The 72089-nt window shown below is 37.7% G+C and overlaps 1 long non-coding RNA gene across 4 annotated transcripts; it reads right to left on the minus strand.

The window, feature by feature from the left end:
- Positions 1-13518: 13518 nt before the first annotated feature.
- On the minus strand, positions 13519-39245 carry LOC113186398 (uncharacterized). 4 transcript variants are annotated; one of them, XR_013344168.1, is made up of 4 exons: positions 39073-39245; positions 33562-33656; positions 15884-16084; positions 13519-15618 (listed from the first exon to the last, which is right to left on the minus strand). It is a non-coding gene; the product is annotated as an uncharacterized LOC113186398 (long non-coding RNA). The 4 variants fall into 4 exon arrangements; XR_013344167.1 differs by having other exon boundaries at positions 13519-16084; positions 33562-33649; XR_013344166.1 differs by having other exon boundaries at positions 13519-16084.
- Positions 39246-72089: the final 32844 nt, after the last annotated feature.

Below are 72089 nucleotides of genomic sequence, written 5' to 3' on the forward strand. Positions count from 1 at the left end.
AACAATCTTATTAAGGCAATAAAAGATGACAGAGAAGGAAGTAGCCACACATTGGATGATGAGAGAGAAATATGGAGAGGACAGGCAACTATTCCAGGACCACAGATGCTTCTGTCTTGGAGGTCACACAGCATCATGATCCAAAGAGACAAAAACTATGAACGTCAGCACCCCAGCTACAGGTGAGAGATTAACGTCACCATTCAGGAACCCGTCCTGCATCCTAATACTTCCCATGTAAGTGAAGGAAAGCATTTTTCATTTTACATTGCAGCAGAGTCAGTTGTCAAACTTATATTGAAGGGCATACATTGATAAACATAAGTTCTTAATATGAAAAATTGATAAATGAAAGCATCAATGTGTTTATTTAATCTCTCTCTCTCTCTCTCTCTCTCTCTCTCTCTCTCTCTTTATCAAGTATGTTTCTATTTTCAAAAAGAGACATTCTGCCATTCCCTAAGAAAATTCCCCTGTGGGTAAATAATTCAGCAGGGAAGCTCAGTGTAGATGCATCTTCTTCACTGGGGGGATATAAGCCCTGTCAGTCAACCATGGAAATCAGAGTAAGTAAACTGAGTTCAAAATGAATGGCCCATAATCATCCACATGTATTTATACTAAGCAAATCAACATTTTCCCTTTTGAATATCTGAAATAGTTATTTCACAGACTCTTGGCTTCTTTTTAACAATGGCTATTACCTCCTTCCTGCCCATGAAATACAATTATACCTTATAAATACAATAATAGGAATAATATAAATGTTATAATGAGTATTGTTTTAAGTTCATCACTGGGAATCATTTGAACGTAGAAAAGAGAGTTTTTATAATAAGGGAAATTTAACTTTGTTGTGTTAGATTGTTCCATATTAGGAATATTGAGGAATTCACTATTTTGTAAAAGCCTTAGAGTCTTAATTCAATAGCCTGTTATAATCATGTGCATCAAAAATATTTTCCTTAATTTGGAAATGAAATTTGTTTTGCAAAACAAAAAGAGCTTATGATAAAACTGGAACACCCTGAATATAGAATTATTTGGGGATGTCCTTTGTAATTGCTCCAGTTTTAATTTATAGTATCCATTTATTATTTCCACTGTTTTGGCTTCCAATGAAAGTTTTACGCTGTGCAGAAATTCAGTGCAATGAGGCAAGTCAAGTATTATTTTTTGTTGTGTTATGTTACCACCCAATCTTTTTTTAATTTATGCTAAGCTATTGTTTTAGTTGATTCTTAGTTTTTCTGTAATACTAGGGCTCACTCTTGCAGAAATGTATGCAAATTTTTTTATTTTCTGAAAAAAAAATGAAAGATAAAATCATACATTATACTGTTCTTATGAAAAAAAATCATTAGCTTTTGCCAAAAGCAAAATACTTGATTCTTTTGCCATGCTACTACATATGACTACTAATTAACTATCAAACATTGTCCTGTGATAAACAAAATGACCCCTCATTGAAGCCAAAAGGCAGATGACTTCGATAACTCAGCAAAATGTCCTCTATCAATTTCTTAAGAGGATCTTTTCAAGAAAATCGCATCTACAGTGTTTTCAGAAATGCCGGGGATATAAGCCTACCTTAAGCAGATTTGACTGTAACGTTAATTAGATGATCCTCTCATTTACTACTCAATTACAGAATTGTACAATGATAGGGTTGAAAGGGAACCTTGAGAGGTCAACAATCAGCACCTATGCCCTCTACGGGGACCACATCTGACCCATGGAAATGAGCCTCGGAAAAGTACCTTATTTTTCAAATCTTAGCAAGATGTGTCTACAACCTTCTCCCATGACCTATTACAGAAATGAACAGTGCTCAGCTGAGAAAATACTTCTAGTACTCACTTCAGTTGTCATTTTCGGGGTCGTCTGAGAATATACCTGCTGCCCACACTCTCAGCTAGGCCCTATTATTTTATCTCCCTCAAGATCGGTTCCCTGTGCATGGAAAATATGCTGCTTCTAACTTAGAAGCACCTGTGTTCCTTTTCTTCAATTTTAGTTGCTTCTTGTTATTCTAATTAAAAAAAAAATTCTTGTTTTTCTTTATTTCTGGAACTTGTATTTGGAAAATAAAAGACATGACCAATGCAGAATGAAAGACTAACCTCTGACAAAACCTACCCCATGTCAAATGACTCAGCAGAAGAAATTGACTTTAATGGTCCACTCTGTCCACAACCAACAGCAAGGGAGGTCAGTCTGACCTACCAGTTCCATTTTGAGTGGTCATAATTGTATGTCCTATCAGTACACACACGTTTTATAACTTCAATATCAGCTGTATTTTGGACTCTGAGGGATTTATCTGGACATAAAAAGAGCGAAATGTTCCTACTGTTGAGTTTCAAGAACTTAGCTCACACTCTGATGGTGACAAAGATAATAGTAATGAAGTGTATGTATTTGTACTGACATTTATTTGCATCAGTAATTATATCATTCTTGTAAAATTTAAAATGTTACACTACATGGCAACTCTCCCATTAAATCCTTGAAGCATGCCCAGAAATTGTCAAGCTGGAGTTTATCTGGTATATTAAAAGAAGGGCCACAGCACAGGGTGGCTGGAGGGTAAGAACAAGGCAGGCCAAGTACGGTGGAAGAGGAGAGGAGGCAGGCAGCCGGAGAGGACAGAAACTTAGGGGACAACCTAAGGACTTTGGCTCTTACTCTGAAAAAGATGAGAGCCACTGGAGGGACTCAAGACAAAGGGTGACCTGACTTGAGAATCATATGTGAATATTCTTGTTGCTCCTTTTTAGAATATAATATAAATGAACAAAAATAGAAGCAAGGAGGAGAATTAGGAAGTTGTTGGAAATGTCTAGAGTAGTGTAGGGACGCTAGGGATGTGGACACATGTCAGAGTCCTGTTGTTACTGGAAGGCAGAGCAAGCAAGATTTGGGGGAGGATGAAATAAGAAGCAAGAAAGAATGAAAGTCAGAGAAGACACAGGTTTGGGGCTAATGGAATAGAAATAATTATGTTATCATCTTTAAAATAGGTAAGACTGTGAAGAAAAAGGTTTGGCAGGAAAAAAAACTTATTTTTTTGTCATGTTTTCCTTGAGATACCACCTAAAAAGTCAGTTTGGTAGGTCATTGGATGTGTGAGTCTAGAATTCAGAAAGGACAAACCAGGATTAGATATTTAATGCCCCCATATTGGAAAAGATCATCAACAGAGTGAGTATAATTAGAGAAGTTCAGTGGTCGGAAATCAGGAGATGAAAAAAAAAATCAGGAGATGAAAAAGAAAGGGAATTCAGAAGAAACAACCACCGAGGCAGGAGGAAAAAAATGAAACAATGCTTTTCAAAGAAAGGCAGTCCATCAATTCCGCCTAATGCTGCCATGAGGTGGAACAACATTATTGCTGAGAATAACCATCAGATTAAGTGACATGGAAGCCACCAGTGATCTTGACAAGAGCAAGTTTAGTGATTTGGTGGAAATGAATGACTGGTCAGAGAGAGCTCAAGAGAGGATAGAAGAGTCAAGTCACTAAGATTGGTGAGCAGAGAGATGGTAGGTAACCGGAGGGAGACATGAAGTCAGCAAGGATATTTTAATGAGAGAAATTATAGCATGTGAATGGAACTAATCCAGAAGGAAAAAGGGAAAATTTAATGATCCAAAAGGGAGAGGAGAGGAGTGGGGAAGAGAGGAAAGGGCAGGAGGGGAGGGGAGAGGAGGAATTGTCAGAGCTATAGATGAACCCATGAAAGATATGAGCTAGATCTCAAGGAAATATAGACAGCCAGATATGATAGAATCAGGAAATTCTATTTAAAATGAATAAATCATGGACAGAAGCATACAAAAGAAATGCACAAGGTCTATGTGGTTCAACTGAGATGAGATCATAGGAATGGAAGTTCAGAAAGTACACCACAGATGTGGAGGACCCCAAATATAAAATTTACTTTTCAGGAAAATATAATTTCCTGAAAAAGATAGAGTGGACTAGTTAGGAGGTTATTGCATTTTTGTGGTTTGTATTGAAAAATAAATGAGTTTGAAAATAATGAACAAAAATTTATAATTTGAAGATGATTTTATTATATACCCTAGACAGAAATAGGGTCCCTGTCATCATTTTAAGGATGGAGTTTTATGGTTCATAAAGATTGATTCACTTAACCAAATTTACAAAGAGTTCAGCAGTGAAGTCTTATCTCTAAGACTATGATCTATATTTGAATCCAGAGTTCTGAATTGTGCTGCGATTTTCAAAATGTGTTACCATGACTAGAAAAAGTTTCCTTTTGAAATCCCTTTTAATTGGAAGTTCAGCTTCTAATACAGCAGGATAATCTTTCTAAAAACCAATCTCTCTATTGAAAACTGTAAACTCTGGACAAAATACAATAGAGAAGTATCTTGGGATTCTGAACATAGAAAAAAAGCAGGGAGAATGTGGAGTGGAAGCAAAACTTGAAGCAACAGCTGGCAGGAGAGCAGGGAGTGGCTCTGGCCAGGGTGTGGACCCTCTCTGTGTACTAAGGATGCCAGCTCAGACGGGCACCTCAACATCACATACATGAGACAGGTTCAAAACGGTGGAATAAGACATTTTAAAACTGGCATATAATTTAAACAATCAACTGAAGGAAGCAAGACAGTGCCAACTGAACTGGTAGCCTAATAAAACAAAAGGACAACATTCAACATAGCAGCACTCAGAATCTATAGAACATAATATTCTGCAGGAACTATACAATCCAAATCGACATACAAAGAAATGGAAAAAAATGTGATCTATTCTCAAGAAAAGGATAAGAGATATTTACCTTGAGTTGAGCTAAATACTGAAATGATCAAATGAGCACTTGCAATCAGCTATAACTATGTTCCATGAGGTTAAATAAGTATTCAAAATGAATGAAAGAATAAAGAATTTCAATACAAAATAATACACAGGACAGTCTTAATATCAGAAGAAAGATATAAAGATGGAAAGAAATTATTCAATAGGATGAATGGATAGATAAAATAGCTCCTAAGGGAGCTGTATGAAAACATCAAAAAATCTAGCAAGTATGTTAGGGGTGTTCCAGAAAGAGAAAATGGAGCAGAAAAAAAATTCTAAATTTAGGACAGCCAGGTTTCCCAAGTCATATGAAGGACACAATTTTACATATTGACAAAGTTCAGAAACCCATAAAAAATATACATTCAAAGAAAATCATATCTAGACTCATCACAGTTCAAACTGCAAAGTACTAAAGATATGGAAGAAAACTTGAAAGCAGTCAAAAGGAAGAGGAGAAAGTTGCCTCATATAGAGGAATCCCAAAGCAAATAATTGCAGATTTCTCATTGGAAACCAGGGAGGACAGAAATGGGGGATTGATATATTTTAAACACTAAAGTACATTAAATGCAAAATTATATACCAGGTGAAAATATCCTTAAAAATGAAGCTAAAGATGACATTTGAAGTCAAAGAAGACTTAATGAAGTATATCACCAATGGAATTTCACTGTCAGAAATTCTCAATGCATTTTTTCAGGCTGAAGAGAAACGTATTCAGAGAAAAATATGTAGCTTTAGGAACAAATTAAAAGCATTAGAAAAGGTAAATATCTTGGGAAATATTTTTCCCAAGTTCTATAAAATACGTATTGCCACAATCAAATTTAAAGCATCATTTTGTGAGATTTTCAATGTATATAGTTGTATCATATATGACTATATCATGTGAAATAAGTATCAAAATGATTCCTATAATCATAAGTTTTCTAACTTGAAATAAAATTGTATAATATTAACTTTAAGCAGCCTGGGAAAAATTAGGGATATACATTGTTGTTTCTACAACAACCATATTTTAAAAATACAATGAGGTCTGAGAAAAATAACAAGGAGGCATGATAACATAGAAATTAATACACAATGGTAAAAATTATTCTAACAACCTAAAAAAGGTAGAAAAGGGGAAGGTTGGACATAAACAAAGTGAGAAAGACTAACAGAAAATTAATAAAATGGATGCCATAAGTCCAAGCATATAAATAGTTACATTCAATGTTAATAATTTTAGCAATATAATCAAAAGTCAGAGATTATCAGAGTGAATTTTAAAAAAGCAAAATTGCTAGTTATGTGGTCAACATATGCACATAGGGTAATAATATCCAATTCATTCTATTATCCTTCCTACTTCCATACGCCCTCCCCTCCTTTCACTCCCCTCTGCCTAATCCAAGGTACCTCTATTCTTCCCTAACACCACCACCCCTTATTTTGGAACTTTAGTTATTGTTAAAAAATCATTTAATTTAATTTAATTTATAGTCCATAAGTTATAGAATTCTAAGTAAATCATGACTTTATAGATCTTTGTCTTTAAAAAAAAAGCACAATTGCCACAAAAAAATCTTAAGATACATACCTTAAATATGAAGACACAGATTGGTTGAAAGCAAATAAATAAAGCATGATTTAAATAAGAAGCAAATGAAGAATAGAGGGGGAAATATCAATATTAGATGTTAGAGATCTCAAGACAAAGAGTAATTACAGATAAGAAGACAGAGATTTCCTAAAGATAAATAGGAACAATTCATCATGATGACATAACATTCATGGGTATGTGTGTATCTCACAACAAAGAATCAAAGTTCAAGCAGCAAAAATTGACAAAATTAAAGAGAAAATTAGAGAATTATAAAATCACACTAGGATATTTAACAGCCCTCCCTCATAAATGTATAGAATATTTAAAGAGGAAAAATCAAGAAATATTTAGAATATTTAAACCACCATATTAACTGTCTTGATCTAATTGACATTTGTAGCATACTATATCCAACAATAGTAGAAAACACAATTTTCAAGTGCACATGGCACATTGCCAATACTGCAAATAAAACAATTCTCAAAAACTTTCAGGGACTGAGATGATACGATTCACGTTTTCTGGACACATGAAATTACAAAGCATTATCAGTAAGGTACCTTGAAATACCACAAATATTTGGGAAGTGAAAATCATGCTCCTAAATAATAAAAGAGTTGAAGAAAAAAAGAAAACCACAAATGAAATCTGAATATATGTTGAACTGAATAGCAAATATCAGCATATTAAAATATGTGAGATGCATAAAGCAATGTTTTGAGAGAAATTTAGTTCTTTAGATGTTTATATCAGAAAAGAAAAAATTTAAACTCTATTAATTACATAAGGTTCCAACAAAAAGTTTATGGGAAAAAAAAGGAGGAACAAAACGAAAGCAAGTAGAAATAATAAAATAATAAAGATTACAAATAAACAGAAAAAAGGAAACAGGAAATGAGCAAAGAAGAAAATTGATTTTCTGGAAAAATAAAAAAACATTGATGAACTCCTATCCTATGCTAATCAAGAAAGAGGGCACAAAAGTTACAAATATCAAGAATCAAAAGAGGATAATCAATACAGATCTTGTAGATATTGAAAGGATCATATAAAAATATTTTTAAAGTCAATAAATTTGGCGATTTTGGTGAAATGGAAAAAATGCATTGAAAGTAATACTTTTAATAATTACAACATATGTAATAAAAATCTAGACATTCCTTTATCATTCAAAGAGATTGAACTAGTAAAAAAATTTTAACAACAAAAAAAACAAGGACAAATGATTTTACTGGTAAATCCTATTAAACACTGAGGAAAAAATAAAATTAATCTTTTGCACAAACATTTACAGAACTGAGAGAGAGAGAGAGAGAGAGAGAGAGAGAGAGAGAGAGAGAGAGAGAGAAAGTGCTGACAAACTCATTTTCTGAGTATAAACCTAAAAATTACAGACCAATATACCTCACTAACATGGACACAAAAAAATCAGCAGAATTCAGCAGATACATTTGCATTTTTATAAACTGAGGAATAGAAAGGTTGTTCCTCAATCTGATAAATACACACAGCCCTCATATTAAGTGAAAAAATATATATCAAACATTTCCTTCTAAAATGATTAACAAAGTAAGAATACATTTGCCATTTCTATTCAACATTATAATTGAAGTCTTAGACACTGTAGTAAAGGAAAAAAATAAAAGAAATATATAAATATTATAACAAAAGAAGTAAAACTGTTACTATTTACCAAAATCTCAGAGAATCCTCAAAACACTCAAATACCTCATGAAGAGATATATAACATTCATGGATTAGAAGATTCAATATCACTAAAATGGTACTTATAATTAAATTAATCTATAAATTTAACATAATTTCAATCAATGCTTTTTTGGGTACAAATTATCAAACTATTTTTAGAAGATAGATAGATAGATAGATAGATAGATAGATAGATAGAATAAACTAAGAAATTACTAAAAAAAAAACAAAGTTCAAATATTTATCCTACATGATTAAAAACCACAACAAAAAATAAATTCCAAAATAAATTCAAAGAGCTTTTCTGAACAACCTAATTTTACAAAGGGTTAAAGACTAGAATAGGCACTTTAGCAAAAAAAGATAAACAGATGACAAACAAACATAGGAAAAGATATTTTACATCATTTGTCATTGAGGGAATGCAATTCAATTTACAATGAGACTCCCCAGCATGCCTGTTAGAACAGAACACACCTATTGGATCCAGAACAATGACATCACCAAATGTTGGTCAGCCTGGGGAGCAACAGGAACCCTCACTCATTGCTAGGGGGAATGCAAAGTGGCTTGGCAGCTTGGCAGTCTCTTACAAAACTAAACATACTCATAACAATGTCCAGTAATCATACTCCTTGGTATGTACTCATTGAAACCTTGTGTCTACATAAAAATCTGTACATGGATATTAATGGCAGCTTTATTCCTAACTGCCAAAATTTGGAAGCAATTCAAGTTTTCCATCAGCAGGTTGATGGATAAATAAAATGTGATACATCCAGGCAATATTATTATTCAGCATTAAACAAAAGAAAGACATGGAGGAATTTTGAATGCACATTACTAATTGAAAGGAGTCAATCTGAAAGTCTACATACTACTTAATTCCAACTATATGACATCCTGAAAAAGACAAAACTATGGAGATAGTGAAAAGGTCAGGGGTTAGTGGAAGGGATACATGAGTAGTTAGAGCATTTACAACTTTTAGAACAGTGAAATTACTCTGTATGATACTGTAATTGTGGGTAAATATCACTACACATTTGTCAAAACCCATAAAATGTCTAACACTAACATAAACTAAAGGCTCTGGATGATCATATGTCAATCTACGTTCACCAATTATAATAAATATCCCACTCTAATGGAAGAATGTTGATAATAGGGGAGTTCTTAGGAAATTTGGGTTGCTTCAATAGAATACTGCAGACTGGATGGTCTGTAAACAGAAATTGATTTCTCACAGTTCTGGAAGTGGAAAGTCCAAGTTAAAGGCACTGCCACATTTGACCAGGGCCTACTCCTGGTCCTAGTCGGCCACCGTCCTGCACCATCCTTCATGTGTAAGGGAGTTCTTTGAGATCTCTTTTATAAGAGCATGCATTCTACTCCCAAGGGCTCCACTCTCATGACCTAGTCACTTCCCACCTCCAAATACTGCCACATAGGGGACCAGGTTTCAACATATGGGTGTTGTGAGGACACAAACACTCTGTTCATATCAGGGGTGCTAAGCATGAACACATATGGGGGATATATGAGAAATCTTTGCTCAATTTTTCTGTGAGCCTAAAACCACTCTAGAAAGTAATATATTTTTTTATTAAACAAAACAGCTATTTATAAGTGCATAGTAATCAAAGCAGTTTGAAATTAGAGAAAATCAAATGTAATAGATTGTATAAATATGCCCACATATATACTGTTAACTGATTTTTGTTGAAGGTGTCAAGGCAATTCAATGAGAAAAGGATAGTCTTTATCAAATAGTTATGGAACAACTAAATAATCTATATACTTTTAAAAATGAACATTAAATTTAACCCTTGCAATACACAAAAATTAATCCAAATGTATAATAGATTGTGTTAGCTTTCCATCATTATAATAAAATACCTGACATAGTCAACTTATATAAAGAAAAGGTTGATTTGGGGTCACATTTTTGGAGGTTCCTGTCTAAGATCAATTGGTCCCTTTCCTCTGGACCTCTGGTAGGTAGCACGTAATGGTGGAAGTGTGTGGCAGAACAAAAATGCTCACCTTACCATCAGCCAGAGGTTAAAAAGTGAGAGAAAGGGACTAGAATGTCACAGTATTCTTCAAGATATGTGTCCAGTGGCCTAAGAACCTCTCACAAGGTCCTGCTACCTAAAGACTTCACTACTTCTCAGTAGTATCACCCTGGGCACTTGGCTGTTAACACAGTTCTTTGGGAGACATTCAAGATGCAAACTAGATCATGGAGCTACATGTAAGACCTACTTATATAAAACTTCTAAAGGAAACATAGGAGAAGATTTTTGTGACCTTGAATTAGACAAAAAAATTACATATATATATATATATATATATATATATATATATACCTAAGTTATATATATATATATATATATATATATATATATATACCTAAGATATATATATCTTAGGTAACAAAATCCACAATCAATGAAAAATTGTGAACAATCAGACCTCCTTAAAATTAAAAGCTTTTGATCTTTGAATTAATGATACCATCAATATTTAGAGGGAAAAAAAGCAAGCCACAACTTGGAGAAACATTTATAAATATATCAAATAAGAGACTTCTACTTAGAACACTCTACATAAAGTACTCTTATATTCAATGATAAGTCAAACAACCTTATTTTTAAAACAAGCAAAAAGATTTGAAGGAATAAAAAAATCAGAATTCCTCAAAGAAAGTCTGGAAATTGTTAAGAAAACCCATGAACTGATACTCAATATCAAGGCTCCCATCACATGTCAACAACCAAAAAGACTGAATACAGAGGGCAGCCGTGTGGAGCACATGAAACTTCCGCCCCCTGCTGGCGGGAATGTAAAATGGCACAACCACTTTGCAAAATTGCTTGCCAATTTCTCAAAAAGTTAAACATATACCTCCATATGGCCCATCCATTCCATTCCTAGATATTTACCAAAAGAAATGAAAACATATGGACACACACAAAGACTTATGCATGAATGTTCATAACAGCTCTTTTCTTAATAGACCCAAACTAGAAAAATCCAAATGCCCACAAGGTGAAAGAAAAACACATATGACATATCTGGGCAATGGAATAATACTCAGCTAATAAAGGATCAAAAATTGATGTACACAACAAATGGATGAATCTCAAAATAAATATACTGAGTGGAAAAAAGACAAAAGGCCCATATGTGGTTCCATTTATGAAATTCTGGAAAACTCAAAAGTAATCAGTCATTTCCCATGTTCAGGATGCAGAAGGAAGGGGCGGATTGCAAAAGAGCACAAGAGAACATTTTGGAGACATGGAAATGTTTTTTATTCTGTTTCTGGGAGTGTTAATTGACAGATGTATACATATGTCAAAACTCATCAAATTATGTAATTTAAATATATGCCCGTTAATTGTACATAAATTAAACTTCAATAAGGTTGGAAAATACCCACAAACTACCTTTTAGCCCTGGACTGAAAGTAATCCGGTATAGCTAAGACTACAAAAATAAATCAAAGGAGTCCGAAAACATAACCAAAGCAAATAACTGTAAATGGAAAGCCTTCTAATTCTGCTCAACTCCACAAACAAAATAAAGCCACATGGCTAAACATTCCAGGTCGGTGGTTCACTGTTTTGGCTGGGCTTTTACTCAGAAGGTCCCTTCAGTTTATATTTCCAACAGGAACACTGTGACCATGACTCATTCTTCAATTAGAACCGTCAGCACAACTGTCGGAAAGCTAAACCCTGGCGTGGTTTTCATATGCAGAGAAAAATCTCTGACAAAAAAACAGCACTTCTATTGAGTGTGCAGATGTTGACTTTATTAAACTGAAAGCATTCTCCTCCTTGTCCTCACTCATTGTATTTTCTGGGCACTACTACCTAATAAATAACCTCTTTCATATTTGCAACCAGGCTTTCATTGTATCAAAAATCTGCAATAAAATAGAAATTCCAACAGTGAGTTCTAGCTTGCTTTGGATTTTTAAAAATAACTTTTTAATTTTTTTCTTTTGCTCTCATGGAATTGTTTATAGCCAACGAAATACATTTATATAAAATGTGACAACTTGCTTTAATTAAGACAATGTGTGCAGAATTAATAGTGGCCAAGGATCAAACAACTTGAATTTTATTTCAATTTGTATCTGGAAAAGGCCAAAAAAAAAAAAAAAAAAGAAAGAAAGAAAGAAGAAGAGAAAAAAATGGAGGAGGGGGTTCTCATATCCGTGTCAGTTAGAATTCAGTATTTACTGGCCAGGCAAATTACATTAATATGCTAATAGAGTCCTTAGTACATATTACACCTAGTGTGGCATATAAATTTTGTTAATGAAGAGGACAAAAATAACTTAGAGATGGAACATATAGCAACTAATGAAGTTATTGTGACGGTGGACATGATATAGTAGAATAGACGATTATAGATCTTTTTCTAAAAGAGGTTAATAATAGTATCAATTATTAACAACCAAATGAGACAAATAATATATGTAAAGTGCTTTTTAAATGTCTGGTATAAAGTGCTTAAAAATGTCCAAACATCTTTAATGATAATGATACTGTATACCAGCACATTTCTGACTCCATCAGAATTAGACTCATGGATACTATTCTGCTGTCCTTAGTCAAACACAGCTTTTCTCCCTTCCCCTAGTCCCACCCCCCTCCTACTATCTCCCTCCACCTCAGCTGTGTGAGTACAGAGGCCAGCAAATGACCACAGGCCTTAGATAACAAAAGGATGGAGCACATCTGGGCCTCTGAATGGCTGCGTGGAAGGCTGTTCACCAATCAGGACCACCAATCACTGGACTTTGCATGATCAAGAAGCGAATTTTCTGTGTTCATGCACTGAGATCAGGAGATGCCATCTGACACGGCCTACCCTAGCTTAGCTTATTAGTTTGCTGGGATTGCTATAACACAGCAGCACAAGCTGAGCGACTTAAAAAATGGAAATTTATTGTCTTACAGTCCTGGAGACCAGAAGTCTGAGATCAAGATGTGGACGGGACCATGTTCCCCGCTACAGGTTCTAGGGAGGAGTCTGTCCCAGCCATCTCTCCTGGCTACTGGAAGTTCCTGGGCTGGTGACATCACTACAGTCTACACATGAAATCAGGGCTTCACAATGCCATGTGAAGATTGTGCATTTGTTTTTATGTTCAAAGTTCCCCTTTTTGAACAGACCCCTATCATACTGGGCTAGGGCCTTAGTGACTAGTTTAACTTGATTCAATTAAGACTGGGGAGTGAGCTGTGCCATGAACATAGACCAAGCATGTGACGGTCTTTCCCTAATGTCAGAATTCACTGAATAACAACAAATCCCCACGATACACCACTTTCGTCAACAGCATAGTCAGAAGGTGAGCAGAGGAAAGTTCTTTTATTCCATTCCAATCTTAATTTCTAGTACACTCAAGCCACACATTGTACTTCACACAATGTATGCATGGATTACAGAAGGACTAAGAGAGGGTTAAGGTGGCCACAGGGTAACAGAATGCTGTGACAAAGGCACAAGCCGAGAGTAGGTATAAATGCAAAGAGTCGCTGTAGATAAGGGATCTCGTGAACCAGTTCCACTGAGGCTCTGGCAGTTTCAGAGTGGCAGCTTGGAGTGGCTGTGCATTGTCCCCACACACAGGAGAAGCTGAGCTGAAGTCCAGGGACAGAGAACAAGAGGTTCATGGATGTGGCAATTTTTCTGGGCAAAGCTCATGAAGAGTGAGCAGGTGACAGGGTCAGGATGTCTCCATGCCCAGTCTTGGGGAGCTCCTGCTTTTATGGGTCTTAGGTGAGGGGCTTACAACTGGATGGAGTTGATAGTCACCTGTATCTGGTATTGCTGATAGGATGGAAATGCCCACGTGTCCAGGTGCTCCTGATTTAGTTTGACAAGTTGGCACAACTGAAATATTTGTCAATGTGTGCCTTATGGTTGGACCAGACAGAAGGTGGCTGTTTACTTGTACAAACAATGTTGCAGAGTCATTTTGCTTTAGCACTTGTACCCAAAATGCAGCAGCTCATGGCAAGGTACTGCTCCAGAAAACGGATTGACTCAGGGTTAGACACAGCCTGAGAACAGCTGTTCTATGGAGTAACTCACAGCAGGGAACAGCCTGCTCTCCACAAAGACCCTATCTCCAGATAAGCCCACATCTGAAGGCTATCTACCCAACACAGGACTCTAACTTACCTTTCCTCCAACACATGACATTAGTATAACAATTTAACCCATAACACAGATATAACAGCTCATTCCCACGTCCTCACCTGTGCCTAGCTCAGCAAATGAGCAGGATGTGAGATGGTGGAAATGCACCTCCTAGACTAGAGAAAATCTTGTGATCTTTGAGTCGTCCTCCCAAAGTTACTACTCACCTCTATTTTATTCTGCATATTGATAGATATCCATAGTTTTCTCCTCATTTTACATCTATACACATTTCTGTCTTTTTGGTAATGTGGATCGGGAATTTATTGGTCACCCAATCCCCAAGAATTATGGATAATGCTCTCAGAAGTAGTTCAGTAAATACTTCAGAACAATATTTAAGCATGTGCTTTATCTTTGTTACAGAAAAATCAAACTAGTGTTTTATTTCTGTATAAAAATAATAGGGAAGTATATAGTCCTACTAAAATCACTTTATGTCAATAGTAAGAAGAAAAGCAGATACTGAAATGAGTAAAATGTGATCAATAAACTAATCGAAATTAAGGAGGCCACAGTTTGTACTGGCCTTGGACAATGCTTGTATCCATGCATATGTGACATTCAGTACAAATACAGAGATGGAAAAAAATTCTGGGGAATAGATGCCTGATCATTTATTTTCCCTTGCTCCCACCAGTAACTCTAGAGCCAACTTTCTTCTCCAATGAACTGCCTTTTTTACATTCTGATCCTTGCTTTGCAATAGTTCATTATTTCATATTTGAAACACTGACGTTCATATTTGAAACATTAAATACTCCCTAGAAAGCTTTACTCTGTCTTTATCTTAACATATAATGAAAACCAAAATAGCTCAGATAACTGTTTTTCCTACCTGCAAACCAAAGAAGAGGCTGACAAACAACTTATTCCTGTAATTCAGTTTAGAAAAAGACCAAGCGAAGGAAATTCAGGCCGTAGGCAGGTTATTGCATGGATCCATCACATTTGAAGTCTAATAACTTTTTCAGAAGCACAATGAAAGAATAGCAAACCACTTTCATTTGAATAAACTCTGCTTCCACAAAACATAGAATTACCAAACTACATCAAAGGCCATGCACTGAATACCCCAAGGAAGGTTTTGAGCTTAAAATTTAGAGAAGGACTTGAATCAGTGGTTCAGAAAAAAAGACAAAGAATTTTCTTTTCAATAAGAAACAGTTGAAGAAAAGAAAAAAAGAAAAATCACTTCACTTGATTATAGGAAAGAAATCAGATGAACCCAGAGTAATATGTAGGTCAGCATCTTCAGGATCTGTAAGAGACAAAGGCACATAAGATTCCAAAGTTCTTCCCATGTCCACAGATTTCTTTTCTTTCATTCTTTGCAGTGCAAGAGATTGAACTTAGGGACTCCCTCTACCACTAAGCTATATCCCCAGCCCTTCTTATTTTATTTTTTTAAAATTTTGAGACAGGTTCTCCCTAAGTTGTTTCAGAAGTAGGTCTCAAACTTGCAATCCTCCTGCCTCAGCCTCCCAAGTTGCTGGGGCTCTTTAGAGAACATTAACTTTTCCTACGTTGATCTGGGTTGGTCACCACAAAGGTGTCTCTCAATTGGGTCAGAAGATTGAAAAGAGCATCGTGACTCTGGATCATCATCTGTCTTAAAGCAGAAGACAAGCCATGGGTACAGTGGCCAGAGCGAGGTCCTCGAGACGTCTTCTTTTCTAAGTGCGATGACGCATTACTTTTTGCTTTCTGCAGTGTATTTTCAGTTCCTAGAATTTATGACAGAGAAAACTGGATTGAGAAGGAATACAAGACAGTCCTAATACCAATGACAACACAAAGTTAAAAAAAAAATTCTAACTGAAATTATTTCAAGGTCATCAGTTTCCTGGGAAGGAAGAAAACATTTTACAAGCTGAAACTACAAATTTGATTTGTTACGATTTAAGGTAGCTAGAATAAAACCCAGAATTTTTCAAGTCTGGGAAATATGTTCAAGAATACAATACAAAGCAAAATTCATAACAATACATAAAGCTCCTATTTTTATGTGAGAGCTATCTTTAGTTCCTCCATATGGCCTCCTTCCTTCTGCCACAGTCATGCTCATCTCTTCTTTCCTAAAAATACCTTCCCTCTTCAATGAGATTCTCTTGAAATTTTATGTAATTGTTCATTTTCCGTTATCACCACTCTTTTCCAATGAGATGCTTCTCCCCCAAGTCTCCCTGAGTATCTGAACCCTGAGGACCACTCTACCTGCTGGACTCGACAGCATGGCAGCTGTCCCCAGCCCTTCCCAGTCCACCTCCTGCACGTCCTGGGGGCACCTTATTCTGAGCTCTGCTCTTGGGTTGTCTTCTTGCTCTTTCCTTCTTAGTGTTAAAATTCCTGGTTCTCCCAGTGAGTGAGTCTCTGGTTATACTTTTTCATCTTCTTCCACTGATAATCTTCAGCTCCTTATTATCTTAATATGCACATTTCTTCCAATCTTCTACACTCGGTTATTTTTCTCCACTAGATACCCACACATTCTTCCAAATCTGTATTTCTGGCTTCTATAAACTCAAAAATCTTCATTACCAACTATTGGACTACACACACATCTCCATCTAAGAATTCTACCAAAATCCAAACTTGATGTGACAACAGCCATTTCCCATTGAGTTTCTGCCTTAAGCTTGTGTTCAATCATGCAGCTCTTAGTAATGATTTTTTTTCTCCATTCAACAGATGCCAACTTTGATTCACTATTATTTTCCAAGATAGCTCCTTCACCTTTTCAAGCTCAGCTACTTTAGCTCCTTGTTTTACTCATTGATTTGTTCCGCGAAAATATATGCAGTGTTTACCACACACCAGGTTTGCTGGATATTGAAGATAAAAGTGCGACACTCACAGCAAGATGTTGGTCCTCATTTCTCTTTAATTCTTCCATCAAAGTCTGAAGTGAGTTTTAAAATAAATTAAATCTGGTAACTGTGATGTATATAATAAATGTGTGTTTGGGTGCTGTTAGTGTGAATCATCAGGGGCCTGATTCAGGCAGCCAGAAAAGGCATCTTTGAGAAAAAAAAAAGATGATTCAAGTGAGAGCAGATCCCTAGGTGGATGATGAAGAAGGGTAGTCTGTCTGGTGGCTTCCTGTGCTTCCAGAAATCTTAGCCATGACTCAGCTTACACTGAGAACATTTCGAGGAAGCCCTCTGTTTACATTGGGGAAAGCATCTAGATAAATTTATAAAAATGAGGCCCTTTGGAAAAATACTAAGACCTCAAATTGTTATAAATAAACCATCATTCATGAAACAGGAGATGAATTTACTTTCGCTGTGGAAGGGACTTGTAGGGTAGGGAGGAAAAAACACGGGGAAATGAGGAGGAGAGACGAGCAGTCAATGACATGGAAGAAAAGACCAGGCAGTGCAGAAGTGAAGGGACCAGTAGCAGTCCCTGGCCTGGGAAGGGGACACAGTAGGAGAACAAGATGCTCAAGGCTTTGCTTGATCCATGGTGTTTATTTGACTCCTCGGTAGACTCCAAGGCACTGTCCTCTTCCAGGAGAAAGCTATTTATCTGATCATGCATCAGGTGGCCCTGCAGTCACCGGCCTATCCCAGTCCCAGGCAGGAAAAGACTGATTAGTTTAGGGTGATCATAAATACATTTGTTTTTTTCCTGATGAATTTAGGCATGGGCGTGTGCCCAAGCGCTGGCTCCTGAGAAGGTGGTTGACACTCTTTAGGAAATGTGAGGCATTTTAAACCTTTTTGCTCAAGCAAAATGTGGGCCTTACCAGAGCTAACTTGAAAGATTCACTCTTCCTAGAACTACTCCATTACAGCTCCTCCTAGGAGAAAAGACTTTCTGCTTTTCATTCTTTCTCCAGGTTTCCTGTTATTTGCAGCCCAAGGCAACATAACTAAGAAACTTGTCAGTAAACTGATGAAAGAAATGTATAAAACCAGAGAAAATAAACTTGCTTAATACATTCTAGGGTAAAAATTTTATGATGCATAAAACATTTTTTTCAAGCAATTCTACCATGTTATTTACCGAGACATAATTTGTTAATCTACTTAAATATCTATTAGCTAGTAAAACTGCAAGATACTTATTATGCATGTTTTTAATGTTCCTGAAAAGTAAATAATGAATGACATAAAAATCATTCACATTGGCAATTATATTCTTTATATTGGTAGCTAATAAAAAATTGTCTATGCAGGACATGAAACTTGACCCAACCCATTTTACTCTTAAAATTATAATAGAATTCCCAAAATAGTTTGATTCAAATCTTCTATAACTTCAAGACATCTTCCCAGATTCTTTAATAGGAGCAAAGTGTTGATCACATTCTATTAGCAGTGTATATTTCCAAGCTAAACAAACATGTTCTTATAAAACTATGATAGAGAAGTAAGAACATAACCATTGTAGGTACTGAGCTAAACAACCTGCTTACGCTACCTCATTTCAACCTCATAACTTCCAATTTTTCGAATGAGAACCCAAGATTTAGAGTATTCCAGATCTGTCTGTGTACAAAACCCATTGAAACTCTTAATTACTTTTTAAAGTCCCATAACACCAATGTAACTACAGTTTTATACTCAAAATTGTTTTGTAATGGAACTGTACATTTTCCCCACTTATTTCAGAAAAAAAATAAATAACATGGTCTTGTCTCTTCATAAAAAATTTTTAATAAATTGAATTCTATGTGGAATAAATGCAGAGCAAAGATATTTCAAAAGCATGTAAGATAGGAAAGAAAAAAGGTTGAACTAAAAAGGTAAGTTTTTTACATGTATATGTATAATGTATATCTTCTCTGTACATCAGAATATTCCACGACATTAAAATTTAATGTTGCTCTACAGAAGTTCATTTAGATATTTAATTCACTATTCATTTAGAATAGTTTTTCAACATTTTCTCTGAAATCACTGGAGACTCAAACTGTAAATCTCAAAAAATAAAAGCACACTTATATTGAAGGAATACAAAAAAAATAATTTAAAAAAGAAACCCTCAAATCTCAGCCACTGTGTTAATTCTTTAAAAGACATAATCATGTGAGCTACTTGTGTGTGCGTGTGTGTGTGTGTGTGTGTGTGTGTGTATGTTTCTGGGTATTGAATGCCTTAGTGTATGTGAGGCAAGCACTCTACCAACTGAGCTATATCCCCAGCCCTATGTGAGCTATTTTAATGAATGTCAAACTTATTGTCTTCCACTGAGATGCTCTCTAATTACCAAACTGATTATAACAAAACCAAACTCTGTAGAGACATGCTTACTGTGGAGTCCTGCAGCTCTTACATACATGGGTCCTGAGCTATTTGTGTTGATACAGCACACACATTTTACATGCAAGAATGGTCTCTTCCCTTGCCTCATGGCAAAACTTGTTCTGTTGACTTGATCCAAAAATAATTTTCAAATTAAAAGCATGGAATGCAAAATTACTTGAGAAGTTCTCATTTCTCAGGCTCAGCATTTTTGACAAAAGGAATAGTGAAATTTTAGTAGAAACAGAATGTGACGTAGATATAGACCTATCTTAAAAAGTAATTAAGCTGGTTTTCTATCAGTTGAACTTAGCAAATGCCTGCTGGCTATTAACATCACTGTTTCCTTGAATACATTCTCACAATCAAGTCTTTTATTTATCAAACGCACAATCTTGCCCATATATCACTACCAGCAATAAATAAATAAATAAACAAACAAACAAATAAATAAATAAAACTATAAAATAGAAATTCCCAAATTTGTAAAAGTAAAATGTAGAGAAAGATTGATGGCATCATAGCAACTTACCAGAGACAGAAAACTAAGACACACGTATTTTGAAATATGTCTGGGACCACATACTTTCATCTCTTCTCCTTCACAGAAACTCAATAAAATGACCATTAAAGGAATAAAAAAGCTATAAAAATACAAGAACGAAGAGAACAAGAGAAGAGAACAGTAAATAAAACTACCATTTGGAAGATGAAAAGCAGATGACTAAGTAAAACGGAGAAGGCTATAAGCTAAGAACTTGCGGGATGGAATATCAATGAGAGTGTCGCCAACATGCCCCCAGGAACCTGGGAAACTCAGGAGGAAGAAGAACCAGAAGCTTTGCAGGGAAAGGACAATGCCCGCCACTAAAACAGGGTGTACCAGACAAGGGCTAAACCCTGGGCACTACCCCGTGCCCCATACAGCCACATGTCACCTTTCTGCCCACCCTCCCACAGGAACACCCTCCACAGGAAATAAAATCTGATAAATAAAATCTAGACTCCAATATATCAGGCACGGCAAAGAACAGCAGGGCGGCATGGAGAACAGCAGGGAATTTCTGTGGTCTGAAGGTTGGTATGCCCCTCCAAGTTACATGCTAAAACTAGTCCCCAAGGTGGTGGGTCCAAGAGATGGGGTCTTGGGGAGGTGGCTAGGTCATCAGGGCTAGTGCTTTTCTGTAAGAAGGCTGCCTCTCCCCCACCACAGGAGGACACAGAAGGTGTTACAGAGATGAATCAGGGAAGGTCATTTACAGACCCTGACTGCCAGCATCTTGACCTTGGACTTACAGCCTTCAGAACTGTGACTGATACATTTCTGCTGTTTACAAGCCTCCCCGTCTGTGATATTCTACGACAGCATCCTAAACAGGGTAAAAATGACATGAAATTTGGAATATGAGGCAGCAGGAAGCAATCCCCATCTCGTACCCTCCCAAGAGACCTACCAAGACAAGGAGAGCATTTGAAACTGAAAATAAACTTTCAACAGGAGGATTCGAAACTAAAATTTAAAAGAATACAAATCAAGAAGAAATAGAAGAGGCAAGAGGGATATTTCATATTGACAAAAGGAAAAATTTACTTCGGGAACATGACAGCTATAAACTCCATGAACTCATCAATATTTCTTTTGAAATATACAAAGGAAAACTGATAGAACTATAAAGGAGAAATTGACAAAACTACAGCCATAATCATGATTGGTTACTTTATCACACGTCTCTCAGAAACCTATAACTCAAGAAAAGAAAAACAGAAATAGAGATTTATACAATTAGCAAGGTAGATCTCAAGGTTTATAGAGAATTTTGTATCTATCATACAGAGAATATACATTTTTTTCTAATGCCCACAAAACATTCACAAAAATTGGCCATATAGGGGCTGAGGTTGTGGCTCAGCAGTAGAGCGCTCGCCTAGCATGTGCGAGGCGCTGGGTTTCAATCCTCAGCACCATATAAAATTAAAAACAAATAAAAATAAAGGTACTGTGTTCGACTACAACTAAAAAAAATTTTAAAAAATACAAGTCCATCAATGGAAAAACATGAAATTCCAAAATATGCTATTATATAAGCAAAACTTATTGACCATAATAAAATTAATTATTATTATTACTATTGTTGCTGTTGTTAATGCTGAGGATCAAACTGAGGGCCTTGTGCAACCTCTGCAAGCACTCTACCACAGAGTTACACCTCCCGCCTTCAATATACTTCACTATAGTCAATAAATGTTGCTTATATAATAGCACAGTTTTGGAAAAATAAGCAGCATTGAACTAGGTACCAAAATCAAAATATTTAGCCAAAGTCATGCTCAGAAGAAGAAAATAGTCTTAAAAGTATTTATTAGAAATTAAGAACAAATGAAAAGAAATGTATTAAGCTTTTAATGAAAGAATCTAGATAAACTCCTTTTAAAAAAAAAAGAACTATTAAGAACAAAACAGAAATTTAAATATATTTTTAAAAATGAGTTGATCAATAGAACCCCAAACTAGATAAGAAATGCAGTATTGGAGGAGGTCTGTTTTTCAAGTGCCCCCAAACCACCATAAAATAGAGAAAAGCATGGGGCTGGGGGATGTGGCTCAAGCAGTAGCGCGCTCGCCTGGCATGCGTGTGCCCCAGTTCGATCCTCAGCACCACATACAAACAAAGATGTTGTGTCTGCTGAAAACTAAAAAATAAATATTAAAAATTCTCTCCCTCCCCCCGTCTCTCTCTCTCTCTCTTAAAAAAAAAAATAGAGAAAAGCAAAGATGCAAAAAGCTAGGTGACAGGTTATCTCACATCCCCCAAAGTGGGCAGGGACAAACCACTGAGAGCTTCCAGATCACAAGGCATCAGGGTAGGAGGGGGCAATGGGAAGAGTTCTGGGCTTCTCACAGGCCACCCTAACCCAGAGACATTCACTGTGGAGCACAGCAAGGTGACCTGAGAACAGGGCAGGGGATGGGGGTCCTCCAAGATCCAGCCAACAGGCCTGGGCAAAAACCCGCTTTCCAAGAGGTCTGATGGTGCTGGGCACATCTGGACCTTAGGACTCATAACACCAGCAAACCGGAGCACCGTTCCAAAACAATGCCTTACACTAAAGAAAAATAGCTGGGAGTAAAATCCAAAGTAAGTACCATGAAGCAAGATAAGGTCCACATAAAAGTTGAGAAGGAAAGCAGAGAAGGCAGATCTCAGAAAAGGTGAGGCTATTTTTCCATTATTGATAGAAAAAGAAATATTTCTAGGGCTAAATAGCTAAAGGGGGTGGGGAGTGAAACTACCCCCTCACCCTCCTTCTATGAATAAAAGTATACTCATGTTACATTAAAGAACAATAATAAGAAGAAAGAATTTCAATCAAATGTTACTTTAAGCAAAACAGGAGCCAGACAGCATCTTCACACACAATACAAACATGCCAGAAAGAAACTCTACAGATAAAACTATTCTCGTGTTTTAACACAAGTCACACCAGAACCTATGAAACAATACAAATGCAAATGAGAAAAATTCAGCAATGGAGAGGTTTGAGAAAGTAAAGTTTTGCAAAGAGGTAGCACGATTCATGAAAGACTTAACATTTTTTTAAAAATCATCAATAAGGTAGATAGGCTGAAAAGAACACAAGTGCCAGTACCTTAATAGGAAAACAGAAGTTGGAAAGAATTTTAAATCAAAAAGGTATGAACAACAAGATAAATAAAAATTGAGAGAAATGAATTGATTTGGATTATGTATAAATAAAAATATAATGGGAGTCTCCAAAGACTCAAACTCACACAAAAATCGCAATTCAACAAAAAATTTCTGAAACAAAGTAGGACTTGAAGCTATATATTGAAGAGTGACCACGTATCTTTGAAGACCTGCCTGGAATAGCCAAAATGAAGTCATGATCTATTAAAATCTTAGAGGTTTCAAATGAAAGGAGAGAAAGCTAGTCAAAGAGGTCAACTCTCTCAACAGAAAAGACATCGGACTTTTTACCCTGTCTCTTTATCTGAAGAACTAAGGCTAAATAATGGTTATAAGGAAGATAAGTTAATACACAGTGGCTTTGATTGTTAATTTAATATATCCTTTTTTCTTAATTTTGACTTTGGGATCAAGCAAATGTTTAACATTTACCTTAAAAGTATCATTCCAAACTCATGATGAATTTATTTAAAAACACATTTTCTAGCTCTTTCCACTGGAAAGACCTAAAGCTAAAGATTAACTCAGTACCAAAGAACATTCCCCCAACACTCAGCTGTGGTTCCTAATTTGTTTTCTGCTAACATGAAAGAGTTCTTGAACAAGTGTCTGATTCCAGACACCTGAACACATTAAATATTTTTATTTGAAATTATATATTGTCTGTAGAAGTATAAGTGAAAGAAGACAGTCCATGCTTGTTAATTATTGAAGCTAGAGAATGGTATATTGATTCCTTGACTACTCTTTCTACATTTGTATATATTTCAGATTTTTTTCCATTGAAACTAATGTTTTTTTAGAAAAACCATTAAACATGATCAGAGATTTTTTTTTTCTCCAAAAGGTCAAAATTAGCATTGGGAGGGAAAATGATACCATATAAAGAAGATATTTTAAATTGTAAGTGCATATGTATTAGTAAATTTATGAATAATTTAAATTAGTGAATTTCTCAAAGTTGACTCAAGAATAAAATCTTGAATGTATTACCTTGATTGAAGAAATTAAAATCATGAAGATGTCACTCTTGGGGGATCCACTAGGCACAGCTAGCTCTATGGTAGATTCTATCAAACTCTAGAGGAACAGAAATTTCCTATCTTACAGAATGATTTTTAAATCAAAGTCAATTTTATACCATAAATACACTTCATAATAAAATATGAGAAGGACTTCAATTAAATCAGAAAGAAGGAGGTGCCCACTGTCATGGTACTGTTCAGCAGTGTACTGAAGACTTCACAGGAAAGAAGGGAGGGACCTCAGGGAGGAAGGATCTGGAGGCATAAATACAAGATAGAACAAATGTCATCATTAAAAAGTGATATGAAAAAATCCAAGAAAATCAACCAAAAATTGGAATGAGAGTTTAGAAATGTAGACATGAAAATGCACATGGCCAAATCAATATCCCCTCTTTACAAGAGGGCAAATTGGAGCTAGAGAAGAGGAGCATTAGCTTCAATGCTTCCCAGTGATTAAACTGTTTCCCTGAGTGTGTATTTCTCACCAATACACAAAACTGAATTTCTTACTTGAAAACAAGGCATTTGGAGACATTAAAAATGAAAACTGAGAAACCCAAAGCAGGAAACATGTAAAGATAAGGTGCTCATGGCAAGGTGTATTTGGAGATGAACCCCTTTAGAAAACCAGAACTATCTTCAACCCTTTGTTCTCTTCTTCCCATCCTACCCATTCTCCTCCTATCCAACAAACTGTAGGCAAACAGCTAAGGTCACCCAAACCAAGATACAGACATCGGATGACTAGTTTTTCCTTCTGGCTCTCCACATACATTAACTTTCAGACTCTTGCATCAAGATGTCCAGTTACTACCTTGACACAGCCACATCAATGTTTATAGCAGCTGAGTTCACAATAGCTGATCTATGGAACCAACCCAGGTGCCCTTCAACAGAAGAATGAATAAATAAAATGTGGTATACATACACAATGGACTATAATTTAGTCATAAAGAAGAATGAAATTATGGTATTTGCCAGTAAATGGATGGAACTGGAGACTATTGTGCTAAGTGAAATAAGTCAATCCCCCAAAAAACAAAGTCCAGATGTTCTCTCTGATATGTGGATGCTAACCCACAATAAGGTGGGGTGGGGGGGATAGAAGTTCATAGGATTAGACAAAGGGGAATAGGAAAGGCAAAATAAATTGGACATAACTTTCCCATGTTCATATATAAATAGATGACCAGTGTGACTCCACATCATGTACAACTGCAAGAATGGAAAGTTAAACTCCATGTATGTATAATATGTCAAAATACACTCTACTGTCATGTTTATCTAAAAATAACAAATTAAAAATTAAGATGTCCAGTAACCAGGTATTTCTGAGACACTGAGATGAAGGTCCTAAGATTTAGCCACGATGACAAAATATCCTGGAGACTCATGTTTTAAGAATCATTTAATTTTTGTATTGTGAAACTTATTATAGCCTTGTGTTTTAACATGAGATCATTCAAATCACCTAAGGTACCTAAAAAGTCTCCCTCCCACAAACTATGCTATCGAGGACCAGGAAGAAAACACCTATTTATCCTACAGCTCTGGCAGCCGAGCAGCAAGCCCAGGAGGGAAACCCGCTCCTGGGCTCTCCTTCTCAGAGCTAAAGCCCTTTTATCAGTCAGCTTGTCCTGTTTCTTCCAACGACTTTCCCTTTTTCTATCTCCTCTTTCTAAATGTTTTTTAAATTGGCCTTAAATAAATGTTTGCTAGGTTTAATTTAGCGGAATTTCTTTCCTTGCTTTTACTGCTCCCAACAGCGTGATTATCCCAGCCTGTAAGAAACTAAGAAGGTATATTTAGTCAGATTTTAACATTTTTGTTCTTTGGAGGGTACCCCCCCCCATAAACAGCCTCATCTATAACTAATTAAGTGGTAAGCCAAGGCTAGAATCCAGATCTCCTAACTTCCAGGCTAGTGCTCTTTATACTGCCAGATTGCTTCCAAAACCATCCCGAAGGTGGGGAGAAAACGTAATATTATAGAAAAGAGCAGTAACTTGATGGCTTCTGGATAACAAAATGGAAATTATCAGAAGGATGGTAAGAGCTCCTGAATTGACAGTAAGGCCGAGGATGCAGACTTGCAAGCTGGGAGGATGCAGGAAGCCCAGGGCGGGGAGTGAGAAGGCCAAGGATTGCCAGGTCCAGGAGTTTATGGTGATGTCGTCTGAATTAACGTGTGTGCCAGCTGCTTCTCATCTGCCACCTGCCGGGAGCTGGAGGGTCACATGTGTGCTCCAGGCCAGGAGAGACCACACATGGGACTAAGGCTCCTGGCTACAGCAGGCAGGAGGGGATCCCCTGGAAACTGAAAGTGCAGGTAACAGTGGAGAAGGACACTGTGAGAACACAAACCAATAAGCACGTCTTATCTCACAGAATCACCATGACGAGGGAGCTAGTGTACATGTGAAATGCTCTGTAAAAATGTATCTTCTTCAAGGTAACATGAGACAATCGCACGTGACACCTTCTCTTCAAAGGTGAATTTTCAGACTAACAAAAGAGGGAAATCCCATCTATTCTTCTCAGATCACACCACAAAACTACTTTAACCCCTGGTCGTCTTGCAGCTGAGACAGGATTGGACTGTGCAGATGACAGCTGGTGCCACCACTAGGAGCTGAGAGATGCTGTCCGGAAGCTAACTCACCAGGGAAGACCTTCATCACCAGCCTTATACGGTTTGGCAGGGAAGGATGCATGTTTCCTCTTTTTCATTAGAACTAAAATCTAAATGCAGCCCTGTCTAATGTGCTTAGACCCATGTACACTGAAACCTCACTATCGGGGCACAAATAGCACGTCACACAGAGTGCTACAGGTGACGCTTCCATCAGAGAAGATTCTATCTATTTTAATGTGCTCAACTCGCTCAAAATGGTAAAGAAAACTAGCTTGCAATGGAGGCTTGCCGCTCACAAAACAGAGGCAAAACAACCCCCGAAAGAGGAGTGTGGACGACACCGAGACAGTGAAAGCAAGAGATGAAAACTTAAAAAACAAAAATCAAACAAACAAAAATCCCTGAAACTATCATGGCAAGGAAGAACAAAATGTTATTAACTGAAAAAAATACAAAGAAGGAAAGGAGAGAAATTCAGAAACACAAAGAAAACTCAAGAAACTAAAAAGCAAGATGGTAGACAATTACAAGGAAATAAAATTAATAACGGGATAAATATAACATGGAGAAAACCTACAGAATACAAAGAATGTTCACACGTAATAACAATATGGATATAAGAGGATCTTGCAAGGGAGTCCAACCTTTGAATAGAGTTTTAGAAAAAACAGAAAAAAAAAAACCAGAGGAAGAGTTCATCAAAAAAAATGATTTTTTAACTTTCTTTCTTTCTTATTTATTTATTTATTTTTATATGATGCTGAGGATCAAACCAATGCCTCCCATGTGCTAGGCAAGCACTGTACCACTGAGCACAACCACAGCCCTCCCTTGAAGAAATAATTAAGAAAGTTTCACAGGACATGAAGTAATGAATTTATAGACTGGAAGAATCCCAGGCTGGACAAAATATATGTGTATGTGTGTACATACAAACGCTACACACACACACACACACACACACACACACCCAGATATGAATATATATAATTATGTAAATATATGATGCACAATTTTAAAAGATCTATTATCAGAACCTGAAGTCATGATACATCAAAGCATCAGGATTAAAGAGATTTCTAATAGCTTTAGAGAAAATTTGAAGAATGTATACAAAAGATCAGGAATTAAAAATAGCAAAAAGAAATTTTAACAAGTCTAGAAACTAGAAGATAATAGAAAATATTTTCCAAATTGTAAGGGAAAAAATTTATTCATAAAACATTTCCATCTCAAATCAAACCAGCTATTAAATGTGTACAAATGTGAATAAAAATTGAGAAAGAATTTTCTTAAAGAAAATCTACTTGAATTATAAACCAAGTTGTGTTCCCTAACAAAGTGTGTTAAAGCAAATATTATCATGTAACTGTTATCCACAGACCTTCATGAATTGCAGGGTGGAGCCTACAAGGCCATCCAGAATGAAATGAGCCAGAAGGTCTCCAACAGCAGGACGCAATGGCACACGCCTCTAATCCCAGAGGCTCAGGAGGATCATGCCGCAGGAGGATCGAAGGTTCAAAGCCAGCCTGAGCAAAAGTGAGGTGCTAAGCAACTCAAAGAGACCCTCTCTCTAATTAAAATACAAAATAGGGCTGGGGATGTGGCTCAGTGGTTGAGTGTCCCCCAGTTCAATCCCCAGTACCCCCCAAAAAAAGGTTTCCAACAGAAGGGAAAGGGTCAAAAATCAACCTTTCTGTGTTTTTGATATGTGTATTTATATCCTGTTGCTGCTGTATAAAATTATCACTCATTTAGCAGCTTGAAATAATGTTCATTTTCTGCCTACAAATCAGGCATCCACACTGGCATGACTGGTTTCTCCACCGTAGAACTCACAGGGTCAAAATCAAGATTTTGTCTGGCTGAACCTTTACTGAAAGGAAGAAACTGGTTCCATTCGGACTCAGGCAGTAGGCAGAACCCAGTTCTTTGGGGTTGTTGGACTGAAGTTTCCATTTCCTCAGGGGCTGCCACCTGAGGGTCACTCTTAGCTCCTAGAGGGCTCCCCTGAGCTTTTCACATAACCTTCTACTTCTCAGAAGCAAACAGAGCATGTAGAATCCTCTTCTGCCACACCTCTCTGGTCCATGCTCTCTCCTGCCTTCCTCTTTTCCTTTTACAGGTGTACAATTCCTGTGTCTACCCAGAGAGTCCAGATGACTCTATCATCAAGTCAGCTTATTGGTAACCTTCATTACATCGACAAAGTCCCTTGACAACAGCACCTACATTAGCGTTTGGTTGAGTAGTCAGGGGGCAGGAATCTGGGGAGATCTTTAAAATTCTGCCCACCACAATATGTCTTTAGGAAGTGACCAAGAATTTTAAAAATTGAAACATTAGAAACCATTAAATTTTTACAAAATATAATAAAAAATTGAAGCATTAGAAATCATTAAATTTTTACAAAATATAACAAGCAATTCAGAATGATTATTTCATGGATCATAATCAGAAATGACCCAAAATTATTTATAATTTTGGAAGCCAAATATGAGACCTAGAAAATATATTAAGTCCTTACTCTATAAGAAATTGATGAAAAATACAAATAGTTCTTTACGTTTCTAACATGTAAAGCAATCAAAACCTTCAAATGAACATATTTAGTCAGAACTCACACCTAATTCTTAGATATAAGCTTATCTCTAAATTCATTGTCCATTAGGTCTTATGAGAGATAGTTTCCAAGGATTTGAGTGTATTCAAAATCTTTGCCACATTAATTCAGTTATATTATGCATTCCAGTCCTAATCAACAATTAACACACAGCACACAGTTTAGACTACTCATTTTTCTGTAGCTGGAATACTGGATACACGCACAATAATCACTAAATCAGCAAATATTTGTAGAAGATCCACAGGACAAACGGTACCATTTCTAATTCCTTGAAGCTATACCATGTGTAGAAAAAGAGAAATTGTTCCCACTCTAAAAGATTTAAGAAGTCAGAAAAATATGTGGATAACATGAACAGTGAACTCAAGAAAATATCATGATATTAGTATGTGCAAAGAAAGATGCTGCAACTGTTATAGGAGGCTGCAAAGAGAAGCATAGGAAGAAGTTTCTTTGAGTAGGTAAATCCAAAATCGACTCTGGGGCAGATGAATCTGAGCAAGGCTAACACAAGGCTGTTATTTTGTGTTGGGGGAGCTCAGTGTTCGAAAGAGCAAGAGAGCCATGGGGAAGAAGAGTGCCTCCGTTGGCTTGCAGCTCTACGAGAGCCGGCTGGGAGAAGGAGCCAGTCTGATGGGAATCTCTGGAGGTTATTATTAGGAGACTGTATTTGATTCAGCAGACAGTGAGACTCTCTGACAGAGTTGGGGAAAAACAGAGGGATATAATCAAGGCAGCAGGCCTGAAATAGAGATTTATCATGCAGTGTGAAATAGCTCAAAAAATGGACTCTGAAAACAAGCAAGGAAGAGAGAATAATCTAGTAGCAATTTGCCAGTGGTCAAGAGATTGTGCTGCGGTGAAGGGGCAAATGATTTGATGGGTCTAAGTGGAAAGCAGATGGACATAGGAAGGTGGAGATGGAATTAGAATGCATTGCTAGAAAAATACATGATTACACTGTGGTTTCGAGGGTGTTTGTTTGCTTTGTAAGATGTTCTGCTACCCTTACTAACTCTGAGATAAATTCCCATATTTTTTTCAACTGGTCCAACATATAAAGGACTCTTTGGCCTTGTATCCTTGCCATACACAATCCCCATTTCCATAATTTTTTTGTACTTTTATAACTTGGGCAATCAGCAGTTAGTTTTCATCCACATAAACTGTATATTTTTTAAGGTGGAAACAGGGACATAGTTTAGTGAAGTATAGAACTTGTTTGGTGAATCTCATTTTCCAAACCATTGCGCACATGGTATCAATGAGCACCCCAGGAGTCCCCATCTTCTTCCATGGCAAACTTCTGAATCCCTCTGAGTGGCCCACAGACATGCTTCTTGAGGGCCGCTCCATGGGTATTCTTGTGAATGTTTAGGATGTGTTCTTGGCTCACAACGTCTTTGATAGCAGAACAGCCTTCTTCTGTCCACCTTTCTTTGTGGCAGTTATTCTGTCGGGTTCAAGTTGAAAACAAAGAGAATGAGATCGTGGGTGGGAAAGCTGGGGAAAAAAAAAAAAAACACTCCAAGTTTTCCATGAATAATTGACGCTTTCCTAGCTAATTCTCAGAGAATCAGACAAGTCTTCCCACAGTAAGTGACTGCTGATCTGAGTCTGAAGGGTGGAGAGGAGTTAGCGCCTCTCAGTGGAATGACATAACCACATCTGGGCTTTAGAACAATCCTCCAAGATGAAGAGTGAGCAGCAATGAGGTGGCCTGGCTGGGTGACAATTAAGAAAGTGGTGGTGACTGGGGCAGCAGCAGTGAGAATGGGGAAGGGGATTTACCTGAGAGATGTTCCTGGGAGAGGATAAATCAGAGCTTGTCAATTGGCTGGAAAGGGTGTCACAGTGAGGAAAAGGGCTATGTCCAGAATAGACCCTCGGTTTCTGAATTTAACTACTGAGGTCAATTTTGTTAGCCCTCATTCCCTCCCAACCTGCAGGAGAGATGGGAGAACATGCCCCGGCCAGGACAAGCCAAGAAAGGAGAGGGCCGACTGACCCAGCCCTTCCTCAGTCTCGTCAGGGAGACCAGTCAAGGCTGGAGCTCGTTTACGGAGGAAGCACACACAGCTAATAAAAGCACAGGAGCCAATCAGGGTAAAGGTCAGCAGGGTCTGAGCCTGCTCTAGAGGTGGTCTGATTTTTTGTCACAACCCACGGTAACGCCTTCTGGCGGATCGCCAGATGCCATCTTAGCCACGAGTGGCCCCAAGACCAGGAAGTGAGCATCAGTATGCAAGTCAGGTTTCCTCTTCTCCATCATAGGTTTCTATTTCTCTATTGTGACGTGCCCTACAGTGGGGGATGTTTGGGAAATAAAATGAGGAGTCTGAGGAATGTTGAATCTGAGATGACCGTGACAGATGAAAGGACTGACTTCGTTGGATACATGGTGGGTAACTGGCTCTCTAGGGCTGGGATTCCATAGAATCTGAAGATGGGACGATTGGAAGATTGGAAGAAGTGGTGTGAATGGAGTGGCTGCAATCACACGCCAAGACTGGTGAATAAGAAGAGATGAGAAGCCATGCAGAACCCCAAGGGACATTCCCCCCTCAATATGCCATCCCTGTTCTGGACAAGTAGAACCACAGGAAGATAATGGGTGCTCAGCCAGAAGTCATTGGCTTCTTCACAATAAATTTTTCTGGAGTTCTCAGGAAATGAAGCCAGAGTTAGAGACTGCGTTCATTCACCACTCGCTTTTGTTCCAGGCACACTCCAGGCCCGAGGAACATGCTCAGAATCCCTAGCTGAAGATTAAATGACAGAGTGTTGCTCTCAAGATCCCATTTTTGAAGCTATAGGTTAATTACATAGTTAATCCCAAATCAAACGTTCTGTTGGGGACATATATTCTTAAGGGTCATTCTGAATAATAAGGCTCCTCTGTTGTGGGCATTAATTTGCAATGTGCTTCAAGGTATATTTCATTGCTAACTTATCAGGAGGAGTGTTATTTAAAATTAACCTTCTGTGGAGTTTTTGTGTCTGCCTGAAGTGACTGGTAATATTTGCCCATACAGATGTCCTAGGCCACATTAGCGCTTTCCTACCCTGTGGTCCTGAGCTTGGGAGTCTCAGCCAAGATCAAACCAGGAACTTTCCTTTCAATAACATTTGAACACTACTAAGCATGGGTGCCCCTAACCATCTACCTGGGAACAATTGGATTATTGCTATGGTTGAGGGAAAATATGAGTTCTTCTCTTCACAAATAAATACCAACTTTATTGCTCACATATCGAATACAAATCGTGTGTGGAGATTGCTTCCCTGAGAGTGACATCTCAGATGTGGACAGTGTCAGGAAACGTGTGCATGTGCCAGAGTTCCTGTAACCATCACCACGGCAACACGTCCAAGTCACCTCTGTCTAGTCTGCAGATGAGAAATTGGAGACTAAAAAAAAAAAAATGATTACCAAAGACACCCAGCAGGCATATGGCAGAGTGAGAGTCTAATTCTAGATATTTGGATCTCAAGTTAACTATTTTTCTAATTAAACCAATATTCTAAGCACCCAACATATGGCATCCAATAATTTCATCCTCTGTCGTAGCCATACAATTCTAATTTCTGGTATGAATATTTTCCTCCTTTTATGTTTTTAAAATCCCTTTTCCTGGCCTTTTTAAAAATGAATCTTTTACATGGCTTAATTATGTCTGCTTTAAGTTACTTTTTGAAAAGGGTGGAGTTATGATAATAAATAATAAATTAATAAATAGACACATAAATAGATAATAAATATGAGGCTTGATGATTCCCCCTGGCAATAATAAAATTTAAATCATATTTAGACAATAAATAAGAAAAGTGGAAAATATAGATATGAACCAGATTTTCACACATTCTCAATAAGGCACTTATTCATTCCTGTTAATAACAATAATTCCCAACTAAAATTAATCCTAATCAAGAAAACAGACCCACTGTACCTGTTTATTACCCCGAACCCAGAGGATCCTTCCGTCTCATCTCTGTGTTAGAAACACTCGGCAAAGCAATTTGGAAGGTCTGGTGAATCTGTAATCTCAAAAAAAAAGGGAAGAAGCTATAATGGCCAAAGCAAAATAAGGACTGGATCTAAATATCTGCACTCAACTCTGCCCATCAGTGACACAATCATTTATTCACTTGTCCAGAATCTCTCCCCTTATCTATGCTCTCTTGCTCCATTCTCGATGCACTTACTTTCACCATGTAAAAGTGAACAGTGAATGGCACTTACAAATTCTCACTAATAGTTCACACTTCCTTCATAAGAATATGAACCTTACTGAGATTCATTGATTCAACAAAGATTGATTAAAGCCTGCTGAAAGCCAGGTACTGTGCTCATCATTGGCAAAATACAAGCACCCCTCCCAAAAAAAATCCAGCCACATTCAAGGATGATATGTGATCAACTGCTCGCAATTAATAAAAACATTATTTACTTTCATTTGCTTCTTCTTTACTGGTATTTATATGAAGTTATTTTCACAGAGGAAGAAGGAAATAATGGTCCAGTCACCAACTTCTACTTCTTAGCTCTAAATTCCCCCTTCAATCCCTGTGCAATCTCTCCTTTACAGACAGCCTGATGTACAGCTTCGTCCATGGAAGGCCCTGGAGGGACGCCGCACACTGTAGGAGTAAGGGGCTCCCTGTGCTGGTTCTGTCGTGAGGTTGGTTGGTTTTGTTGCTTTTACAGGTATGTTACAGGTTTACACACTGCTCTGCCCCAAAGTGCAGCCTCTTGGTGAACTTACTGCCCTGGCCTGGCTCCAACCACATCGTCCCTAGTTCTCCCAATGCAAGTACCACTGCTTCTGGCCCCTGCCCATAGCAGCGCTCTGACTGCTCTGAATTCCTGCCCACCAGCCTTGGCTCACCTACACGCCTCAGAATTTGAGACCCCGAGACTTGCATATGCCCTAGAAGCTTGCTTCGTTCATGTTTTCCCCATGACTGGACCAGCTCAGGCCTGAGCAATCCAAAGAACGTCTCCACCATCCAGGGGCTGCAATTGTACCTTTCCAATAAGGTCTCAACTGCAGCCTTGAACAAAGGATACTTCTATCAGATTTGTCCTTTCTAAGGTCTTCTCCTTCAGCCCTAGGTCCCCTTTTTATGTCTGTACTTTTATAGTTATTCTGCTATCATAACTTTGTGATTTTTATATTACATTTCCACTCTTTAAATTATTGCATGGTTTCTGTCTCCTGGCTGGACCTACACTGATACAAGTGGTTTTGAGGAAAGATACCAGCAGTCACTAATGGTGAAAGAAGGGATATAAAAAGATATCGCCAAAAATCTTCACCAATTGCAGTACTTCCAAGAGCAAAGCTTAACCTCAAGAAATGAGTTCTTCTCTTCCTTCCCGCCATCCACAGCGTTCTTTCTCAAAGTACACCTTGATTTTAGGACCCCACATGAAAGATTAGTAGGGAATTTGCCTTGAAATATAAATTCTGGTAACCCTGGGTTACCAGGGTTTGAACTCAGGGGCACTCAACCACTGAGCCACATCCCCAGCCCTATTTTGTATTTTATTTAGAGATAGGGTCTCACTGAGTTGCTTAGTGCCTCACTTTTGCTGGCTTTGAACTGGTAATCCTCCTGTCCCAGCCTCTCAAACTGCTGGGATTAGAGGTGTCTTCCACCACTCCCAGCATAACTCCATTTTTGTATCACATTTTCTTTGCAAAACTGTTCAAGTTCCAAATAAACAACTTAGAAATAAACTTAGAATCAGAGGACATTAAAAATGTGGATGTGTCCTGTTATAGTTATCACATTTTGAAGATTAGAATTAAATATTAGATTCTAAAAAATTCAAAAGAAAAAAAAATTAGTCCAACAGTATGGGCCAGAAATAGAGGCATGAGCTTCCGCATCGTGGGCCAAAGATTTTAATTTTGATTCCACCACTAATCAGCTGGTGATCTTGAGCACCTTCACCTAGGATCTCAAGCTCCTCAACTATGAAAGGGAAAGAACCACCTCCACCGTACAGATTTCCCATGGGAGTGACATATTATCACATGTGTAAAGTTCATCTCACACAAATGTTATCTGCACACACCCCCCTCTCTCTCCCCTCTACTGGAATTTATTGCTTTCAATCTGAGATATTTTTCCTACAATCTACCAAAACCCAGAGCCTGCTTGACACATTATTTCCCCCTTTACAGGTTTGCCCTGTGGAATTCTTTCCAGAGGAGCTACAGTTGAAAGGGCTGCACCTCTTTGATGTGGCCTCTGGCTGGCCGCTGAGCTGCCCATGCTGGCTCATGGAACAGCTAATACCAGGAAGTCCCTCTCCACACAAAGGGCTTTAGGCCAGACATCATTTCCAGGCTCCGACTACAGCATTATGCATGTTTTCTTTATTGTTTTGAGTTTAACTTAATTTCTGCTGCGTGTGAGATTCCATGATGGAGAAGTTCCAGTCTCGCCTAGAGGAAATCTGTGGATGGCAAAGCTCCTTCTTTTAGGGTGAGAGGAGTGACCATGAAGAGACAATGAAAAATATGTCAGAAATCTGAATCAAGAAATGCTCAGAGACCTGGCTCAGAGCCCAATTAGGATGGAACAAAGATATATATAACCTAGTTAAGCTAAAGAATCCGTAATTAAGCCACTGGAAAGCCAAGGGTTTTAAAGTTCAAAGGAAACGCAGACTTCTGTCAAATTCTTTTCAGAGAAGGGGATAGGAGAAAGAATTCATAGAATGATAGACATAAACAAAGTTCTGGATGAAGCCTTGCTATAATTAAAGCCCAAACAAAAATAGTAGGGTTTGTATGATTTTTTTGAATCATTTGCATATTGACTTATCTTTTATGATGAAAGAGGTTGCTGAGGATTTCTTCTTTAAAAGTGCACAAAGATTTAATTTACTCCCAACTACGTTTGCGTTGAGAAACTACAAATACTGAAATTTCTGAATGATGATGGTCCATAGTTGATTCAAATTCTTTCAGGAAATCGACATCCCTTGCAATGCCCCAGTGCCATTACTGCTACAATGTGACTCAAGTTTTTCCTGGTTCCAACTCATATTGTGAGTTTTTACCTTTATCACCATAAATAAATGGGAATAGCAATAACCATGAAATAACCACCTACTTTGTCACTTAATCTACATACAGTGGCTGCCTCTCCCCGACCTTTGGTCCAATCCCTCTTCATCCACACAATAACTGACTCATTTCAGGCTTTCATCAAAAGGCTCCTGGTCTGTTTCAATGGTCTCCTATGTATTTTCCAGCATCCAGTCCCCTCATATAGACAGAGAATCTTCCTCACTATAAATCTATTTGTCATTTCCATAAAAGGCTCCCCATTGCCTGGAGACCTGAGCCTGAGGATCTTCATCCCTTGGCCGTGACTCTTCTCATCAGCAGCTCCTGTTCTACCCCCACGTGGAATTATTCCTCCATGGGTGCTCCTGCCTCTCTGCCTGTATCCAAGCTCTCCCCTGACTGTTACAACCACATAACCTTGCTTCGAGGCAATCTAGCAATTGGCACTCTGTCAAATTAATATGAAGCTAGAGGAAAGATGGAAAGCTTCGTGGGTAAGGGCTCATCTAAATAACCATGTAGCAGTTAAGCAGATCCAGCTCCCAGGAAGCCACTTAGTGACCATCTGTTGTTACAGGAGCACAGCCTTTGGGAGACTCCCTCCTCTACCCCAACCACTCTTCCTGGCATTCCCTAAAACTCCAATCAGTGCTCTCCCTGGGAGGAGGCCTAATAAATACAATTTCCCCATCTTTTAATTGTCAGACGATGTTTTAGCACCCCGTGTAGAATGGAACCCTCGAAAGCCGCCCATCTGATCAACCCTGTTGTCTACCATGACAAATTCCCATCCATCCTTCAAGATTCAATTAACACATACCTCCATGAAGTTTTCCCTCACCCCAGACCTCTAAGCAAATTAATTAATAGACACTTTAAAACATATTATACACCAGTGCTTTGTGATTTCTAACCTAAGTGCTTTTTAAATAGTATTTCACTTTTTACTTTCAGCAACAATCTCGGAGCTATTTGCTATTTCCTGTGCCTTATTTATAGGCAGGAGTCCTGTTGGATAGCTAGCAGAGGGTACAAGCTGAATTCAAAGCCCAGCAGACAGGCTCCAGACTGACTATTAGCATCAGGTTAGCTGTGTGTTTAGGAACTTTTCCATTCTATCACCAGAACCTCTTACAATGACCCCTGTTATTGCAGTCATCCAATAGTGTATTAAGTATTTGTGCATATGCTGGTTTTCCTCTAGAGTCTGAGGTCCTAAAAAGTACAGCTTTTATCCAAAAGTGTATATTGGACCACTTGTTGGGTTTCAGTACATATATAATAGCGTAAATATCTACCAGATCATGAGTTAATAAGTGAAGTCTGTGTTTGAATCCCTTCCTAAGAATCCAAGAAAAGAATTCCCTACATATACAGAAAAAGTTGCATCTACCATGGGGTAGTTGAGAAGAACACAGTATTTTGGTCACTTAGATCTTTCAAATCAAAGCAAGTGGCTAAATTATACTTGCTAATATTAAATTCAGTTACTAAGTCTTGTGTGCAATAATGGGATATTTTCCAAAGAAACTTTTACAATGTAGTGTATAAAAGCATATTGGTAAAAAAAAAAAAATTCTGGTGCCATCAATATGATGATTTTCTGATAATTTCTGCTAGAGGAATTATTAAAAAACAAAGATAATTAAGGCCAACCAGGGAGATTAAAAAAAAAAACCTTCAAATTTAAGATGTGAAGAAATGTCAGAGGGTGTGAAACAATTGTTTTAATTTTTCTCATTTGTAAATTCATTTCATGCCTTTAAGTGCAACATAAATTATTTACCAAAATTATCTGCAATCACTTACAGGGACAAGTACAGGCAAATTCACACACAGACCTATATAGTTGCTTTATTTGCATGTAAACTGTGCTAATGTGTAATTAGAAAGATAACTATGGAAGTAAACAATGCTTAATGTGGCAACAAAAAAAAAATTCCCACTCCCTCTCTCTTCTGATTTAAGGAAGAGGTAAGGGCTGCAAAGGTGGCAGTGGTATAAGAGAAAAAATCATATTCTCATTTGAAACTATCACTAGAAGCCATGTTTTAACCTAAAAGTATGGAGAACTTTTATCCAGTTTCTAGTTCTCTGCACCAGTTATCATTCAGTGTTATGCAATCTGCTAGAAATGTTATTTTAGATTTGAAATATACACTCTGTCTACTCCACAGGGGCATACACTTCATCTTATGAGGGTAAGAGATTCCCATTCCCCCAGTCTAACTTTGTCCCACGTCTCCCTCTGAACTTCTACTGTGGTCTCATCCTCTGTGATGGTCATGGATAAGGACTACTTACTCCTCGCTAGCAGATTTTAAAAGTGTTTTTCATGAACATTCCAGTTTACTATAGGTTAATTTATCTTACCTGTTCTGCTTTCAACTGATCCTCCTTTTTCCAACCCGGAACAAGTAGGCACAGTACCTTCTTGATCCTGCAGATTCATCTCCATCCCTTATTTCATTGTTAGTTCACACTTAATATGAATACAAACACAAAGGACTTGCAGTGATGGAGAATGGTCTCCATGGTGTGGGAGGCAGATCTATAACCGGGATGAACATTGTTTCTGAAATCAAACTGTCATTTAGTCATTTTACTCCATGAGCACATCTAAAAATAACTCTGAGCTCAGAGTTGTGGTCAATCCTTGGAAATCTCTTGTATGATAATAGCAACGACCTTGCTTGTTTTCCAAGGCAATGTTCTCTTTTAAGAGCCAATAAAGATGACATTGGAGATGTCGTTGGAGTGTGCTTTTGCAGATGACAAACTGAAGGTGTTCAAAGTGTTCTTGGCAAAGTTTAATTTCCAGCCTTAGATGTAAATATAGAAATCTAGTCCTTATCCTAAATTACCTGTACCCTGCCCACAGTGGATATTGATGAAGAGTCTGTGTTAAATGAGTCAATGTATTGTTGTTGTTGTTGTTGTTGTTGTTGCTGCTGCTGCTGCTGCTGCTATTTGTTCTTGCCCTTGCACTCTCCAGAGCCTTTATGTCTTTGTGTATATGCATGGGTACACAAACACATAAACACACTCAGAATGTATCTCCATGCCTGGTTTATGTTGGTGGTGTGGGAGAAAGCTCTTTTGCTCGTTGAGCTCTTCCTGGTGGATGTCATTTTTGGTATAACCTCAAGTTCAGCAAGCCGGCATATAGACAGGGGAGGCAGACATTCCATGGAGCCAGTGTTAAAAGCTAAGTCAATTTATAAGCATCGCCATGCCTGCGTCTTTAACTGTGCCTGTAGCTGTAGGCTAGACTGCATTTCAATCAGTTCGAGTTCAGCTGTCTGTTTTATTACACCCAGGCCAGTAACACTTTGGGGATTTTTAGTCCCTTCAATGACAAATGTATATTCAACCACTGCTGTGAGCAGCAGCCCACAATGCAGGTCACCAAAGGACAACAAACTGAGGAGGTATGTCAGAGAAATGTTCAGAAAAACGTCTCCATAGGTATCTGCAATTGCCTGTACCTCCAATCTTTTCAATCTTTTGAAAGCATGTAAAGTTGGGTTTTTTTATTTTTTTTTCCATGTCTTTTAAAAGAAAAAAAAAATCTGTGTCTCTTAAGGAGAAATGTCTAGACATTTCCAGGGAAACTGTACACAAATTGAACTCATTCCCATGACAAAGACAAGCTCTTTACACCATGGAACGCGATGGTTGGTTGGGTGTAATGTGTTTTAATACAAATCAAGAAAGTCTATTCACAGACGCCACTTGGAGATTCTGAGCTCACAGAGCTGAAATGTCCTCAAATCACACGACACAGAATTCACCTTCCTTGTGTTGTCACTTAGCCAGCACAGCTGAGAGAAAAACACATTCCAACGAGAGAAGTGTCAGGTCAGAACCGACACCAAAGTGGCCCTGGTGTATTTTCACTCTGGAGCTCGAGCCTGTCATCGGAAAGGCCCAAACTGCACGGATGTACCCAAATTATCTCTGTGAAGTTCTTTTATTATATAAAAGGAAGTAGGAAATTTTCATCATCTCATCAATCAACTGAAAACTCTTTTTCTGCTGACCCTAGATCCGGCTCCATCTGTTATAAAATTCCAATTAATTTGTGCAAGATGCAAATTTTATTTAACCGAAAGAAAGTCTGTGAAATTTTAATTGTTGGCCTTCACTTGCGGCCCTCCCACTGCAGAATTTCACCTTCAAATACATCTTGTTAGCAAGTTGAATGCAACAATATCTTTTGATTTGCTTTTCTCAGTTCTCATGCCGGTAACATCGGGATCTAATCACTTGACAACTCATGTCAGAACACGGAGAGAATAAATGCTTTTAATGTCTGACGTCTTTTTTTTCCCCCCAGTGTTTGTGATGTGCATCCCTTTTCCTGGTCTATCCCTCTCTTGGGCCTAAGAAAGAAAGCCAGGTGTCTGCCATATTAGGGTGTACCTACAAGGAAAACTCAGCAAAAGCCATGAAACCAGATTTGTCTTAATCAAACTTGAGTACGGATCAGCCTCCTCTGAGAACAATCAAAGACGGTTTGATTTTCTAATATAAAATTCACAATGGACAGTGAGACCATATCCAAATCAATACTCATTTAATGTCACATTTGTTCCAAGCAATAAACATTAAAAGGAAGCATTGAGAGTTAATATGTCAGCTTCCAAAATGAGCATATATATCTGGAAATGTTACAAGTATGTATCCTGTGGCTGACCCAGTAGTGCCTGTCCAAGTTCTTTTTCCCAGGATTCTGGCAACACTTCAAACAATTTGGCAAAGGAAAAAAATTACCTTCAGGGAACATCCCTCAATGATATTATTTGCAATTCTGTGACATGTTTTTCCCTCTTGAAGTCTTTGCAGTGGCCCGGTCCTCCAACACCCTGTTACTGGAGAAGAATATGTCTCAGTTTTCCTAGATTGCCATATTATTTTAAAATATCCCTCTTTGTTGCAAATTCAGTTACTATTTTTAAAAATTCAGTTAATTTAAAAACTGTAGAGCTACTGCCTTAAATGTGTAATTAAATCTCTGAAAGCTCTTTAACATATCATTTTGGTATAGGAGACCCCCAAAGTCATTTTTATACATAAAATGCACAGAAACTAAATCACAGTCGATTTTGACTTGTTGCACCATACCACCCCTTTCTCCTATCTAAGTCTCCCCAAACCACCCCTTAATTTCTTGGAAAATTTCTCTCTCCCTCTGCTCTCCTTAGCTACAGCCAAAAAAAAAAAAAAAAAAGATGATGAAATAAATTAATTTGTTCCATAAATTAGAAATTAATGTGCCACAACTGCCAAGGACATTTGCCTTGTCATGGAAATTTTCACAAATGTTCTTGCGGTGACCATTCTGCCAGGAACTGTGCTGTTGCTCGCAGAGCACACAGCTGTAGGCAGGAGACCCCGGGAGCTCATCTTCCAAAGCTGTCAGTGAACACACTCTATCCTTTCTAGTACTTCATTTTTGGTCTTTGCCTTTTCTTGATTTTCCCTTGCTTTTCCATTTTGTGAGTCTTCCAACAGGAACCATGTCTACCTCTACTGATGCTATCCATTGACCATTACCTTCTCTGTTATTAATTTCTGAACTTCATTATTTTCTTCTTCTACTCTCCTCTTCCCTAACTTCTTAAATTGGCTGCCCGGTCCTTAAATGTTTCATTTTTCTAATAGACACGTTTGGAAGATGCACATTTTCTTCTACGAAATGATTGATTGATTACACAAGTTTAGTTGTGTAATGTTTTCATTAATTTGGGGGGCTTGATGAGTTATCTAGAAGGGCATGTTGTACTACTTCAACATTTTGGTTACAAATGGTATTGATCAGAGAATATAGTCTATATGATACTGATTCTTTCATACTTGAAGGTCCAATTTTATGGCACAGTGAGTGACATTTTTGTGCCTGCTCTGGGTATGTTGGTAGTAGATTCTACTTGCAGTCTCCAGATTTCATGTATAACCACTAGACAAAGTTTGCTCATAGTTTTTGTTCCAACTTTATAATCTTACTAAGTGAATGCCTTACACATTAAAGCATCCTAGATGCAGGTTAAAATATTCAAGTATGATCATGGGTTTGCAAATTTCTCCCAAAATTCTGACAATTTCACTCTATAAAATTTGAGGCTAGCAAGTGCAGAGTTGTTACATGTGGTACAAGAATCATTCCCGTTACCATCATGTGGCAGTCCTCATTACTCTTCAGAATGGCTTTATCTTGCAGTCTGGCTGCTCTGCTTTTCTTCTGGCAGGCATTCTCCTGGTAGGCATGTTCTACCCTCCTTTACTCTCCATCTTTGTGAGTGTGTTTTAGAAGTGTCACTTGTAAGTAGCATAGAGGTGACTTTTGAAAGAATTCTACCTTCCAAATGGTGAGTTTTGTCTGTTTACATTTGCTGTGATTACCGCTAAAGAACATAGATTTTATATGGCCACCTAAAGTGGCACAATGAGAGAAGGGTAAAAATAAATACATAAATAAACCACGTGGGTGATGGTGGACATTGTGCGTCAAGTGGCCCAGCAGGGGGGCTGCCACAGGAGCAAAGAGCCTCCTCAAGGCTCAGATTCTGATGGATCCTATGATCATAAACTCCAAAGGAACAAGGGTCCTTGGTGGAAACGACTGAGTGCAGGTCCTAGTGAAGAAGGGGCCGTGTGGACCTAGAGAATCTCATTCTGCCGTAACATTTTCAAGGTTCATGGGGTCTGTTAAAAGGACAGAAAGAAGAGCTGACTGGAAGGGGTTCTTTAATGGCCATAATTGTACCAATTTGAATATTGAAAAGAATAATGATGGCAGTCAGTTGAATCACTGGGCATGGCATTTATGAAAATTCATGTGTTTTTAATGACATATATAGTTTCTCAAAAAACAGAGAATTTTTAAAAATGTATTTTATATCAATTGAGAATACCCTTAAAACAGTGCCTTACTTTGACAATTTATTATATAAAGGGAAGAAATTAAGCACTAATTTTGTTTTTCAAGCAAGAACTTTACTTTGAGATAACTAAGTAGTCTCAATTGATCAAGTAAAAAGTGCTATATTTTAGAAAGTGCCAGATAATATATTTAAGAAGGAATGATAAAATTAGGAAATCACTTTATAATCTACAGTGAAATTTTTGACTCAGGCAAACATTACCAATTGTTATTAACATCAAGTGAATTGTTGTCAGAGAACCAAATATATTTTTTATACCAAACAAGCACTACAGATCACCAGAAAAAATCAGTTTGTACAATGAGGGGATCACTCTTCATGATCAGAAGACCACCACTGGGTTCCTGCTGGGATACAGTCAGGATTTTTTTCTGATTTGATAGAAATAAATTTCATAACATCACCAAAGATATAGTCTAGGCAAAACAAAATAAAATGCCTATCTTGAATTCATCAATTATTTATCTAGCCTTGAGTTTATAGTAAATATACAGGAAAAAAAGATCAAAATCACCAACACCCAAAAGGTTGTGATAAAAGAATCCATGAGGTGAGATTGGCCTGGTTTATTCAAGAAGTCAGTGCCAAGGAAAAGGGAACAATTCTGAATTGAAAGAGACTTGAGGGAAAAAAAACAAATCAGATACCAGGTAAGACTCCTACATTGGATTCTACTTAGGTAAAGAAATTACCTCTGTAGGACATTTTTCTGTAACAAGAAAGGCAATGTTGAAAATACAATGGGTATTGAGAAATAAAAAGGATTTACTACCATGGGTAATAAAGTTATTTTGGATACATAAAAGAAGTGTTCCCATTTTTTTAAAAAAAAGAAATCAGAAGCAGAAAAATAAAATACAATTTAAAAATGAAATAATAACTATAAAAAATGCAGTAGTTCTGTTATATCATTTTTTCTGTGATATCAATTTGTTCTCTTATAGGGAGTAGCTCTCAATTATGTAGGGATAATGATTATTTATGAAAATATATATATTCATTCTATTTTCTTTCTCTTATTTTTACCCTGAGTTTTAATATGAAAAGAGTATGTGTTAAATAAATAAAACTAATAGTCTAAAATGAGTCGTTTTCTCTGCATTATTCACAAACAATGCAATACCCTACAAGAAACTTTAATACTAATCCTACTCTGTTCATCTTATATGTTATTGTTATTCTGTATTTAATTCAAACTGTGTTTCTACAAAACAAATCCATCCTCAATGTCAAATTACCGCCTTCACCTTAATTATCATCATATTTAGATTTCTCTCTGTTGACATTTTGCTGTTTTATCATTGCCTTCTTTTTGAATTTGAAATTCTTTGTGCCATATTTCTTGCTTTGATATTTCATTCAATAAGTTGTAAAGTCTTTTTTGTTTTTGTCTGCAAATGTCTTTATCTATGAATTAGTTTAGCAGGGTATAGAAATCTAGTTGAAGTTTCTTTCTCAAAGATCTTTGAAATCTTATTTCTTTATTTCCTTACTTCCTTTGTTGCAATTGGAGAAGTATGGGAACAACCTAATTATTACAAATTTGTAGAATTTTGTTTTTGTTCTTTTGGCATTCTGATTTTTTTTTTCACTAATTCTAGAAATCAAATTTTCTTTATCCTTCCAGGAAATCATTGTGCTCCTTGAATCTGAAGGTGCATGATTTTCATCAGTTCTGGAAAATCTTGGGCCTGGCACCTTTGAATTTGAACTCTTCTCATTCTCACTAATTTTCTTTTTCTGATTCTCATATTTACTATGTTGAAACTATTCTATTCTGGTTTATGTTTTTCCATATTTTTTCTCATGTACTAAACATTTCGTAATCCCTTCAAATATATCCTATGGTTTACAAAGTCTATGTTCAGCTGCCTAATCTACTAGATTTTTCAAGTCTGTATTTTTAATTTTATGAATATTTATAATTTTCTTCTCCAACATTTCTAACATCTTTATACATACTAACAATAGTTATTTTATGTTCTATTCCATGTTTCAATCTTTTTATCTCAAATTCTTGATGGTTAATATGCTTGTTTATTTTACCTGCTCACTTTTGAGTGTGTAAAAGCTTTTATTTTGAGTTTTGAGATACACTGTGAACTCGTTGTTTGAAGATAGGAGCTTTATCAATGAAATCTCTTATGGTCTAAGTTATGAAAGTATTCCTTGGGATTCTTGCTCTGCTTGGAGCCTTAGGGTTATCTCTAGCTAGAACCTTTTCATGTTAATCTCTTACCTTGGAATTTACAGACATTTTAGACAATATATAAACAAAGTCTCGAAACCATTGTGAGGCTATATCTGCACTTACGAATTTCCCAGATTTGAAGCTGAGACAACTAGTCCTCTTTGTTATCCTTCCAAAGCTGGTATGTAGACCTCTTCTAAGATTGCCCTTCCTTCAGCACATAGTCCTTTCATTGGCTTTATGGAGCGGTGAGCTGTATGGATTGCACCTCTCTTCCTTGCTAAGCTCCAATTCCTCTTATCTCTGTATGCATGCTTCTCTGAACAACGTTCTAGGATTACACAATTGCAGCTCTCACTTACAGCAATGATTTCCATTTTCCTACTCCTTTTTGGCTCCCATACTATGTTCCCTTTCTAACTCAGTTCTATGTTTCAAAGAATTTTCATTATATCTCATCTGCATTTCTAGATGTTAGCTGCAGGTCAGTTTTGTTACCTAGTCTGCCATATGGCCAAAAATGGAAGCACTAATTTCGTTTTTGTTTTGTCTTTCAAACTAATATGATAGGGATGAATGTTCCTCATTTCTTCTACATATATTTCAGCAGAAGAAAAAATTATTTATGCATTGAGTTTTCTTTCATAAATGTCTCTCAAGATAAGTTACGTTCCTCTGAACTTCCTGGTGTAGAAACCTTCAAGATGTGCTGTTATTTCATTGACCTACATTTGGGCAATGAATTTATTCCTGAAAAAGGGAAATTGGGCAAGGAAAGAACTATCTTCTTCATTTGAAATGTTCCTGGTGTTCATATGTTAATCTTCATTGTTGTCAGTTTTGATAACTTTAATATTTCTGTATTTTTGCTCTCTGGGGATCATGCTCATTTGTCTCTTACTTCTCAGACATCTCTGTACCTGTATGTTCTCTTATTCTTACCTTTCCCACTAAAAGTTAAGGAAGTTTTATTCGCTTTTTAAATCAATGATCCAGGAAGCTCTTTTCCTATCCTGACTCCTCTAGCGCACCTCAATGACCAGCATTAGCTACTCTCCTTAGTCCATTTCCACTGGACTCAGATTTGGCATTTTTGCCTATAATAGCACAGATTACACTACATGCTCATTACAATATGTTCGAAATCCCGCAATTTCTTTCTACAGGATACTATGCGTGTCTTCCTCTTCCACATTAATGCATCCGTAAGTTCTTTTTTGAGATAAATAGTCCTCTGATGCTTAAGTTCCTGAGGTACCTCCTATCTTTAGTCTAGGACTTGTGCCATGTGCATGATTATTACTTGCTAGAAGAAACTTCCAGAATTCTGAATTCAAGGTTTTTCATAATGCCCTAACATAATTGTTGATTGTAGATTCCCAAATAAAAGTGTAAAGTCAATTTATTATCACTATATTTTGCAAGATATCTCTGGTATCAATCATTAGCACCATTCAAAAATCAGCTGGGAAGAACTAAAGTATGTATAATGGATCATCTCTCCTCCCCTGCATCCCTCCTAATTACACACGTAGTGTTATTCCTTCTCCTCTCCATCAGGTATGTGAAGTCATTTTTATTATTGCTTTCCTTGGTCACATAAGCACTTCTAGGATAAAAGCAACATTCATATCCTCAGTTGTACCAGGAGAGTACCTAGGACCCTTCCGCAGGAGGAGATCCAGAAGACAAATCAATGCGTAAGTATAAACGGCATTTAATATTTGACAATTTTGGTAGCATCATGCTACCAAAGGCCAAGTTTCTGCCCCAGAAGATCCTACAATTCTTTGAATGAGAGGAAAAGGGATGAGGAAGAGGAAACTGAATCACTACAGGTGTGTGTGTGTGTGTGTGTGTGTGTGTGTGTGTGTGCGTGCGTGCCTGTTTGTATGCGTTCAGGTACAATGAGCCATGAATGACCATCAAAAACATTTTCAGAAGTTTAAAATACGGCAGGACAGTTTTATTTTGATTCATGTAGAATCTTGAAAATTCTACAGGTTATTTTATCTCCTTTTCCTTTTTCGTGATACTTGAAAGAGGTGGAGGAGGACATTGGTAAACAATTTGAAATGATGCACAGTTTGTGGAGTTGAGGCAACACAGGAGCCTACTATTATTTTTTTTCAAAAGCTCATTGTTACTGAATTCAGAGAGCTGACCATACTTTTTTAGCCATTCCAGGCTAAAAGATTATTTATTTTTTTCTAAAACTGACTTTTATCACGTGGGTATTCCTCAAAAGCCTGTGACTCTGGGGGTAGAGACGGCCTTCAGCACACACAGGGAAATGCCCCTGTGAACACAGCCAGGCTCCGGCCTTCTCCCTGAGCACCTTCAAAACCCTAACCTGTCCCAGCGCCCAGGAGCCACTAGATGGCAATAGTGTTCCCTTTTTTTTTTTTTTTTTAAGAAAGTTAAATTTTATGACTGTCACTAAACTCTTTTTTCATCCCCCTTTGAGAAAAAGAAAGGCTTTTCCTGTTCTGAGATATTTCTTCATATGATTATCAGTGATTAATTTGATATCTCTGCAAAGACTGCACATAAAATTATTTGCCTAATCATATGTTTTGAAAGTTGATCACCTCATTTAGCAAAAATGTGGGTCCATGCCTCACTTCTGATGTAAGACTCTGAGGCTACCCTGTCCAAAACTGTCATTGGTAGCCACATGTGCTATTTTTCAATTAATTAAAATTAAATAAAATTTAAAATTCAGTTCTTCAGTTGCACTAGTCATATTTCCTGTGATTGACAGCCGTGTCAGGCTGGTGACTACCATATTGCACAGTGTCTACTGGAAATTCACATCACCACAGAAAGTTCTACTGGACCGCACTAGCTAAGGTATAATAACTCAAGGGTTTTAATAAATTTCCAGTAACTAATATATACAAATAGTTTCTCTCTGTTGATATCTTTCTCTATGACATTTACATTCTGACAGAAATGGAGGTGAACAGAAAATGGAAATTAAAATACAAACTTTCACACACCTTTGTGTACAGTAGAGTTTTGGAACACTGTGCATCCTTTAAAACATCCACATGTGGGCGACGTGTTTAAGGTACAATATATCTTTATGGAAGGCTGGGCATCTAGATGCAAATAATACATTGACATGTATTATTTTTTTTTCCATTCGGATTAATGAAATTCAGCATGGTCATTGCTTTCAAAAACACAAAAATTCTTCAGGTAGTAGACCTGGAGAGTAACCCGGAGATCACTTGAGCAGCATCCTGGGTGACTTAATTGGATGCAAGATCTTAAAATAAGGCAAGTGAGATAATAAGAAGTGCCTGGGTCCAGGAGATCAAAAGCAAATTCTACCCTGGGTGATCACAGCTGAACTTCTCTCTCCCTAAATTTCATTACACAGAATACGGAGGATTGGGGGAAAAAGGTTATATGCAAGTTTACTTTCAGTTCTGAATTTCTCTCTTGTATCCCAGTGTCAGAAATCAAAGGGATTTCAAAGTCATAACATAAAAACAGTACATCTACCTTGAGTCCTAATTTTACTCAAAGATTTGAGGAGGAAAAGTTAAGTACGTTGACTGGTAAGTGATTTAAAAATTATCTTTTTATCTCTAAAAAATGCAGATGTGTTATAGAGGAGATAAAACACCAAACTACAAAGAAATATCATGCCCGCAGTGGGCTGTTTGAGACACACTCCAAACCCCTTCAAGAGCGCTCGTGCATCCTTTCTGCCTGTAGGGACAGGTTTTTAAACAGTTGAGAAATGCTTCAATAGTCTGTAGCACAGGAGTGAAAAGCCTGCCGATGACAACTTTGGAAATTCAATTGCTGTTTGATGCATCCACAAGTCCTGAAATTTTATTTTATTAAATCCATAATAGTATTAAAATTTCTTATAAGGAAATATTAAAAAAAGATGCAGAGCTTCATAGCGATGACAGTGTTAATTAACAGAAATCTGGCCGGAAGAATAACTAAATTTTAATTTTTTTAAAAAATCCTGAAATTTCTGGAAGCTAAGTAAAACAAAAAAGGTGAGAGATAATGCACATTTTATAATAAATAAATAATTCGGCTGCATAAAAATATAAATATTTAGACTGAGACAAATCAGAGGGATCAGATGCAGATGTGTTTATTAAGGAACATTAGGATTATGTAACAAAATTAAGTTTCATAGCAGTTTTGCAAACGATAGAGAAGTATTCTTCATAAAGTCTTGTTTATTTGACCCTTGATAGAGGTAAAAAACATGATGCTATATTAGCAATTTGTCAAGCCCCTCTAAGAGAAAGTTAAACACTAACGTTTTTCTGCATAGAGCATGTGAGTGAATTCATTTGATAAAAAGGAAATGTGAGAATTGGAGATTATGAAGAAATTAATGTCTATAACAAAGTGATTTAAAAAAAATAGCAAGTGTATTTAAAAAAAAATAGCAAGTGCTTTGTTTGCACATTGAAATACCACTAATACCCCCCAAAATCCATACTACACTGAAGGAAGTGAGTTTAGACATGCCTTTAAATACCAGTTGTTTAAAACAGAGACATTCCCACAGAAGCATCCATGGAGATATTTGGTATCCCTGAAAAGAAACTACCAGCAAATATTATACATCCTACATCGTTTTGTAAACTGAGATGGGAAGACATTATTAATTATTGTCCTAGATTTTCAAGTGCTAATGATAATTATGTACTAATAAGTATATATATTTTTCCTTGATTTCTTACATTTTGCTAAAAGACATAGTATTATATCTACCACCATAAATATTTTAAGTGGCAGTTCAGTAGCATGTTAAGTATATTTTCATTGCTGTTCAACCAATCTCTAGAACATTTTCATTTTGCAAATCTGAAACTAGACTCATTAACACTTATCTTCCCTTTCCTCTCCCCTAGACTTTGCCAACCACCTTTCTACTTTGACTACTTTGCATATTTCCTGTGACTAGAATCATGCAGTGTTTGTGCTTTTTTGACCAGGTTGTTTCACTCAGCATAATACCACAGAGGTCCATTCATGAAGTATGTCACAAGATTTACTTTTTTAAGGGCTGAATGATATTCCACTAGAGTAAATGCCATGTTTTCTTAGCCCATTCATTGGTCAAAGGACATTTGGGTTGCTTCCATTTACTGACTATTGTGAATGATGCTGTGATGAACATGAGTGTGCAAACATCTCTTTGAGACCTGGCTCTCAATTCTTTTGGATAAATATTCAGAAGTGGGGTTGTTAAGTCTATTTTTAACTTCTTGAGGAACATCCATACTATTTTCCGTAAGGAACGCATCATTTCGCATTCCTACCAACAGTGCACAAGGGTTTTCTTTTTTCCACATCCTCACCAACACCTGCCTTCCTTTTCTTTTGGTACTGTCCATCCTAATGGGTAACAGTCACTTCCATGTTGCTGTACCAATTATGCCAGCTAGAATTTTGACAAGGATAATGTAAAACAAGCAATTCAAGATGGAGGTCGGTGGATGTCCTGAATATAACAGAATTGTAAGGATTCCAAGGGTCCTAACTCTATACCTTCAATTAACCTGAAGTGTTGCAATGGTGGTGAGTGCCTGCAGTGTTGAGCAGCTGTCAGCATTGACATGGTCACAGAAGCAGCCCAGCGGTGAGGAAGAGCTTGGGTTCCCCAGTCCTGTTCCCATCACAGTCATGCTGTGGAACATGGAAGACACTTAACCACTCTGATTTGCGTTTTCCACACTTGTGAACTGGGATAAAGCATCCACCACACCACACATTGTTAGGTATAGAAAAGTCTATACCTAAAGAATCTGGTACCTAACCTATCACCAAGAAATGTTAGCTTGTCACCCTCCATTCTCAAATCCATTCCTCATGCAAGTTAATACACTGAACAATCAAGGCTGGATTTGTTAATACCAGTCCGATATGAAGTTTCAGAAGACATCCAGCAGCCATCATGATTTTACTCCAATTTAGGAATATTTTTATCATTGTCTGCACCAGACATTCAGCATGAAGCGACCTAGCCTGAGGAGGTCTCTTCTACTCAAAACATAATTTAAGTAGGGCTACCTGAAGAAATGCTAGCATGAGTGAACTGTCTTGGGGTCTTAAGAAATTAGGTCTGAGCCTCTGTACGCATAAGCCCAGATGGGTGAGAGAAAGCCTCACACTTCACCCTTGGTGTACACTGGTCCCATTCGACATGATAAGTGCCATTTCCTTTCATTAGAGCACCCAGAGGAAGCTTTCTAAAACATAACTAAAGCACAGCACACCCCCACTCAAAATCTTCTGATGACTTCCTGCTAATACGGTCATGGTGCCAAGGGCAGGATCTTTGCCTTGTTCACTGCTGTAAATCCAGAGCACAACAGTGCCCGACAGGTGACGGACTTAACAACCCCTTATTGGATGAATACATAAATAAGTAAGAGAATAAATGAAGTAGTCAAAATGAAAGAATTTCCATAATATCCCTGGGTTCTGCTTAAATGTTGTCTTGCACATTTTTCTAGGCCTTTCTTTGCTTCTAACCAAGGACTCGGATGGAGTCAGGTGACCACATACCCCGAGGGATGAACATCCCTTCCTCTCAGATGTCTGGATCTATAATCAGTGCAGGTGTCTTTCCCAACTTTTAAAGACTCCTCCCCTGAGGAAGGATCTCACTCTAGCTCAGCCCTAAGGGCACTGGGGTTGGGGGATCAGAAAGTCTAGGATATAATGAGAAATTTCAACTCCATCTGAGGGGCTGTGCTCATAATGGAGACAAGCAAGGATATATTGTCAATAATGTTTTGCTGCTTCTATAAAAATAAGAATACCTCAAGACTTCGGGCCTACACTTAACTGTATTGCGCTGTATTTTGAGTTTGATCAAATATGTCTCTCTTTGGAAAAGATATCATAGCAAGCATAATAGCCCACAGGGAAACAATATTCCTAAACCAGGTACTCTAGCAATAGAATTTTATTAGAACCATTTCTATTCTTGACATTCAGAGCTTCTAAAATTACTGTATCAATTAAAATGTGCTTCAAATATATAATGTTTAACCAGCTTTCTACTTGGGACTAGAAAACTAGATTTTTACATGCCCACAGGCAGTGTGTGTGCGTGTGTATGTGTGTGTGTGTGTGTGAGAGAGAGAGAGAGAGAGAGAGAGAGAGAGAGAGAGAGAAGGCGGAGAGAGAGAAAGAGCATGCACCAGCTCAGAACTGTCTTACCAAATCAACAAGCCAGGAATTGGAAATAAATTCTCACATGTTGGCATTTAGATAATGTAAAAATGGTTTTATTGATATAAAGTCTCATATGTACAACAAAGAAGTCCTGAACTCTACCATGTATGTATTGAAGTGATTTGATATTTTGTCAAATTATAAACAAATGATAAGAGAAAGATTACTGGATTAAAATATCAATAAATTAAATTTAGAAAAATGGATGCAATACATTAGCACTTTGCTTTCAAAATTAAAAATGCACACATATCACCTGAGAATCTTTTTTAAAATGTAAGTTTTCATTGAGTAGACCTAGATAAGGATTATAACTCTAAACTTGCAGAATCCATATCCCAGGTGGTATAGATGCTATTGGTCCGAAGTCTGTACTTTCATCAATAATATTTTAGAACATGCTGACATAAAAGACCTAGTTCACCGGGCATGATGGTGCACACCTGTAATCCCAGCAGCTTAGGAGGCTGAAGCAGGAGAAACACAAGTTCAAAGCCAGCTTCAGCAACTTAGAGAGACTTTGTCTCAAAATTAACATAAAAATAAAAAATGAGGCTGAGGATGTAGCTCAGTGGTTGAACATCCGTGGGTCCAATCCCTGGTACCAATAAATTAAAAAAAAAAAAAAAAGACCTAGTTCCACAAGTTGAGAAAGATGCCATCCACACAATTTATGCAAAAGTGATCTTAGAAGGGCCTTAAATCCTTGAATCCAAGTCATTGTTAGTTTACTGATGGGACCATGACCGTATTTTGGAATGAAAAGATTATTTTATTTGTGTGCTGTAATTCAAGTTCCCTTCTTCTCGCAAGTGTGAGCCATTGGTACCTAGTTTGGGTTTGCTGCTTGAGCTCAAGAGCTACAGGATGTTTTTTCCTTAAGCCCTTTTCTCATTTACAGGAAAAAGAAACGAAAGAATATGCAGCAACACTGTAAAACTCAGTGCTCTAAATGATTGACATAACTAGGGAGATGCTGAGACCTATCCCAAGAATAAAGGCTCTGTTAGATGCATGTCTGTGGACAGGATTTATCCATGCAGCCTTGAACTCCAGGCAGAGCCGTGACGTGTGCCAAGGCCCCGCCAGGGACTGCCTGGAGAAGCCATGCACCCCTCAGAGCATTGCAGCCTGGTGCTGCCCTGCTTCCTGCACCATGTGCCAAGATCCATGCTGGGCCATTGTGATCACTCATGTCTCTCCCCAGGGCACATTCAGCATCAGAAGCCACGCATTGAACAACAGGGAACAAAAGAAAGGAGCAGATTATGCAGAAAGAGCCTAGCTGGATGAAAATACCAAATAAAAAGTTCTTTGACTTGCTGAAAATTCAGTACTTGAATAAAATTCATTTAATTTTGCGCTTTCCCCACAGAGTTCCCCTGGCATGCCCTGTTGTGCTTCGTCAAAAAACAAAGCAAAGTCAGGCAGCCATTTCCCTCATTGTGGCTGAACGGAAATGGAAGCTGGGGTAAATGTGAGTACAGCAAGAAAAAAAACAAATTCATCCACCTACAGTGAAGAGAAGACACGTCAACCTTTGAAATTCATGGCTTCAGGGTTGACTCACTTGTTTAAATAACAAAACATCATTATTTGCCTTGTAATGTATTCTAGACAAAATTATTTTGGCTCTGAAATATCAAATCAGATACTTAGTTGAAATCAATTTATTCTTTATTCAATAGTTATGGAGGTCAGTATGACTTGCCTGATCTTGAAGAATATATTCTGTGGACAGGTTTGAATATTGTAATAGGTAGGGCTGGAATCCTATTGGGGAAAAAAAGTGTCTCAGAACAAGATCCTACTGCCCAGCTGAAGTGACCATGGAAGTATGTAACCATCAATTCTTGCAATCTTGCCTGAAGAACTTCAAAACACATGCACGTAGCAAAGGGCAGGGGTTTATTAAAAGAGAAAAGAAAAAGAACACTCTCTGGGGAGAAAGGAAGAGAGTGAGTCCTCTCAGAGAGGAGAAGGATGGTGCACCCTCCTGCCCTCCAGTTTTATTGGGAGTGCACCTTCTGATTTTGACTGACAGCAGGATTGCATCAGACTTTCGAGTCCCCACTGTACCTGGTCTTACCCCATGGAGGGGAGATTTACTATTATAATGACATGCTAAATATCCAAGGCAACTCTGAGTCACCTCAGCCCATGCTGACCACTCTAATTGGAACTTGTTCTTACAGATTTTATGGTTGGGGGCTCTGCTTCTAATTATTCTGTCTCCCTGAATCCTGGAATTTGATCTTTGTAAAGGTCACAAAAGTCCCCCTTCAGGATAATAATGTGTGTTGTTCTTTTTGTCGGGGAAGAGACTCTAGGCCTGCATTTCTCCTGCAGATAACAGGCTGTTTGCTGAAGAATATAGCATATACTAGTAAATGAAGCCAGGCAGGGCAAGAGTGGTCTCAAGTAAATTGCTTTGTAAAGGAAAACCTAGAGAGAGGGGTGCATAGTAGCATAGGCCCAGTTTATGGATGTATCCCCTTCTGCTCACATTCCCACCATTCATGGCTGTGTGCTATCTATCAAAAAGGATAGGGTAAATGGAGGGCTTATGGAGTGTAGTTATGGAGGAAAATATAAAGAAAGAAAGACAAAGGGCCAAGGACTTAAGTGTAGGAATATTTTACACTCATGGGCATGTGGAAAGAGAAGAGCTATGAAGCATCTACAAAAGTGATCAGGAAACACACACACACATACACACACACACACACACACACACACACACACCAGTAGATTATACTGACACACAAATAAACAAGCAAATATTTCAAGGAAGGGATTGAGCTGTCCAACAATGCTGAATATTCAAGAAAGCTCAAGAAGTCTGAGCACTGACAAAAGGTTATTGGATTCCCCAAGTAGCTGGGTTTTTCTTTTACCTTGAATATATAATTTAATTAAATTCAGTGCAAATAGAAAGAGTTAAACTATTGTGTATGTATGCCACATTTTTTTTTTTATCCATTCATCTACTGAAGGGCATCTAGGTTGGTTCCAGTTTAGCTATTGTGAATTGTGCTGCTATAAACATTGATGTGGCTGTGTCCCTGTAGTATGCTGTTTTTAAGTCCTTTGAGTATAGACCAAGGAGAGTGATAGCTGGGTCAAATGGTGGTTCCTTTCCCAGATTTCCAAGGAATCTCCATACTGCTTTCCATATTGGCTGCACCAATTTGCAGTCCCATCAGCAATGTATGAGTGTGCCTTTTTCCCCACATCCTCACCGACACCTATTGTTGTTTGTCTTCATAATAGCTGCCATTCTGACTGGAGTGAGATGATATCTTAGAGTGGTTTTAATTTGCATTTCTCTAATTGCTAGAGATGATGAACATTTTTTCATATATTTGTTGATTGATTGTATATCCTCTTCTGAGAAGTGTCTGTTCAGGTCCTTGGCCCATTTATTGATTGGGTTGTATATACAATGGAATATTACTCAGCAATAAAAGAGAATAAATCATGGCATTTGCAGGTAAATGGATGGCACTGGAGAAGATAATGCTAAGTGAAGTTAGCCAATTCCAAAAAAAAAAACAAATGCTGAATGTTTTCTCTGATATAAGGAGGCTGATTCATAGTGGGGTTGGGAGGAGGATCATGGGAAGAATAGGCAACTCTAGATAGGGCAAAGGGGTAGAAGGGGAAGGGGGGGCCGGGGATTAGCAAGGATGGTGGAATGTGATGAACATCATTATCCAAAGTACATATATGAAGACATGAGTTGGTGTGAACATACTTTATGTACAACCAGAGATATGAAAAAATGTGCTGTATATGTATAAAAGGAATTGTAATACATTCTGCTATTTATTTTTTAAAAATCAATTAAAAAATTTTTTAAAGTAAAATTTTTTAAAAAGTTAAAAAAAAAAGTAAAATTTAAAAAAAAAGTTAAACTAAAAGGATGAAGTGGTGTCAGGGCAGTGGAGAAGCTTAACTATGTATGAAAAAAGATTAAGAAAGAAAAGCAAAGTTAAGGGTTTTGAGAGCAGGAGAGACAGAACATAACACTGAGGACATCTACAGCAGGTGCCTGCGTTTCCTGTCACAGTAGGGAGTGGCAGTGTCATTTTTGAGAGGAGTAAGTGGGACTGCAGCTAGGACAGGGGAGTTGTTCCAGAGCAGTTGGCTAATTAACAGAAGAGGAATGCAAAGAACGCTGAGAAAAAAAAAGTGGGTACCTTTGGATTTGGTACAGTTTAATATTATCTTAAAACACACCTTATAAAAATATCTCAATTTCTTTGATTCCTGTAAGTCATTAGCTGCATCCCTCAGAGCATATCTTCAAAGTAAAGTTTATAGGAAACCCTTGCTAAACAAATCTCTCCTGTTCAGGGGGTTTGTGCATATCTCCACTCGGCTCCACAGAACAGATAATGTGGAAGGAAATGTTGAAACAGACTCCCTTTGAAATTAAAAGTTCCCAATTGTTTTAACTTCTGAACTGCCTCAGACGGAAAATGGAGGGCAGGGTGAGGGGCTGCCCCTGGCCCTGAGGGAAGCCAGGGGACCTGGAGAGGGTGACAGGTTTCTGACTAGCACAGCCCAGCTACATCTACATATGTATATTCCCTGCTTTTCCTCCCACTGTGCCTCCTCTCCTCTCATGAAAGCTTTCCAGGCCTCTGAATCCCTGGAAGATGCAGATTTGAGAAAGAAAAAAGTCTCCCTTATATTCCTCAAAGCTGGCTTTGAATAAAACCCGCTCCATCACCAATCTGTCTCCAGAGTGTGAGTGGAAAATGAGGAGCGGTGAAGTCTCTCCTCCCTGCTTCCACAGGGCAGGCAGGAGGCCCGGGGGAAGCTCTGTTCCAGCCAGTGAGCTCATTCCCTGCCTCACTACACAGGCCACCCTCTAACCATCACTCCAGCTGTAACCCACCAGCTTCCCTGTCTATTCTTCTCAAGAAGAAAAACAACCAAAGGTCAACGGGTGGCAGATGAAAATCCCCAAATCTCTTGGTTTGAGATACAGCCCTCGGTCTTTAACTCAAACCTCCTTCACTCTTTAGTGAAGCTCACAACAGAGACATCAGTTCACTCAACATTTGCTCTATTTGGTAATAGAAAAATCTTAATAGAAAAATCTAAGAGGGTTTGCCATGGGAAGGGGTAGTTTTTTAATGCTTACTTTATTCATGAATTATGCTATACAAGATAACTCTCAAAAAATGATTGTGTTGATGATCTTAGGATGCCCAGTTAGTACCACAGGGACTCCCTAATTATCAATTCTATACTACTAGTCATTTCAGGCTGCCATAAAAAATGCCATAATCTAGGCGGCTTACGGACAACAGAAATTCATTTCCCATAGTTCCGGAGGCTGGCAGTCCAAGGGCAAAGCACGATCAGTGCCTGGTAAGGGTCTCATTTCTGGCTTATAAATGGTGCTTTCTCGTGTTCACGTAGCAGAAAGGGCAACAGTTCTCTCTGGCTCTTTATATGGGCACTGCACCCATTCATGAGGGTACCACCCGATTTCCTAATCTCTTCCCAAAGCCCTCACCCCCTGATACCTAATCACCTTAGGCATCAGGATTTCAACATAGGAATTTGGGGACCGAGAACAATAGGTGGGACAAACATTGAGATCACATCATATTCGGGTCAATTACTGTTTTCCTCCACTGTGATGTAGATGTGTTTATACTGTCTTCATACATGGACTTGTTCCTGCCCACAGTCACCAAAGCGTGTCTGTGTGTATGTATGTCCAGATCCCAACTATTGTTGACACAGCCACCCAAATTCTTCTGCCTAGAATCCTTTATAAGGGGTGTGCTTTCATGTAATTTTTCACCCATTTAAGAATATAATCTAAATGGAACGGTGATATTTTATATGTGTGTGCATAAAGCTAGTTGCTGATATGGGGATTAAGCCTACATATTTGGACTTCATATAATACTCAAACTATCTTAGTTAACTCCCCGGGCACATAATTACCCTGAAATATATTTAGTTGTAAGTCAGAATACAATCACATAATAATTTATCACTATGGTTGGAATGGAGAGTGCTCTAACAATACTTCAAAGATCAAGCAAGAAGATAAGATCATATAGGGGTCTGTACTGGTATACACCAAACATGCACAGAGGTAAATAACTAGAATCCTGGTCAACAAACGGTGGAGAGTCAAAAGCAAAGAGTAGTCCACAGTGAGTTATATGGATAGACCACTCAGAGCAAAGCAAATGCACAGGCAACAAGTAAGACGGTAAGAGTCACAGAGAGAGAGGGCTGGAGTTGTGGCTCAGCAGTAGAGCACTCGCCTAGCATGTGCAAGGCCCTAGGTTCAATCCCCAGCACCACATAAAAAATAAGTAAAATAAAGGCATTGTGTCCGACTACAATTAAAAAATAAATATAAAAAAAGAGAGAGAGAGACTCATGTAATTCACCTGCAGCAAGTGGGTCTTGTTACTGAGCTCAAATTCCACCAGAGCCGGAGGATCATTTCAGTTTTTCTTGCATATAAACCACTGCAGAAATTACCAGCCAAATTATTTTGTTATATTTTGTGTATGTATGAGAATATAACCATGAATCCTACTGTTATGTACAACTATAATGCACCAATCAAAACTATGAAGAAAGTAAAGTAAAAAGAGAATCTTAAAAATAAGTTAAATAATAAAACATATCCACCCATTATTTCTCATGAGTCTGTGGGGTCCATTCGGAAGTTTTTTCTGATGATCTGGGCCAGGCTCAGCCTGTCTTGGCTCCGAGCTCCTTCATGTGTCTACAGTCAGCTGAAGCATTGGCTGCGGACTGGCTGGTCTTGGACTGCCCCACCTTGTAAGACTCTGTTCTTCTACATGTGGTTCTCTTGTTCCTCTAGCGTGTTACCCAGGCATGTTATGGTGAAGTACAAGAAAACAGGCAGGAAGAGTCAAGAGCTTTCCCCAGGCTTTGCTCTGTGTAATTTCAAGGGTACCATTAGCTAAACTAAGTCACGTGGTTAATTCTAAAGTCGGTGTTGGAGGGTACTAACAAAGAACGCTGGTACAGGTCGGGACCCTTAGTGCAATGAAGATTCCAGAATGAGGAGCCAACATCAGGGCACTGGCAATGTGGAGCCAAGTGATGAGGACAGAAAAATGCGTACACCTCCCGATGAAGGGCAGCCAGGAACTGAGGCACACAGGGAAAGTATTTAGTTTGTAAATACTTGCTCACTTGCTCAAAAGTAATTAACAAAATAAAAACCCTTCAAATCCTGACTGCACATTTCCCCCTGCTAAGATTTAAAAATGCAATGTAGGACATTAAGGCTAGATATAAAGAAAATCTTGCTGACAACGAGAGTTGTTAAACACTGGAATGGATTACTAAAGGAAACTGTAATTTGCTTTTCTTTTAAAGTACTTAAAATCAGACCAGCTACCTAGTTATCCAGTATGTGTTCTTGGGCAGAAGCAGAAAGATGAACTAATTGACCTTTCAGAGTCCCTCCAGACCTATTATTGCCATGCTGAACCTATTCACACGGTGGAAGAAAGAGTCTCACAGCCTGCCTTTTATTCCTACCACTTAACACACATTTATTGCAGATCCTCTCTGTGCTTGGCACTTTGCTTGGTACTAGGGATGTAATCCCAACCTTTAGAAAGATCATAGGCTTTGGTCAAAAGGTGGAGCAAAACCGCTCCATCTCCATTAGAGTTAATGCATAGGGGTGATAGAGGAGGCTATTTAAAACAGCAAACGTCCTCCAAGGACAAAGCACTCGGCAAAGGGAAAGATTCCTTACCCTGGGCCAAAGGAGCAGGAGGCTCTTTTGTTCGAGTTACCCCATGGATGGCTTTGGGACAGACGAGGGGCTGGGAGCAGAGTTACAAGTTGGGGGCTGGGGGAGCAGTGCTCTGCACACTCAAGTGACAATTAGTGGTTGTCTAGAAAATCCAGGTAAGACGGGGGAGGACAGAGATGGAATAGAGAAGGCAAGTATTACATGGGGTAACGTGGCCCGAGAGAAATCCCTTGTTTGGTGGTAGTCAAGGATATTTAAAAATATAACAATCTAACTTTAAAAAACTCTTAATAAGAGAAATTTTCATCCAAACAAAATGGCTGGTAAAGACTTGCCTCTCCTTGCTTCTTCCAAAGTACAATGAGAAACGCTGGAAATAATGCAGAAGAATATCAAAGAACTTGAGAGACGGTAGGAGGAAGTGAACTGATTTGGGAGCCCAGGACAGAAGGGTTATGTTTTATGCTGCCAACTCATCATTAGGACCTCGTACAACCCCTGCCCAAGAGAACAAGGTGCCCCAGGCCCAGGGTTTTCTATTCTCAAAACACAACAGAAGGTAGCCGGGAAGTCCCAAAGACAATGGAGGTCTTGCACACAACAAAGGTGCCAGGCAGAGCCACCATGATGGAGCTGAAGCCCCAGTGACAACGGCAGTCAGTGTCCCTTCCTCAATGCAGAGATGCCACAGGGTAGGGCAGGGGGCATTAGGCAGGAAAGAGAACCTGGCCACAGCAGGCACCAAGCCCAAGAAGCTCACTGTGTCCATAGAGGCCAGACGCCATTCCTTCACTTGGAGACATGCTGAAGTGACAGGTCTAGTGACTTCTGATGCCCTCCACCAACCAAACCACCAGCAGGGACCCGTCAGCTCGCCTCAAATCATGGCTAAAGGACATTCTTCCACAGAAGCAAAATGAAGGTACTCCTGAGATGAAGATGGAGGAGTAGTAAGGAAAGCAAGACAGCCTGCCACCCCTCTCATGAATTTCCTAAAATACATCCTATGGTTGAAACAAAACCATCCCATCATCTGATAGTTCAGACAATTAAAAGATAAAGGGTAAATGTAAGGCTTTCACACCTAACCTGAAGTGGTAAAATGCTGATGCCTACAGCCCACAATAAACTGTATGTGTATGTGCAACACCCAGTGTGATCACTAAGAAAACAGGAAGAGTCACACCCCCACAGCACTCAGAATGCATCTGTAGAGTCCTTAAACAACGATTACGTAAATCAGAGGAAAGCAAGAAGAGAACAAGAAACAGAAGAAACGAACAAACCTAAATAAGTAAATAAATAAGATGGGAAGCTTAAATACTAACATATCAAAACTCAGCTGAAGAGTGAATGGTTTAAATACAACCATTAGAAGGTAGAAATTGGCAAGTGGGTAAAAAGAAAATGATCTACCTGTATGTTATTTAAAGGAAATCCACTTCAAATTTAATGACATAAGTCAGTTGAAAATAAAAGGATGATTAAAAAAAAAAGATAAACCACAAAAATAATTTAAAAAAGCAGGAAAGGCTATCTTAAAGTTAGGTAAGGCAGACCTCAGAGCAACGAAAATTGGAGAGTTGAAGAAAGACGTTATATTATGCAACAAGGATAAAGGCCTGTCAATCCTGAATATGTATATGCTGAGCAACAAAACACCTAAACACACAAAACAAGAAATGATAGAACTGAAAGAAGAAAGAGAATAACCCACAGTTATAGCTGGGTCACCAACACCCCCCTCAGCAACTGATAAAACTACTGGATAGCAACTACTGGTCAGCAACCTTGGTGGGATGTAGAGTATGTAAGCAACAGAACTGACCCATTTAGAACTCTGTCCAAGCCTACACTTTTTTTCACATGCTAATTGCGCATTTACCAAGATAAGCCACATTTGAGCTAGAAAACAAAAGTGTAAAAGAATCAAAATTACACAGAGCTCCGTACTCTAACCATAATGAAATAAAAAGAGATATCAATAACCGAAAAAGCAGAAAATCTCAAAACAGCGGAAAATTAAATAACACGTTATAAATAATTCATAGGTCAAAGAGGAACACTCAAGGGAAAAAATTAAAAACACAGAGAGCTAAGAGAAAATGAAATACAACTTATCTGAATATGTGGGATGCGTAGGCCGAGAGGAAAAATTACAGTATTAAGTATTTATATTAGAAAAAGGTATCAAATCAATAATCTAAGTTCTTACCTCAAGAACGAAAGCTAAAAAAGAACAAAACGATCTCAAATCCATCAAAAGGAAAGGAATCATAAAGAGAAGAAGTCAGTAAAATGGAAGAGGAAAATATTGAAATGAAAAACTTGTTCTTCAAATAAAAGTGGAATCAATAAGTCTCTAGCAAGTCAGACAACAATAAAGAGAACAGACACAAATCACCAATATCAAGGATGAAATGAGGAAAACAGCACAAAACCTGTGCCTTTTAAAAGGTTAATAGGTGAATACCACAAAACCTGTCATACCCATAAATTCAACATCTTAGACAAAATGGGACAATTTCTCAAAACCCAGGAACTACCAACTCAACCAAATGAAACAGATAATCCAGCGAGTTCTAGACCATTATAGAAATTGGATTTGCAATTGAAAACCTCCCCAAAGGAAAACTTCAGGTCCAGATTGATTCACTGGAGAATTTTCACAAACACTGAAAAAAAATTAATATTAACTTTATATCATCTCTTCTGAAAAATAGGATAAGAGGGACCATTTCCAAACTAATCCTATTCTTCTGCTACCAAAAATAAAGATAATCTACAAAAATTAATTTACAGAAAAAGAATTCTCAAAAAAGCTTCATATAAAATTCCTCAATAGAATCACAACAAATCAAATGATAAAATTTATACTAAGAATTATATGCTGTTTCAGGCTAGAAGTTATTTCAATTAATGCAAAGCCATTCAACATTTAAAAATCAATCAATATAATTCACCATAGTAACAGACTAAAAAAGAAATATATGATAATATCAATTATGTAACAAAAGTATTTGACAAAATCCCAAACTCACTCATGATTTATTTAAAAAAAAAAAAAAACTTCTTCTCAATAAATAAGGAATAGAATAGCTAATTTAAAAACAGACCCAGCAAATACGCTCAACTACTTCTTGTTTGTTATTTTTCTTCGATACTGGAGATTGAATCCAGGGCCTCAGACATTGTAGGCAAGTGCTCTGACACTAACCTACATCCCCAGCCCTTTTTTAATTTTTATTTTGAGACAGTTACCCAGGCCAGCACTGAACTTGCAATCATATGCCTCAGCCTTTTGAGTAACTGAGATCACAGGTGTGCACCACTTTTAACTGCTCTTTGAAAATTTTGCACATCAATTCAATGCAGAAAGGATAACCTTTTCAACAAATGTACTGCAGTAATTGAATATCTATAGGAAAAACAAAAACCAAAACTAAATCTCGGACCTAATTAAAAAAAAAACCTAAAACTCACACTCAAAATTAATCACAGACTTAAATGTAAATCATAAATGTATAAAACAGAATAAAATATAAGAGAAAATATGCAGAAGATGGGGCTAAGCAGAGTCTTTGACCCCCAAAATTGAAAAGTCGAATATTATGGCTTAGATATGAGGTGTTCCTCAAAAAGCTCATGTGTGAGGCAATGCAAGAAAGTTATGAGAGCCTTAACCTAATGAGTGCATTAACCCCATGATAGGGATGAACTATAGGCAGGTGGGGTGTGGCTGGAGGAGGTGGGTGGTTGGGGCGGTGCCTTTAGAGTTTATATTTTATCCATGGTCAGGGGAGCAGTCTCTCTTTCTGCTTCCTGGTGCAATGTCCTGAGCAGCTTTCCTCCACCACACTCATCTGTCATGACGTTCTGCCTGACCTCAGGCCCAGAACAATGGAGTCAGCTATGGACTGAGACCTCTGAAACCATGAGCTCCAAATAAACTCTTCCTCCTCTAACATTGCTCTTATCATCTCTTTTGGTCACAGCGGTAACAAAGCTAACTAAAACATCAAGTTTCATAGGATTCAGCAATTGTATTCTTTGTATTTATCCCAGAGATAAATGAAAGCATGCTCATACAAAAACCTGCAGATAAATTTTTATAACATTTTTATTCATAATACACAAAAACTGAAAACAGATGTAATCCAGTGGTTGAATTGTTCTAGAAACTGCAGCATGATGACACCATTAATAGCACTCTGCATTATAAAGAAACAAACTTTTGGAACAGCAACTTGGATGAATCTCTAGGAAATTCTAGAAAGGGGACCCCTGGTGGTTATATAATGTTTTACTCTATTAGTGTAACAGTCTGAGATGACAAAATTCATAAAACTGGAATGACAATTCAGTGTTGGTCAGAATGAGGAACAGGAAATGGGGTAGGGAGGGGGTGCAGCTATAAAGGGGCTTTACATTGGGTCCTTGCAGTGAAAGAAATGTTCTGTCTCTGGACTGTGTTGACTTAATTATCCTGATTTCAATACTGTATTATAATTTTGCAGGATGTTAACATTGGGAGAAAAGTGAGTTAAGTCTGGAACTTGCAGTATTATTCTGTATAATTAAATGTGAATCCGTATCAGATAATTTTTAATTTAAATAAATTCTAACAAGAAAAGAGCAGAGTTTAAAGCATGGAAAATTTTAATGCTACCAAAAATAAGACAAATACATTGGAAGGCATTCGGATTTAGATACTAAAATAAAATAGTAAAATATTTCTTCCCCTAAATGATTCAGTAAATTCAATGATATACCAGTGGAACTACAAATGGGATTTAGAGGTCAGAGTGAGACAAATTATTCGGAAAGAGAAATCTGGTTATATTCATTGAACCTAAATGTCCAAATACTTGTTAACTAAAAAATTTTACTCATAGAACTTTATTTAACCAAATGTTTAATCATGTGCACATGGAAGTACATTGAAATAGCATGAGACTGGAAACATACTGAACATCCCTTAGAACTGGGTAATAAATTACGGCACATCTCAGACACTGAAATATCCAAGCATATCTCTGGTGTTGATAACAGAATACCGAAAAATATTTTTGTCAGATGGAATGCAAGGTCCAAGTATTGACCTTGGTATGGTCCTATTTTGCTTCCAAAAACAGAATTGAGACACATATATAAAGTTGTAGACCTATGAATTCGTTATAGAAGGATACTTCTGAAAAGAGCAACTTGAAGATCTAATGAAAGAATATTTCCCACTGTAAATCATTTGATTTAGTCAGCTTTTCATTACTGTGACCAAAAAAAAAAAAAAATTTTTTTTTTTTGACAAAAACAACTTGGAGGAGGGAAAGTTTATCTGTGGCTCATGGCTTCAGAGGTTTAAGTCCACAGATGGTCCACTCCATTGCTTTGAACCCAGGGCAAGGAAGCACATCACGGGGCATGGGCCCAGTAGAGAAAAGATCCTCCACTCATGGGAGGGTCAGGAAGCAGAGAGAAAGAGGGAAGGAAGAAGGGGCCACAGGAAGATGTACCCTTCCAGGGCACATCCTCTATGATCTACTTTCTCCAGCTGGGCCTCTCTGCCTACAGTTATCAGTCAGCCATTCATACTAGGGTGTACTAATTGGGTGATGGCTCTCAGAGTCCAATCACTTTACCTCTGAACATTCCTGTATAGATAGAACAGCTTTCGGGGGACACCTCATTTCCAAAACACAACACTCCACCCCTGATCTCCAACAGCTCATATGCATTTCACAATGCAAAATGCATTTAGTTCATCTCCAAGAGTCCAATATTCATCTCAGTTTTAGCATGACCTCAAAGTCCAAGTCCAAAGTCTCACCTGAGACTCAAGGCCGACTTTGCTGTGAATCCCTGCAAAAATCAAAAACCAAGTTACATATATTCAATATCCAGAGGCACAGAGTAAAATTTCCATTCCAAAAGGGAACAATCAAGAGATAGGAAGAAGGGATGTGTTAAAGCAAGATCAAAACCTAGCCAGGTCCTATAACTTTGCCTACAGCATCTAGGACATTCGGTCATGGGATATGCTCTCTCAAGGGAGCAGACCTGCCCCTGTTGCCTTGCTGGTTGTAGGACACATGCAACCAGCAACTTTTCTTGGCAGAGACTCTATGCTATTGGCATCTTTTAATTCCTGGGGTCTCCATTTCAGTTTCAAGCATCACCTTTTCCCCCTTCACAGTTTCAAGCATCATATTCTCAAGGATTCTAGGCCTATTAAGCTTTTCCTGATCTCCTAAGCTTTCCTTTGAAATCTCTGTGGAAGTTTTCAGGACCACTTAACTCAGCATCTGGCATTCCTGCAGAACCAGCACTGCATAAATGATGTCAAGATCTGCTGCCAGCTTGTCAATACATGGGCTGCCTGGAGTCACAGTCGCAGTGGCTTCAGAGTACCTGAGAAGCTTAGCCCAGTTAACCAACCTCCCCATCCCCCCCCACGATCTCTTCTCAAAGGAATTTTCTTTTCTCTTCCCTGGATTTGTAGATTTGGCCTTGCAAGTTTCTGAGATGTCCTCAAGCCATCTTTCGTATTATCTTTGTGAAAAGTACTTAGAATCTCTTTAGGGGTTATATTCTCTTCAACAAGGACACTTTCCTTTGGCCCAGGCTTTACACGCACTTTTTTTCTGGCCAAAGTGCTCATGGTGGTGTCAGAAAGCAGAGAGAGAAAGAGAGAGAGGAAAATGGTCACAGAAAGATGCACCCTTCCAGCGCATTCCTCCAGTGGCTCACCTCCTCCACTCATGCTCCACCTGCCTACAATTACCATCTAGTCATTCAAACTAGAATGAACTGATCAGGTGACAACTCTCAAAATCCAACCACATTACCTTGGAATATTCCTGCATCAACACAAGAGCTTTGGGGGACACCTCATAAGCAAACCATAACACTCTTCCATGCTGTTCAAAGAGTTTTACACATATAGTGATTATGTTTTCTTAAACTGAACAAGAAAAACGTTGTTTAATAAATCTTAGAATTACCTACTATGCGATTTTATGTTGTTGATGTTAGTACTATGATATTTCTCACCCATGCAAACCACAAAGCTTTACTAGGAGCTCCACTTTATGTAACTGACCTGCATTAATAAAGTTCTGGGGTGAAGGAGAATTGAGGAAAAGGATCCATGTAGCCCCTTTACATCAACACCAAGAGTGAAACTGTAGGAGTCACAAGTTTAAAAATGAACAACAGTAGTTCAGCAGAAGCAAAAGACAGCCAAAGGCAACCATGAGAATATAAGATACTGCCTCCTCATCCATTAGACACCATCTCTCACAGAAAATCCTGATGAAAGCATTGAGCTCCTACAGAGCCATGCATGATTGTTCAAACTCATTTCACTTGAATATCAACAGTGTTCTTTAGCCTAGGTTACTGCAATGTGACCTATATCTTGGTCTCCATCACTCATCCACATGTGAAAAGACAAGGTTGAGTGAGATGACCAAAATCTACACGTGCAAGAGTTCTTAAAACCTTCCTGTGATACTTCCCATTGATAAGTTCTATTCTATTAATGAACTTTTACTTTAAATTATAATAAAAGAATCATCTTCTTTAGATACGTTACCTAAAACACCTATACCAGCTATCTGCAACACATCTGGAGCCATCTGCAAATTCAGGGGGGAAAAAATGCCCTCTCTGTGAGAAACACTGTTCCCAATCTCATGACAACAGCAGTGAGTGAGACAGATGACTCAGAGCTCTCATACATTAAGACTTTACCCCATTAGCTATTTATAGGGAAATCTTTTAAAAATGTATATGCTTAAAAGTTTAAAGTGTGCTGCTCAGGATGTTACATTGACAAATGGATATGCTGTAGGTTACTCACTTCTTTCACTTTAGCCTTAATTTTATTGTCAAAAGTAACAAAATATAGGATGCTTCTAGTTCTTATCCAAACTCTTAAATAAAATGATAATTTTTTTCTTAAGTAAAAAATAATAGTGTCCAGATTCCTTAATAAAAGGACAGGCATTTTGCCTACAAAAAAATACAGTCAGACAAGAAAGACACTTGTAAAGAGTAATTCATATCTAACAAAAATGTGGTAGGTGGAAACACAGGAAGAATATTTAGATTAAATGAAAGGAATGACAAAAAAAAAAAAAAAAGAGGAACCAGATTGTATGGGCCCCATGAGTGGCCATCCTTGTTTCCTGGCTTCATCTGCTGAGTGGACTTAAAAGTGCATAAAGACAGGGCACAGAGATGAAGAAATCACGGACATGACCACCATATTGGAATTCTATCTGTCCCATTCTTACAGTCATTTGATTCCCCTGGTAGCTAAGGTACATCAGTCCATGCATCAAGATGGAGAAGGCTCTCTACACAATGAAATGACACACTTAATTGTGAAATCCTTACCTTATTCTGGACAATGAACCTAAAGCCCATGAATGTCTAACAGTAAGAAACTTAGATGAATGACCTTGGAAAGTCATTTTGATTTGATTTGCATGTCTTCATTTCCTCATGTATACAACAAAAGCCTTGGACTAGAATGATAAGCTCCTTAAAAAAAATAAAGAATATGCTTTATAAGTACCAGGAGCCTAAAATTTTAAAATACATACTTTTCAAATAGTAACACATTGACTAAATGTTGTTTCCTTTGGAATTTTTTAATGTTTGGTATAGTGTGTGTGTGTGTGTGTGTGTGTGTGTGTGTGTGTGTGATGTATATATATATATATATATATTTTTTTTTGTCAGTACCTGGGTTTGAACCCAGGCCTCACATGCTAGCCAACTGCTCTACTACTGAGTTATATTCCCAGACCTTCAAAAAAAAATTTTTTTGTAAAAATAATGAAAAATCTGAAATTTTCTAGAGAATTTTACATTGTTAAAGATAGGGAGATGTGGTTAACTATATAAACAGATGTTTCCGATATTTTAAAAATTCTTATATTGCTAGTTTAAAAATTAAAAAAAAAATGATAGGGAAAGAAGGTAGGACTGGAAATGTTCCTGAATAACAATTTCTAAGAATTTCATTATAAATTGTTCACTCTTCATACAAGCATACAATAGTTTATTTCTTAAAAAGCTTGAACTATTGTATCAGAAGCCACAATACTTATGAAAATCCTTTTTTAACTATAAGACAACGCAAAATGTAGGTATTGCTGTCATTATTGTTGGTAGTAGATGATTCCACATATGCTACCATTGCCTTCTGAGGCTTATGGCTTATACTTCTTTGTTTTTAGTGACAATAAAATCTAGATGCTAACTTCCAGTTTCTGAGGTAAACAATTCATATGGATGTTCCTCCACCTTTGCTTTTAGAAAATTTGGTAGATCCAGATATTATCTGCGATTCTTAAACAGTTTTATTCAAACATAGCACGGGGTTCTGATTGTAACTGAAGAAGCTATCTATTGTCACTCATGGAGCTCTGGATGAATGAGTTTTAATTTGACCCACAAGAGTCAGTCTAGCCAAATAATAACAATGAAAATGCATGAGAACAGCAATTTCAACCCAGCTATTTCACAGACAAGCTTATTTTATGCATCAATAGCAAATAAATCAAGAAATTGGATGGACTTGCTGAATGTCTTTCACTGCTCTAAGTAAATCCATCTCGCTAGCGTAACAAGCAGTTCTGAAGATTGGAGTGTAAGCAGAGAAGAAATATTGATTGATTGCTTTATTTAGAGTAGAACTGTAACACCACCTATGCAAGGAATTTAGCATATATAGCTAGGCAGTACCATCTTGTTGCTATGAACTTAACTGCAAGGTAGATTAGATGCTGATGTGTAGAGTCTGGCCCTATAAGGTGAAGCCCCCTCTAATGGCACAATGGCTCCTGCTAGCAGTATTAGATTTGGGCAGTGCCGGTGACTGCTGGCTGGTGCACTAGATTTCTGTAATACACACTGCAGGGTAGCTGAGCATTTGTGGGAATGTCAAAATTCACATGTAGGAGCCAATTGTTTTCAATCAACCTTGTAGGCATTTTAAGGAAGAAGAATATCTTATACCAAATACTAAATTCCAAATGCATGCTCCATTTTGAAGGCTTCGGTTTTTATGTCCACATGAAACAGACCTCCCTCTAAAACAACTGTTTGCATCCTGTCAGCAATTCTTCATCTTCTTATAGTAATGTTTCTTAAATAGTAATAATACAAAGAATCCCAGACCCATAATCTGAGATCCAATAGATGTCTTACTGAGACTAATAGAACATACAAGAATTGAAAGGAAAGGAAATGCCTGGGTTAATAATATACCTGCCCTGATAGAGAACTGTGCTATGTTCTTGCTTCATGATTGACAGTGTTTTAATACTCCAAGCTCCATTTCCCAAATGTACATTGTTAATGCAGATGCTCTTCAGCAAACTTAAGATCTGGGGAAACAGACTTTAAGAGGAGAAATTAAAAATTCATGCAGTTGGCTACCTGATACTAAGAAACTACATTGTCCTAAGTCATTTAGTAGCTCTTGACATTCAGAAAGGACTAAATCCCAAAAGCTTTGTGTATCTTCAAATTAATACACAGCACTAGAGTTTATAAATTCTTTTAAATAATCAAATAGTTATATCTGGAAAAACAAACTCAAATGACTTCCTCAGTCCTTCAAAGAGAGTTACATTGAACATCACAGTCAGCAGAGGATGGTCAGAGAGAGTAGCTCCCTGGTTAGGTGACCAGTCCTGCATCGCAGTCTTAAAGTACATGGGACTCAAAAGGCTCTTTTAGAAAAATGATAGATTGCTACAAATCCCAAGCCTTAAGGAGGGTCACTTGCAAATGTGGTTGTTCAAATTTATTTTATTACTATGCAAAACCGATGGGCACTTTTATCAGAAGAAAGTTGTCTTGATCTAATCAGTGGTAATATAATTCAGAAGTATAATGTGATTGGTTATATGTGATACAAAAATCAAGGGGAAGCATTTCAGTATATATGTATAACAATCAAATGAAAGTTGTAGTTTGATAACTTTAAAAGAAGAATAAATACATTATTAGAATATTCGAATAGAATTATTTTTGAAGTATTGGTTTGCAAAAGATTGGATACAATGTCCTTCAGAGAATTTCCTGTGAAACTGATATGAATCTCCCTTTTACTCTGCTGTAACAGTGCTGCAGCTAATCTATCACAGCAGCCTTCTCTAAACACCACGATTCCCACACCAGAGGACTGCAGAAATAGGGGACACATTCCACTCAT

The sequence above is a fragment of the Urocitellus parryii genome, chromosome 8 (genome assembly GCF_045843805.1).
Source record: "Urocitellus parryii isolate mUroPar1 chromosome 8, mUroPar1.hap1, whole genome shotgun sequence".
Classification (NCBI taxonomy): domain Eukaryota; kingdom Metazoa; phylum Chordata; class Mammalia; order Rodentia; family Sciuridae; genus Urocitellus; species Urocitellus parryii.